This window comes from Erpetoichthys calabaricus, chromosome 3, assembly GCF_900747795.2.
Source record: "Erpetoichthys calabaricus chromosome 3, fErpCal1.3, whole genome shotgun sequence".
NCBI lineage: Eukaryota > Metazoa > Chordata > Cladistia > Polypteriformes > Polypteridae > Erpetoichthys > Erpetoichthys calabaricus.
Window position 1 is genome coordinate 237,764,880 of NC_041396.2, and position 72,089 is coordinate 237,836,968.

The 72,089-nt window shown below is 37.7% G+C and overlaps 5 protein-coding genes across 5 annotated transcripts; 3 read left to right on the top strand and 2 right to left on the bottom strand.

Annotated features, from left to right (window-relative positions):
* The first annotated feature begins 3,726 nt into the window (after nt 1–3,726).
* LOC114649460 (trace amine-associated receptor 13c-like) lies at nt 3,727–4,807 on the top strand. The gene has a single exon (XM_028798951.2). The coding sequence runs from the start codon at nt 3,765–3,767 to the stop codon at nt 4,788–4,790; it is 1,026 nt and encodes a 341-aa protein (XP_028654784.1). The 5' UTR covers nt 3,727–3,764; the 3' UTR covers nt 4,791–4,807.
* Nucleotides 4,808–21,742: 16,935 nt separating this feature from the next.
* Nucleotides 21,743–22,869, top strand: LOC127526936 (trace amine-associated receptor 13c-like). Its single transcript, XM_051924176.1, has one exon. The coding sequence runs from the start codon at nt 21,798–21,800 to the stop codon at nt 22,821–22,823; it is 1,026 nt and encodes a 341-aa protein (XP_051780136.1). The 5' UTR covers nt 21,743–21,797; the 3' UTR covers nt 22,824–22,869.
* Nucleotides 22,870–34,902: 12,033 nt separating this feature from the next.
* LOC127526935 (trace amine-associated receptor 13c-like) lies at nt 34,903–36,015 on the top strand. The gene has a single exon (XM_051924175.1). The coding sequence runs from the start codon at nt 34,956–34,958 to the stop codon at nt 35,979–35,981; it is 1,026 nt and encodes a 341-aa protein (XP_051780135.1). The 5' UTR covers nt 34,903–34,955; the 3' UTR covers nt 35,982–36,015.
* A 9,920-nt stretch (nt 36,016–45,935) lies between these two features.
* Nucleotides 45,936–47,056, bottom strand: LOC114649462 (trace amine-associated receptor 13c-like). The gene has a single exon (XM_028798952.2). The coding sequence runs from the start codon at nt 47,034–47,036 to the stop codon at nt 46,005–46,007; it is 1,032 nt and encodes a 343-aa protein (XP_028654785.1). The 5' UTR covers nt 47,037–47,056; the 3' UTR covers nt 45,936–46,004.
* An 8,561-nt stretch (nt 47,057–55,617) lies between these two features.
* LOC114649463 (trace amine-associated receptor 13c-like) lies at nt 55,618–56,771 on the bottom strand. Its single transcript, XM_028798953.2, has one exon. It carries the CDS (start codon nt 56,717–56,719, stop codon nt 55,715–55,717), a length of 1,005 nt encoding a protein of 334 aa, XP_028654786.1. The 5' UTR covers nt 56,720–56,771; the 3' UTR covers nt 55,618–55,714.
* Nucleotides 56,772–72,089: the final 15,318 nt, after the last annotated feature.

Consider the following 72,089-nt stretch of genomic DNA (forward strand, 5'->3'; position numbering starts at 1 on the left):
TGTATTAGGAACAAAAGGATGCCACATCATTTGACGGAAATGAAAATATCTACCTACAGAGGGATGAATTCAAAAACACCCCGAAAATCAAAGTGAAAAAGTGATACGGCAGGCTAGTCCATTTTGCCGAAATTTCATTACAGCAACTCAAATTGCTCCTAATAAGCTGAAGGATGGAGTTCCTGGGGCATCTCCTCCCAGATCTGGACCAGGTCATCAGTGAGCTCCTGGACAGTCTGAGGTGCAACCTGGCAGTGTCAGATGGACCAAAACATAATGTCCCAGAGGTGTTCTATTGGATTTAGGTCAGGTGAGCATGGGGGCCAGTCAATGGTATCAATTCCTTCATCCTCCAGGAACTGCGTGCATATTCTTGCCACATGAGGCCGGGCATTATCATGCCCCAGGAGGAACCTAGGACTCAATGCACATGCATAGAGTCTGACAATGGGTCCAAGGATTTCATCCCGATACCTAATGGCAGTCAAGGTGCCGTTGCCTAGCCTGTAAAGGTCTGTGCGTCCCTCCATGGATATGCCTCCCTAGATCATCACTGACCCACCACCCAACTGGTCATGCTGAACGATGTTACAGGCAGCATAACATTCTCCACGGCTTCTCCAGACCCTTTCACATCTGTCACATGTGCTCTGGGTGAACCTGCTCTCATCTGTGAAAAGCATTGGGCGCCAGTGGTGGACCTGCTAATTCTGGTATTCTATGGCAAATGCCAATCGAGCTCCATGGTGCCAGACAGTGAGCAAAGGGCCCACTAGAGGACATTGGGCCCTCAGGCCACCCTCATGAAGTCTGTTTCTGATTATTTGGTCAAAGACATTCACACCAGTGGCCTGCTGGAGGTCATTTTGTAGGGCTCTGGCTGTGCTCATCCTGTTCCTCCTTGCCCAAAGGAGCAGATACCGGTCCTGCTGATGGGTTAAGGGCCTTCTATGGCCCTGACAAGCTCTCCTAGAGTAACTGCCTGTCTCCTGGAATCTCCTCCATGTCCCTGAGACTGTGCTGGGAGACACAGCAAACCTTCTGGTAATGGCACGTAACTTGGACTACCTGTTCAACCTCTGTAGGTTCGAGGTATTGCCTCATGCTACCAGTAGTTACACTGACCGTACCGAAATACAAAACTAGTGAAAAAACAGTCAGAAAAGATGAGAGGGGAAAAATGTCAGTGGGTCATTTAATTTTTGCCCCTCTAGTGCACCTGTTGTTAATTTCATTAACACCAAAGCAGCTGAAACTGATGAACAACAACCTCTGCTACTTAACTGACCAGATCAATATTCCAAATATTCCAAACGTTTGATTGACTTGATACTATACTCTGATTGAAAAGTGTTCCTTTAACTTTTTTGAGCATATATGTACAGTTAGGTCCATAAATATTTGGACAGAGACAACTTTTTTCTAATTTTGGTTCTGTACATTAACACAATGAATTTTAAATGAAACAACTCAGATGCAGTTGAGTGCAGACTTTCAGCTTTAATTCAGTGGGGTGAACAAAACGATTGCATAAAAATGTGAGGCAACTAAAGCATTTTTTAACACAATCCCTTCATTTCACGGGCTCAAAAGTAATTGGACAATTGACTCAAAAGCTATTTCATGGGCAGGTGTGGGCAAGTGCGTCGTTATGTCATTATCAATTAAACAGATAAAAGCCCTGGAGTTGATTTGAGGTGTGGTGCTTGCATGTGGAAGATTTTGCTGTGAACAGACAACATGCGGTCAAAGGAGCTCTCCATGCAGGTGAAAGAAGCCATCCTTAAGCTGCAAAAACAGAAAAAACCCACCCGAGAAATTGCTACAATATTACATGTGGCAAAATCTACAGTTTGGTACATCCTGAGACAGAAAGCAAGCACTGGTGAACTCAGCAACGCAAAAAGACCTGGACGTCCACGGAAGACAACAGTGGTGGATGATCGCAGAATCATTTCCATAGTGAAGAGAACCCCCTTCACAACAGCCAACCAAGTGAACAACACTCTCCAGAGGGTAGGCGTATCGATATCCAAGTCTACCATAAAGAGAAGACTGCATGAAAGTAAATACAGAAGGTGCACTGCATGATGCAAGCCACTCATAAGCCTCAAGAATAGAAAGGCTAGATTGGACTTTGCTAAAGAACATCTAAAAAAGCCAGCAGAGTTCTGGAAAAAACATTCTTTGGACAGATGAAACCACGATCAACCTCTACCAGAATGATGGCCAGAAAAATGTATGGAGAAGGCGTGGAACAGCTCATTATCCAAAGCATACCACATCATCTGTAAAACACGGTGGAGGCAGTGAGATGGCTTGGGTGTGCATGGCTGTCAGTGGCACTGAGACTCCAGTGTTTATTGATGATGTGACACAGGACAGAAGCAGCTGAATGAATTCTGAGGTGTTCAGAGACATACTGTCTGCTCAAATCCAGATAAATGCAGTCAAATTGGTTGGGCGGCGTTTCGTGATACAGATGGACAATGACCCAAAACATACAGCCAAAGCAACCCAGGAGTTTATTAAAGCAAAGAAGTGGAAAATTCTTGAATGGCCAAGTCAGTCAGCTGATCTTAACCCAATTGAGCATGCATTTCACTTGTTGAAGACTAAACTTCGAACAGAAATGCCCACAAACATACAGAAACTGAAAGCCGCTGCAGTAAAGGCCTGGCAGAGCATTAAAAAGGAGGAAACCCAGCATCTGGTGATGTCCATGAGTTCAAGGCTTCAGGCTGTCATTGCAACCAAGTATTAGAAATGAATATTTTATTTCCAGTTATTTAATTTGTCCAATTACTTTTGAGCCCCTGAAATGAAGGGATTGTGTTAAAAAAAATGCTTTAGTTTCCTCACATTTTTATGCAATCGTTTTTTCACCCCACTGAATTAAAGCTGAAAGTCTGCACTTCAACTGCATCTGAGTTGTTTCATTTAAAATTCATTGTTGTAATGTACAGAACCAAAATTAGAAAAAAGTTGTCTCTGTCCAAATATTTATGGACCTAACTGTGTATGTATATATATATATATATATATATATATATATATATATATATATATATATATATATATATATATATATATATATGCTGAGTTCATGTCCAAATGTCTGTTAATGGCATTTTCATTGGATAGCCACATTTCAGGCAGTTCTCTGGTACTTTTAGTATTAGCTTTGAACTTTACTTGCACTGAGTCTCATTTAAATGTGTGTCCAGTCGAATTGTATGTGTATAAATCTTCTGACTACATTGCAATGTTCCTGCATACCTGTTGCAGGTGTTTTTGGACATGAACCCAGCATACGCAGGCTTGAAAAAAAGAACATGCACATAGTAAACAAGACTTTATGACCAACACCCTCTGAAGCACACCTCATCGGTCCCCCCTCCCCCACATCCATCCTACCTTTCCCACCTAAACAAAATGTAATTTAAATTACATAAACATTCTGTACAAGAAAAAAAAAAAACATTTCAAAACTAAATTCATAATACTACTTTTCTTAATTTAACTTCTCAGACCCTTCCTTAGAAACAATGCACACTGGGTTTCATCTGAGGTTTTTTTCTTCTCCTGAGTTTAATATGATATCACACATTTTCATACACAGTGAAGCCTCTCTTGACAGGATCGGGGAGGTTCTAAATATGCTCATTTTACTATAAATTGCACCTTTGGCTTTTGTCTTAACAAATGTATCTACACAAACTAATGTCCATGACTGCAAATAAACTTAAAGGATTAATACCTCAATGGAATTAGATGATCACCTGAATGATCAGAGAGTGCTGTACTGTTATCATTCTGGTAATATTTCATGTACTAAAGAAGTTCGACCAATTTCTGTCTCTGTGATCCTCTATCTTCTCTCAGCAGTTGCAGTAATGTTTACATTTTGTGGAAATCTGGTGGTGATTATTTCTATCTCTCATTTTAAGCAGCTTCACACACCAACTAACATACTCATTCTTTCACTTGCTGTTGCAGATTTTTTAGTTGGACTCATAAATATGCCATTTATGGCTATACAGTCAGTTGAAACTTGCTGGTATTTTGGAGATATATTTTGTTCTGTTTATACAATTGTACTCTATCTATTAACTGAGACTTCCATCTTAAATTTAGTAATTATTGCCATTGACAGATATATTGCTGTGTGTGATCCATTATTGTATTCAACAAAAGTTAATGTTCATGTTGCTTTATTGTCTGTGGCAACTGTTTGGCTATCATCTCTAACCTATGTTTGTTTTTTTTTCTTTACTGGGGGAAGTGCAAAAGGTGTAATGGGGTCAGATTCTTGTACTGGTGACTGTCTGCTTGTAGTCAGCAAAACATGGGGCACTGTGGATCTTATATTTTCATTTGTTTTCCCAACCTGTATAATGGTTACTTTATACACAAACATATTTGTGGTTGCAAAAAGACATATAATAGCTATAGCAATGCAGCAAAAGGTTTCAGGGGCAGAAACTAAAATAAATGCAATCAAGAAATCTGAAAGAAAGGCAGCAAAAACATTAGGCATAGTGGTAGCTGTCTTTAACCTTTGCTGGCTACCAATTTATATTTTTAGCATTTTAAATCAGCTTATGAATTTTTCTGTGCCTTATGTGATATTAGTTGGATTCCTCTGGTTAGGTTATTTAAATTCTGGTTTGAATCCAATTATTTATGCTTTGTTTTACCCATGGTTCAGGAGATCACTTAAACAAATTGTTACTTTAAAGATTTTCATACCAGGATCATCTTTAATAAATCTTGTAACAGAAAAGTAAATATTTTTTGTTTCTTTGTTAAGCAATAGAACAAAATCACATTTATTTTCTGAAGCAAAGTTGCATTTACATTAAATTATATGTTATATGCTTTAATATGTAAGTACAATGTAGCTTTAAATATGGAAAATGAAATATTTTAAGACATAAATCCATAGCAGTTTTTAGGTAAACATTTACATTAATCTTTGTTGTTTTGTGTTTCTGTTACTGTCATAGTAGTGTATTCGACTGCAGTACTTATATCTTCTTCACATTTACTTCATACCAGGGCACTAATGCTAGCAGGAATAAGCAATAATGCTGAATGTTCTTTTGAAAAATATATTACATGTAACTTTTAAAAAAGAAGAGACTATACCACAAAGACAATGGCTTTAGTGAACACACTATTTTGTTTAGGTTTACCATTTTTTCTGTGTCAACAGATTAAACAAGAAAACAAAAATTTATTGACCTTTTATTTTAAGTTAGTTTTAATTTTTCATATTTAAAAACAATGAGATGATGCAGTGCATTACCTTTTGCGTATATGCTTTTTCCAAAAAAAAAAAATCTGTTTGAAAGACAATGTATGAAGGCATTACTTTCCTATATTGTAAATATTTCTCCTTTTTTTAAATGTTTGGTGTTTTGCTTATATAAAATAATAATACATGTACTCTAAGAAATAATATAAAGGATATGTCAGTACAACTTGCTATTTTATTCTGCACCATGCTATAAACATCTCATTTTGATTTATTTTCCTGTGTCACCCTTTTTTTTATTTACTTTAAAATTGTGCTTCATATTTTTCTATGTAATTTGACTAAACAGATAGTCTGCCATGAGTTAGCCTTATTCACAAATGCATATCAGTAGCACTTCACAAAAGCCACAAGTTTATATTTTAAACAATTTTCTAAGGTATATGTTAGTAGTTACTTACTACTTAATAACTATTTACTTTATTTAGGGACAGGGTTATGCAACAGTATAAGAAGAAATTAACACTTTATTTCTTCAATTTTAATATTCTTTCAATTTTGCATTATTATATATTCTTTCTTATTTGCATCTTTTTGCTTACATTTATTAAATATTAACAAGAATACGTTTTTTAAATAAGACAAATGATTATCTAGGAACAGAAGTTAAAATACTGTAGTATTTAAACAAATCACACTTTCAATAACATATTTCTGCGATGAAGTAGTATCCCACATGTCCTTTACAGTTACTACAATTAGTTAAATATATTTTTTACAAGAGTAAAAGTTGGGTAAAATGAATTGCTCAGGTCACATCTAAGCAGAAGTGGGACTGAACCAGCAACTTTTGGTTCACAGTCAAGTGACTTAAGCACTATATCACTAACTATAAAAACATATTTGATAAACTTCAAGCTTTTTTAGAATATGTTGTTTCATTTTCTCATAGAATGCGGTTAGTGGTTAAAGTACCAATATGGAAAGGCATTTAACTTTGAACTTTAACTGTGAACATATACAATTAGAGTCTAGGATCGTTAGGGGACTTACTGAGCTACAAGCCAGAGAAGGCTAGCAGAGGCATCCTACTGAATAAAAGTGTAATTTTAAGTTACCAGAGCACACACTAAGCCTTAATTTATAACATAAATCTTGTGTGTATATATATATATATATATATATATATATATATATATATATATATATATATATATATATATATATATATATATATATATATATATATATGTTAATGGTAGGATATATTAGATATATTATGCAGCAAGTGAACAGTCAATTCTTGAACTGATGTGTTGGATGCATGAAAAATGGGCAAGCATAAGGATTTGACTGACTTTGACAAAGGTCAGATTGTGATGGCTAGACAATTGTGCCAGAGCATCTCCAAAACAGCGGGGGCTTCATGTATAAATGGTGCGTATGCACAAAAATGTTACGCACACCCGTTTACACACTCACTTTGAAACAAAACTGTATGCTTGCTGGGACTGCCGCAACCCTGGATGGGTAGGTGGATGGGATAATTAAACATGTATAACATATATAAGTTTTTTTTTTCAAAAAATTTAAAAAGTAGAAACTGAATCAAATTCATGGTGATGTTTTCAAAGAACATAGTTTAAACTAATAGTTTTAGTAGGAACTATGTGTATATACAGTATATACAGTATTGAGATCATAGAGTTACTCTGGTTGGGTTTCTCCTGACCAAGTCCGATTGCCTATTTTGTTTAATAGAAACAAGTCAGCCTGCACTCGATTTTGTGTGTTCCCTTTTCGCAAGCTCTGTTTAAAGGTAACTTAAATTGACTGTGACAATCTGCACAAAATAAAAAGGTTAAAAGTTTTGAAGAATCTGCGTTCTAGGTTTATAGCTGGTTTTACAATTATTACAGACGCTTATTGTGTGGTGATTGGTTATGTGGAGAAAGAAAACAGAAGGACAGGAATTGGGGGTTGTTACGTTTGACAGAGACTATAATGCTGCAATAAATTATTCCATCTTGTGCGAGGCAGGAACAATCCCTGGATAGGGTGCCAGCTCATTGCTACCGCTGTGCCTATATATATATATATAGTCAACCAAGGGAATACACTGGTCATGGAGGGTCACCATCCAGGTTGCCCTATTTAACATTTACACTGTCCTTAAGAAGAAACAGGTGCACAATGTTGTGTCCAATAAAGCAAAATGAAAAAGCAAGTTAACTAAAAATTAAACAAGAGGTTTCTTCAGTCTTTTCTTGGGTACTTTGAACTCAGGTAGGAGCACCATTCATCAGTCTGCTCTCTCCCAACTCATATGTGTCCTGCTGCCGAGAGGTGATGCTACAATAAAATAAAATAAAAAAAAAATAAAAAGATGAATAACCTTGGAGGTCAATCATCATCCCGAAAGCGGATAGTAGACGTCACGTAGTATATGTGTACCAAATTTCAGATCAATAGGTCAAACGGTTTGCGAGCTACAGGTGATTTAAAATCCTGGACAGAAAAACGAACAGCTACGGTAGCATATTATATATAAAGATGATACCGGTTTGCAATATCCTCAGAAAAGTATATATGCAAATAAGGCAGTTTCATCATCCAATCAATGTACAATGACACAATATAATTTGAATTAAATAAACCTTTAGTAGTAATCAAAGCACCATGATGTCCCTACATTGATGGATTAAGGGCCAGAAGTCCACATGACCATCATCATCAAATTCTTCCATGTGAACTGTGAATACAATGAAGACTGATTGAGGTAATTTATGTTAGGTAGAATGCCTAGAGGGAGCTGGGCAGTCTCGTGGCCTTGGAACCCCTGCAGATTTTATTTTTTTTCTCTAGTCGTCTGGAGTTTTTTTGTTTTTTTCTGTCCTCCCTGGCCATCAGACCTTACTTTTATTCTATGTTAATTAATATTCGCTAATTTTAATTATTTATTTTGTCTTTTTTCTCTTTCTTCATCATGTAAAGCACTTTGAGCTACATTGTTTGTATGAAAATGTGCTATAGAAATAAATGTTGTTGTTGTAGTATAGTCAACTATTTTTTATTATTTATTGTGCAGTGTCTAATTTGCCAACTCTCCCCATACTTATGACAAGTCAGAACTTGTGTACTTCATTGATTCTGTTCTGAAAAATTATGAAAAGTTTCAACAAATATTTTTTTCAACCTGTCTTCTGTGTAGACATCTGCAGGTATTTGCATGTCAAAACAAAAGGTAATGCATTGATCAGCTTTTTAAATATTTGCATAGGGACATTTAAGTTCTTAAAATAGTCAAAATGTTTACAAAACAACAACTTACAATTGTGGCAAGCAGCTGGGGGTGGCACCCAGCACCTCCCTCCGTTTGATGGCTGGAGTCAGTTGGAAGAGTACGGAGCTCGGAGGAGAGGAGTGGAGGCAGCGAAGAGAGGCAGTGTTGAGGGCCTGGACTGAGGGTGATTGGTGCAGTGGCACTGGGTTTGTGCATATTGACCATTGTAAATAGTATAAATAAACGTGTGTTGGGTAAAAAACCATGTCTGCCTATCTGTGTCTGGCCTGTTCCCCACACAATATATTTTAGTTGCTTAGATGCACAATTTTATTTTTATATAACTATCAAGTAGAATTTTCAGGGCATTTCTTTATCATTAACAGCAAATTATGTTCTTACTACTGTATAGTATGTACTAGGAAAGAATAAAACTGTTTGATTGAGAAGTTTGCTGAATTTTTTTCATAGTGAATATGCTATATTTGCTGGTGACCTTGTTCATGGAATAGTTTCCTCGAAACTTCTCCTGTGGCCGTCTTAGGCAAACATTTTTTTTCTGCAGTGCCCCATAATGCTTTGCAAGGCCAGCATGACACCAAAGAACTATAGTAGCCATGCACAGAACTTTGATGCATGTGTACTGTAAGAATGTTGCTGATCTGCTTCGGGCATGTGTGATGTCACAGCCCGATCAGTACTTCAGCCTTCCACTCTACATGAATTTAAAAAAAAAAAACATTGATTTTCATCAATTATTTTCATTTAACTGACCATAATGAGATTATTATGAGTACTGCCACTAGACATATAACACTGATCCCTGTTGCACAGCACAGGACAGCTTGTTTGCATACATAATTAGCCATGTCTCCAGCTACAATCTCAAAAGAAGCCTCCCCATCCCTGAGAAAGAAAACACATGAGACCTTGTGAAATATTAATAAACTAAAGATTTCTTACTGTTTACAAGTGTTTCTATCTTCTTCGTGGAAGAAAAGGTGCAATGCATCTTCCCAGAGATCAGAAACAAAAAAAGACATGCAGCTGCACCAAGTGCCATTTTCAAACAATGGAACGAGTCAGTGTCATGTTGTTGCTTCGTCACATGGTTAATGTGTGCCCCTACTTTGGAACTCTGTGTGTACAATTATATATATAAGTTTTTTATTACTTATTGCAAGTTTGCAGCCATATGTTATATTTTGTCTCTGGTCAACATTCTGTTTGTGTTTTTTGTTGTTTGTGGCATGGTGGTGCATTGGTTATCATTGTTGCCTCAAAAGTTAGATCACATTTTTGGCCACAATAATCAGTCCAACATAGTTGACAGATGCTTCTCTAGCCCTCAGGGACACTTAAAACACGACTGCATCATTATAAGCCACTAAAACTTGATTCAGTTCCTCCTTCCCCATTAACTTCAATGCATTTCTCTGAGTTTGGAAAAGTAGCAAACATTTCTGTGATTTTGTTGAACTCTGCATGGTTTGCTCAACACTAATAAAACATAAGTATATGTATCATTTTGATATATAAATATTTATGAAAATAATGTAATTAATTTTTATACTTTTTATTAAATATTTATCAACACTATTGATATAATTTAATGGTTTTATAATATTCCCATGAATGACTTGAAAGGCAAAGTTAAATCAAATGTATTATTTGTACTGTTTGTATTTTCTACAAAAGAAATTTACTTTGAATTTTCTCTGTGACGATGTAAGAAATGAAAGCACATATCATGTTTGTATGCTACAAAATAGTGACAGATTAAAAACAATAAAAGTCTCTTTTTTTGTCTATGTTCACTGTCTGCAGGGGCACATGCAAGCAAGCATTTCATTGTACATGGTACTTGTACTTGAACACATGACAGTAAAGAATTTAAATTGAAATATTGTTCCATGTAAATTCCATAATTTAAGAAAAGATAGTAACTGAGTCTTGCCTGGGGTTTGAACTGGTTCTTTATTGGCAGAACGCCATTTTAATCTTTCACCTGGTGAATTTTCAAGCTAATGCAGTCACATTACTGAAAATTTCTAAAAGCAGTGCAAATCCATGTAGTGCAGTACAGGCAGGGTGTACCACAAGATAATGCAGCACTCCTCAGTCATTCTACTTGGCAGCATCTGTGAATGGATGTTTAACTTCCTCCAACTAGTGCTCCTGTTCTTGGAATGCTAAATGTATAGTTAATGATCTTGATCACTAACATTATAGTTTTGCTCAGCTGATGATAACTTTTTAGAGAAGTAAACATGGGTGAAGCTTGCCAGTATTTTGAAAACACTGAGATAGTACAGCATGCACCCCAAAATTAGATGCACCTATATTCAATTCAGATGATTGTGAACAGACAAGGTACTAGAGACCAGGAGTAGAAGTGAACAATGTATTTAGTTCGTTAAAAGCCTCTTGTGCTTCATTATTCTAGCACAACTTTTTGTTAGATTTCTTGGTTACTGAAATTAGTGACTTAGTGGTTAGTGAGGCTATGTAATAACAGAATAAAAGTTTTTATATAGCCGCAGACCATAACTGATGAAACCAACAATCATTGCATTTACTGAGATGAAGTCATCTTTTTCTGCTTGAACTTTTGATAGGTTCATATTTAAACCAGTTCAAGACATGATACCCCAAAACCAAGAAAAATATTTGTGAAACACACATTTTCAGTTTTCACAAACAGATAACTTGCCATGAGATATAAGAGAGCTTCTTTCATATGAAAACTGTGTTCATCCACGTTCTTAGGTAAAAATTGTAAATATTGGCAGTTTACTCAAAAACATAGTTACCCAAAGTGACCTTTAGATATATTTTAAATGAAACTGAAGAACAGTAGATAATCTAGGAAGACCTGAACTCTTGTCAAATATTTATGGTGGTCTGCAGTATTATTAAAAATGTTCTTTCATTTGTCACTTCCACTTATTTGGATTAAATTCTAAGTACTTAGTAAATCAAGTTTGCTTAACAATATGCAGTAGTGGCCTAAAGATTTGTCAGTGACACACATTTTGTGGCTTCAGCTTTTGCGGTGGCCATTCACATTGTTTTTATTTTATTGTGCAGAGTTATAGAGGCAGAACCTCTGTGTTTTTCCCAGATGATTCTGGGGTTCGTCAGGGGTGTGTTCTTGCTCCTACTCTGTTCAATACTTGTATGGACAAATACTTGTATGGACTGGGTGTTGGGCAAGGTTGTGGGGTCCAACGGCTGTGGGGCATCTGTTGGTAAAGAAAGACTCACGGATCTTGACTTTGCTGACAATGCTGTGATCTTCACGGAGTCAATGAAGGCTCTGATCGGGGTGCTCGAGAGACTGAGCGAGAAGTCTGAGTGTCTGGGCATGTGAGTGTCCTGGATAAAAAGCAAGATCCAGGCTTTTAATGACCTCTTGGGCACAGCCATCAGCAGTGTGTCTGTTTGCAGAGAGTGTCGACCTTGTTGAGAGGCTTACTTACTGTACCTTGGCAGTGACATTCGTGTCTCTGGTGACTCTTCCTATGAAGTCAGTAGACAGATTGGGAGAGAATGGGGGGTCATGAGGTTGCTAGAATTTAGTTTGTGGCACTCCCAATATCTATGCAAAAGGACGAAGGTCCAAGTCTTTAGAGTCCTGGTGCTCCTTGTCTTACTATATGGTTGCAAGACATGGATGCTATCCAGTGACCTGAGATGAAGACTGGACTCCTTTGGTACTGTGTCTCTCTGGAAAATCTTTGGGTACCGTTGGTTTAACTGTGTGTTGAATGAGTGGTTGTTCATGGATTCACGAATGAGACATATTACCTGCATTGTGAGGGAGCATCAGTTATAGTACTATGGACATGTGGCGTGTTTCCCCAAGGGTGATCCAGCTCGTAAGATCCTCATTGTTGGGGACCCGAGTGTCTGGACCAGGCCAAGGGGTTGCCCACGTAACACCTGACTGCAGCAGATAGAGGGTCATTTCCGGAGGGTGGGACTGGACCGCGTGTCTGCCTGGGGGGTTGCCAACCAGGATCCCAAGTTGTTTCATCGTGTAGTAGGTGCAGCAACGCACTGTACCGGTGCATGCTCCCCGACCTGACTTGACTTATTCAGAGTGATCAGATACATACTGTATTAATCAATTGTAATAGCTTTATTAACATAAAAAGTTAACTTTATCACAAAACCCATTTTCATTTATTTTGGCCCTGGCACAAAATAATCAGCTAAAAGTGTCCTGCAGGCACCAGGACCAGGATGTCTCCTCCTGTGGAGTCAGCTACAGAATTGTGTTGCCACCAGTGCAGAGTTTGTTCAATATTGGCAGCATCTGCAAGCTCAGTGAGGCGAAGACTTTTTGACAATGGCCTTGTGTCAAGAAGGGCAGCAAAGATGCTGCTTCTTTCCAAGAAAAACATCAGGGACAGACTAAAATTCTGCAGGAACTACAAGGATTGGACAGCGGAATACTGGTGCAGTTTTTTTTTTCAGATGAATCCTCCTTCTGACTGTTTGGGACATCTGGAAAATCAATTATTCGGAAAAGGAAAAGGTGAATGCTACCATGAGTCCTGTGTCGCGCCAACAGTGAAGCATCCTGAGACAATCCATGTGTGGGGTTGTTTCTCATCCAAGGGAGTGGACTCACTCACAGTTCTGCCTAAGAACACTGCAATAAAGAATGGTATCAAAATATCCTCCAAGAGCAACTTCTCCCAACAATTCAGGCACAATATGGGGATAATCTGTGTATATTCCAGCATGGTGGAGCACTATGTCACAAGGCAAAAGTGATAATGAAATGGCTTGGAGATCATAACATTGAAAGTTTGGACCCGTGGCCAGGAAACTCCCCAGATCTCAATCCCATTGAGAACCTGTGGTCAGTCCTCAAAAAGCAGGTGGACAAGCAGAACTCCACAAATTGTGATCAACTTCAAACACTAAAAAGGCAAGAATGGATCACCATCAATCAGGATTTGGACCAGAATCTGATATGCAGCATGCCAAGGCAAATTGCAGAAGTTATGAAGAAGAAGGGTCAACACTATAAATATTGACTCTAAATAAATTTGATGTATTTGCCAATAAAAGCCTTTGAAACTTATGAAATGTTTATAATTGTTCTTCAGTGTACCATAGAAGTGTGTAAAAAAATAATCTGAAAATGCTGAAGCAGCAAAGTTTGCAAAACACATTTGTGTCACTGCAAAAACTTTTGAGAATGTAGAATTTGCAATTTGGTTTAATAGTGCTAAAATTAGCAGAAAAATAGTCATCTTTAATTAAAATGTAATTTAGTTTACAATATGCATAGTCTTAGTGAGCAGTCCTTTTTTAATAAAAAGAAGAAAACTATGCGAATAGGATGGTAAGGGAGAACAAAATATATTTTTTTTAATTCCTGTTGATATAATCATCCCTAGCCTTAGATTCTGGACTTAACAAAACATTTTTCCTTTAGGCACAGGAGCTCCAGGCAAGAGCCTGATGACACACAGTGTTAAGGGCCATAAGGCAAAGTTTCTTAGGATTCTGTTTACCGAAAATGTGCACATTTACAATAAATTCTATGAAATGTTTCTGTTGAATAACCATTAATTGCATGCTTGTCAACCTTAAAAAGCCAGTTCTCAAAGCCAAGTGCATTCCAACAAGTACATGGGTTATTGTTCTCTAGCCACCTGTACCCAAAATAACACCAGTAATAGCACTTAATAGTGTAAAACATCACCTTTTTAAAATATAAATGCACAATTCGAACTGATAGTAAAAGTGATTGTTTTTTAATAATACTGATACTTTTTAATAGACATGGTGTGACAAAATTTCCATTCAAGATTCTTTAGGACTGTGACATTATCTGAGCAGCCAAATAAAACAGTTGCTGCACATGTTCATGGATCATGAGAGATTAGAATTTTTTGAGTGATTATGTACAAACCTTTGTGAACTTATGGTTATGATATCTGGTTAGCATTTTGGGCTTTGTTAAATGTTTTGGATTTTTCTGCAGCTTGACCTTTAAATTGAGGTCAAGTTGCCTGTTCTTTTACTATCATATCTGAATGATTAGTAGGCCCAGTAACCATGGGTTCAACAAGAATAGAAAAAGCAAGCAGCAAAGAAAGCAAGAAAGTCAGGAGTTAAGTGAAAGATAAATACAACACAATTAAAAAGGAAAGGAATTAATAAAGAATTAAAGACTTAGTTAAGTACATAATTATACACTTACTTATGTTTCAGCACTGGAATGGTTACACCTTCAACCAGGGAAAATTTGGATAAAACAATGACAAACTTCCATTAGTATGTGTCATGTTCAATTTGTGGACTCAACAAGCTGGACCTTCTTTATTTAATTGTTAAATGTCTTTAAGTGTAAACCTGCGGCACAACTGTGCTGATCTGTTCACAATCTGATCCATCTTACTCTCACTTGCAAGCCTATTAATAGACAGCAACAGCTCTCTTGCTATTATCTAAGCAAAGACTTATTGTGTGTATTTTGGAGTTGTTGTTTGTTTTTGTATTACATTTACATTTTTCTTGTGCTTCTCTGAAATCTTAATTTCCCCTTGGGGACAAATAATCTATCTATCTATCTATCTATCTATCTATCTATCTATCTATCTATCTATCTATCTATCTATCTATCTATCTATCTATCTATCTATCTATCTATCTATCTATCTATCTATCACTGCTGCCATTTCTGTGTCCGAGTTTCTCTACTTTAAGAAATGTAGTATACATTTAATCTGCAACTATAGAGGAATATTTGATTAGATCATCTCTGTATTCTGAGTCAGTGTTCCACCGAACATCAGTGTGTGCAGTTGTGTTATGAGCATTGGCGCACGGTAGTAAAATACTGTTCGGGTTTCAGAGCCCTTCTCAAAGCATCTCCATCTTCTCATCTGCATTGAATGTCTTAATTCTGGAAAGCAATTTTTATTTTAAAACAAAATAGTTTTCTATATTCATATTTCTAACATCTCATTTTCAAATAAAATAATTTTTGCAGTTTAAGAAGTGCTGTTTTTATATATTTTCCCCATATTCATTATAATGAAATTTCAGTTTAACAAAATATTTTTTATGGTTCCATGAATTTTGTTACAACAAGCTTCGATCTGTATAAGCTATTTTCTGATTGGTCAGTACATGGGCCAAAATAATTAGATTTTTATGTTCTGTACTATAAATTAAGCAGGTACAACTCCTTCTTTTTTGAAATCAGCTGTGACCAGGTTAGCTTACTTTCTCTCTTCCCTCAACACTGAGCTTGAATAAACAGAAAAGAGCAATGTCTGGCTTGTCTCAATTTTTGTAAAATTTTGGTGCCAAAATTACAGCTCTAGACTTGCTGCTTCTCCAAGCACAGAGAGCATTCCCATCACCATGAACTACTGCTTACCAGTTGGCACTTGTCATCAACCACAGAACAGCACACAGTTGATGCTTGTCACAGCCTTAGTTAAGATCCTTCTTAAGGAGCAAGCAAAAGTTAGGAAGATTCAAATAGTAATTTCAGAAGTTATCAATGTAAAACTGAATGTATATTAATTTTAAAGTCAAACTGCAATTTTTTTAGATGCAAGACAATATTTTTAACATCATAACTGTAGATGGTGTTTTTTCCACAGATTATGGGATTTTGCATGGATCACTCTGCAATACAATGTGCATGAAATATAGACATTATACAGTAGGTAAGGACATTGGAATTATATGAAACTCATGGATAGTGAGTGTTTGTCCACTAAACATGGATATTTGAGCTTATGTTAACAGAACTGCTTCTTTGAAAATTGAATGGGTGTGTAAATGATGTAGAGTCGTGCTTAAGTTAAGTTGATGATTCCATTAAAGCAATAATGTATTACAAGATCATTGTTTACTGATATATGCATGTACATGGTTATATCACCAGATCACTTAATCAACATATAGCATAAAGTAATGTCAATGTCATTTTATTTATAGAACACATTTAAAACAACATCGGCAATGCTGTTGCCAAAGTCCTTGACGATAATACATAAAATAAACATAAATAAAAAAAAATTTATAAAATACAATGAAACACATTACAACCAGCAGTAAATTGAAACAAACAAATGACTAAGAGGAGGAAACCATCAGTATCACTGAAGGTCACCAAAAGCTAAGAAACAGATATGTGTCTTCAACCTAGTTTTAAACAGTTCAATTGAAGGTGACTTCTTATTGTAATTAGGTAATGAATTCCACAGACAATTTGCAGCAGATGCAAAAGCCCTATTCCCCTTATTGTTACACAAGAGACAACTGACCAGTAGAATTAAGCTTTAAGGCTGGTGTAAAACACAAAATTTGCATAAGTAGACAGGAACATAACCATGTATTCATTTAAAAACCAGAAGCAAAATTTTAAAATCAATTATAAAAATAACAGGCAGCCAGTGTAAAGAGGGTAAAATTAGAGATGGATAATCCAACTTTCTTGCCCCAACCAAAAAACAAGCAACAGCATTCTAAACCAACTGCAACCTGCATATCAGGGATTTGCTAATCCTATAATACAATGAGTTACAATGATCAAGACAAGAAAAGATAAAAGTATATTTCTCAAGAATCCCAAGCAGATAAAAAGGCTTAACCTTGGCTAAAAGATGAAGCTGGAAAAAAAAAACTCTTGACCACAGAATTAATCTTTTTCTTAAAAAAGAGGTTACTGTCAAACATAACCTCAAAATAATGAACTTGAGGTCTGCAAAAGTCAAGTTCATAACCAGTTTGAGATTTGGTTGCAGGACCAGCTATTACCACTTCCAATTTATTTTGAAGATCAAGAAAATTGTCAGCCATCCGGGATCTTAGTTCTACAAGACAATTGTGCTGCCAATTCATTGCAGAGTTGCACACAGGAATATAAACCTGTGTGTTATATGCATAACATTGAAAAGAGATATTAAACTTCCTAAAAATAGCTCCTATAGGATGAAGATACATAGAAAATAAAATAGGACCCAAAATGGATCCCTTAGGAACACCACATTTAACAGGAGCTGTAGACAAAAAAGAGGATTTGAAAGTCACTGAAAAGTGTCTACCAGTAAGATGTGACCTGAACCAGTTAAGAGAAGCCCCTTTGAGCCTCACACCAGATAATCGTGGTCAAAAGTGTCAAACACTGCAGAAACATCTAGGATAGTGTTTCCCAACCTCGGTCCTGTGGGCCCCCCTGTGACTGCAGGTTTTTGTTCCAAAGCCTGATAGCACTGATCTCATTTAATTAGCTTGTATTATTTTTCTTTTATTCTACATTCAGAAAAGCACAGCAGCATGATTTTTACATTTATAAGACATTTAGAAATATTTCTGCGTTTGAGATGGATTTAAATGCTTATCTCTCTTTTATGGATTTCATTATATTTTGCCCTTTCTCTGTGCAGTTTTTCCCCTTCATTGTATCTTATTAATGACAATTAAAAATGAGCAGAGCAGACACGCTGGCAAACAACACTGAATAATCAAAGGCTGCAACTACTTTAGCAACAGACCCACTAATTAGTAAATAATGGATTAATTAAACAATAAGAACACCTAGAAAAGTAGAATGAAAATCAAGATGAAAATATTGTTAAAAATACATTATTCCCATTTAACTGCTTAGTACATTTTAATATATATATATATATATATATATATATATATATATATATATATATATATATATATATTTTTTTTTTTTTTTTTATTTTTTTTTTACCAAACTTAGTTTTCTAATTTATATATTTTTCCCAAAACACAGAAATAACACATCACTTAATTAGCTCAGGAGTCCAATTACAAACAGAAGCTGGTTGGAACAAAAGCCTGCAGTGACAGCAGGGCCACAAGACCAAGGCTGGGAAACACTGGTCTATAATAATAATAATAATAATAATACATTTTATTTATATAGCGCCTTTCCCATGCTCAAGGCACTTACAGAATATAAGAAAGAACGGCAGGGTATACAGTATATAGCGTTGTAAAAACCAGATAAATAAATAAAGAAGATTACGACAGTGAATTCAGAGAAAAAGCCTAACAGACAATATAATTGATGGTCTCGCGCGCACACACACAGGTTACATGAGCATCTTGACAGAGAGGTAAACTGAGAGAAGGGTAATAAAGTCAAGTAGAGCTAAAAGCCTTCCTGAACAGATGAGTTTTGAGTTGTTTTTTAAAAGAGTTCATGGAGTCAGCTGACCTGATTAATTTTGGTTGGTCTTTCCAGAGTCTGGGCGCTATACAGCTGAAGGCCCTGTCACTCCAGGAGTGTAGATTATTGTGGGGCACAACAAGATTGCCAGAATCAGAGGACCTTAGTGGGCGGGCAGGCACATAGTGATGGAGAAGGTCACTGATGTAGTTTGGCACGAGGTTATTTAAGGTTTTGTAGGTTATTAGTAGGATTTTATATTTGATTCTGTAGGACACAGGGAGCTAGTGAAGATGAAGCAGGATGGGTGTGATGTACTCGGTCCTGCTGGTTCGAGTAAGGACTCTTGCAGCTGAGTTTTGAATAAGCTGGAGCTGTGAAATAAGATTAGAAGGGGCACCTGCCAGTAGGGAATTGCAATAATCAATGCGGGATGTGATAAAAACATGGACAAGTTTCTCAGCATTAGAGAAGGAGAGGAAGGAGCGAATGCGGGATATGTTATGGAGGTGAAAGTAAGAAAGTTTCTTACTGTGATTTATGTGGGCAGAATAAGAGAGGGAGGAATCAAAAATGACACCAAGATTCTTTACAGTAGAGGCAGGTCTGATGAGATCACCGCCAAGATGGACTGGGAATGAGCTCATTTTATTAAGTTGCATTTTAGTTCCAATTTACAGGAGTTCAGTTTTGTTGCAATTTAATTTTAAAGAATTCTGCTCCATCCAGGTTTTAATTTCACTAAGGCAGGTTGTGAGCTGAGAAAGCTCTGATGAAGTTCCACTTTTAACATTGAAGTAGAGTTGAGTATCATCTGCATAATGAGGACAAGGACTGTATCATCTGCATAATGAGGACAAGGACTGCATAATGAGGAGCACAAGGACTGCTGCCACATTTGATTCAGTAATAAGAGATGTCATAAAATATTTTCAGGAGGACCATCTCAACACCATGATAATGACTATAGCCAGATTGGTAGATCTCAAATAAATTATTGGAGTTAAGATTATCAACCAATTGATTGTAAATTATTCTTTCTAATATTTTAGCAAAATATGGCAATTGGGAAATTGGGTAAAATTAGGTAAAAGTTAAGGACATAACTCCTTTATTAGACAAGGTTGTACCACCATATGTTTAAAGAAATGAGAACACAATCCTCTCACTAATAGAATCATTTGTAATAACCAACAATGCTGGACACCGGACATCAAAAACTCCCAATAAGAGGCGTGGTGCAACAACATCATCGTTATAGCTGTGAAAGTAAAACAACATTAAAGGATTCCAAAACAATGTCATGATTAACGATGGGAAGTACAGTTGGAACAATGCCAGAGCGGATAGTATCGATTTTACTGACAAAGAATGAAAGAAACTGCTCACAAGAATGAACAGTACTATTTAATCCCATCTCTGAATGGGGGTAAATAGCGACATTAATAGCATTAAATGACTCCTGGAAATTACAGGGAAATCCTAAAGATCTGCTTAGATACAGTCAGCCTGTCTTTTTTTTCAATCCTACAGGTGTGGCACAACTGCCATGTAGTGTCATTAAGCCATGGAGCAGGTCTTTCCTTTTTGCATATTTTCAGAGGAGCAATTGACTCTAAAACCATTATACATGATGTAGATCAAAACTGCAAAACTACATAAATACTGGAAAACTACATCAGAAGTAAATGTGCTATATGAGCACTTCTCTTATTACAGTAAAAGTTAAAATGCACATAAGATAAAAAAGCGTGAGTGGTCTCCCCTAGAGTTTCTCATATACTCAGATATAGGGATGGATACTTGAGGAGTAAACCGCAAGACAATGATTATATTTTTATATTATGTACATTAAAGAACCATCAACAACAAATCAAATCAAATAAATAATATATTGAACAATTATTATAAAAGTTAAGTTGAATAAATCGGAATCTGCTGCTGCATGAATACAAAGTACCACTTCCGGTATGCGGAAATAGCTCAAAAGTTGGTAGAAATCTACGTTTTGTACCTAATACTTTTAGGCAAAAATTGATTGACCTAAGTGAAAGTGTACTCAAGTTATCGTGTTTACATACACACACACACAGACAGACACACAGACATAATTTCAAAAATGGTATTTTTGGAAGAGATTTCATCACAATCTCAAAATCAAATTTTTGGACATTACAATACTTTCCCTATACTTTGTATTTGATAAAATAAAAATGCAGACATGTTAAAGCAATTTACGAAATGTTATCTAGTAGATTTAAAAAGTATAATATAAACAAGATATGGAAACTACAGAGAACCAGAAGAAAATGGGACAGACGCTGAGGTAGATTTCAGAATACTAACTGACCAATTCTAGCAAAACACTGACACCACCAAATTGCTTCAGCTCTGCTGCCTTTGACTACCTCTTCATATCTGCCACACATCCAAAATACTGGGGAGTTTTTTTTTCTTCCCAAAATACCTTGGACTCCAGAGATCAGCTGTGCTGGACATCTGCTGGCCGCATAATAGTTGCAATAATTATAGATGTATGGATTTAAAACTCAACACTGTGGGAAACCTTTTTGCTTAAGTTAGCTGAGACTGACCAAAGATAGTAGTCATATGTTATTAGTGATTCAGTTTTTTATTATTATTTATTTCTAAGGTTATGTAATACATTCATTTACTCAGCAATAAAATAAAATTCACTACATAAATAAGATAAACGTTGCTTTATTTAAACTTTGTGTATATTTTACATTGTATGCATAACAATACATTTAAACCAATTTAGACTGGAATCATACAGTTATTTTTCTTAATTAAACTGCTCAAAATCTGCCTAAGAAATGTGACTGCACATGGGGTTTCTCCAATTTTTTTCTTCTTCTTCTAAAATGATATCATATGTTTTCATACACAGTGATGCTTCACTTAGCAAGAATGGGAGGTTCCAAATGTGCTCATTTTAATATAAATTGTGTTACTGGCTTGTGTCTTTAAAAGCTGTAAGCGCATTAAACCAGTAGACTAGAATGTCCCAAGACTGCAAATAAACTTGAAGAATAAATACCTCCATGGAATTTGATGAGCAGCTGAATAATCAGACAGTGCTTTATTGCTATCATTCTGATAATATTTCATGTATCAAAGAAGTTCGACCAGTCTTTGTCTCTGTGATCCTTTATTTTCTGGCAGCAGTTGCAGTCATGTTTACATTTTGTGGAAATCTGGTGGTGATTATTTCTATCTCTCATTTTAAGCAGCTTCACACACCAACTAATATACTTGTTCTTTCTCTTGCTGTGGCAGATTTTTTAGTGGGATTTCTTATTATGCCATTTATGGTTATACAGTCAGTTGAAACCTGCTGGTATTTTGGAAACATATTTTGTTCTATGTATACAGTCTTACTCTATGTGTTAACTGAGACTTCCATCTTAAACCTAGTAATAATTGCCATTGATAGATATATTGCTGTTTGTGACCCATTACTGTATTCAACAAAAGTGACTGTTCGTGTAGCTTCTTTGTCTGTGTCAGTCATCTGGCTAGTATCCTTAAGCTATTCTTGCTCTTTGTTGTTCACTGATGGAAATACAGAAGGTGTCATAGGATTAGATCCTTGTCCAGGAGACTGTCTACTTGTACTTAGCAAAACGTGGGGTATTGTGGATCTTATATTTTCATTTCTTTTCCCAGCTTGTATAATGGTTACTTTATACACAAAAATATTTGTGGTTGCAAAAAGGCACATAAGAGCTATTTCAATGCAGCAAAAGGTTTCAGAGAGTGAAACTAAAACAAGTATAGCCAAGAAATCTGAAAGAAAGGCAGCAAAAACATTAGGCATAGTGGTAGCTGTCTTTATTCTTTGCTGGCTACCATTTTATATCTGTACCATACTAAATCAGTTTATAAATTTTTCTGTTCCTTCTGTGGTATCAGGTGGGTTTTTATGGTTAGCTTATTTAAATTCTGGTTTGAACCCTATTATTTATTCTTTGTTTTACCCATGGTTCAGAAAATCACTTAAACTAATTCTTACATTAAAGATCTTTATAGCAGAATCATCTTTACTAAATCTGATGCCAGAAAACTAAATTGATATTAATTACTTATTAAATGATAGTGTGCTATAGTGTTTATTTTCTGGACTGAAGTACTTATACAGTATAACTTGTTTTCATTTTCTTCATTGCAGGATACTTTTGATAGCAGTAATAATCCATAATATACTACTAGTAATAACAATAATATTACTATAATTCTTTTGTTGTTCTGTAAAATATAGTGTATTAAATATAATCATCATATCGATAAGGACACTATTCTATAAATATGTTGGTTTTACTGAGTTTATTATTTTTTAATTAATACATTAAAAAAGAAAGCAATTAAAGTTTGCCTCAGTTATTTAGTAAGATGCTTTTTTGCATTTCTGTTTTTGTCTTTTAAAAAAAGAAAAAAAAGTCTGTTTGTATGGCAATTCATGAACATGTCTATTTCCTGTAAACATTTAGTCTTTTTTGTTAAATTAACAATTTTTGGTTATTAAAAGTGATATTGACTGATTTAAAAGGTAAGACATATTATAAAGTGATATAGGAAATTACACGAAAGTTCATTCATTAAGGTATTATTCATCATTTTATTCTGTCTCATACTATAAACAGTCTTATTTTTTTTTCCTGTATTATTCATTGATCTTAATCAGTAATCATGTTGCATTGTTGTTTCTTTAGCTTGATGAGACAATGTATCAGAATCTGCTCAATCTATCATGAGTCAGCTATAATCACAAATGTATACTGATGTCACTTTACTAAAACTGATTTAACTTTGCATGTTTATATTCAAAGTTATTTCCTAACTTATACTTTTTCCTTATTTTTTTAAGATTGATGTTTATTGTGTGGTGGGCTGGCGCCCTGCCCAGGGTTTGTTTCCTGCCTTGCGCTCTGTGTTGGCTGGGATTGGCTCCAGCAGAACCCCATGACTCTGTAGTTAGGATATAGCGGGTTGGATAATGGATGGATGGATGTTTATTGTATTCAGAGACAGAAATATGCAATAGTATGACAAGATATTGTTACTTTTTTTTGCATAAATTATTTTTTGTTTACAAATATTTAGAAAAAAATAAACAGCATGATTAAAAGCATAAATTATGTAAACAAAAAGATTAAATATGTAATAATATTTAAGCTCACATACTTTATAAACTATAGCACCTTTCTGAGGTGAAACACCATCCCAGGTTTCTTTACAATTGCACAAATACAGTGAATCAGAGCTGTAGAACTGAACGAGCATGCTTTGGATACACAGTCAAATTACCTTTAGCAGTACATCACACTGTCTATCTGACAATGAAATGGATTATATAAATCCTATGTTTTGTTACAATATGCCATTTCTATTGTAACTTGTATACAAAATGGTAAGAAATGAAATTTGATAAATATGCATTACAGACTGGACTAGTTACAGTGTAAGGGACTAAGCCAGAGGTAAGGCTATTAACTGCATCCTAAATTACCCATTTCATTAGCATATGAATATTTATTGTATATGTTGTTATATTTTAAATAATGATAATTTGTAAATAAATAAATAAATTATAAACTGAAAAGAACGTTGCCAGAATTAAATTCTTCTTTATTTTTAAGAAATATAAGACATTCTCATTGTAACATTTGAAATACATTTTCACCATGTTTTGGTGGCATTGCATGTATAGTAAGTTAAGATGATTGGTTTACATTTTTTCCTAAATGTTGTCATAATTTTGAATAAGTAATAATAACCAGTAATAGTAAATTCTTGTGAAAGAAAGTACATTTCTATGTTCTCCATTTTACAGATTTAAAGAATTGTTTTTTTATTATCCTGCCTTTTCCAATACAGGGTCACCAGGTGGTAAGGCTTGTCCTTACCCCAAACAAACAAAATATTATTTAAAAGGATTATTCTCCAGTAAAGACCTTTAATGTTGTCATCAGTAATTTGATATCAGTAATTGTATTCCTTCAAAAAATAGGACCAGATGAAGTTACACCCCTTGCACTTAGAGACCTAATAATTACTTGGTACCTAATAATTATCAGAGTAACAGAAGTCCTTTTGAAAGTCAGACTATAACAGATGATTTAGTATTGTAAAATACAAATTTTGCACGCTGATAAATTGCAGAAAAATTAATGAAAGCTGATCCTGCTTTATTTAAATCAGTACTGGCAGCTCCTGACTACACCACTATTACTGAAAAATTGATCTTTCATTGTGACAATAAATCACACAGAAAAGATGTGAGAGGGTTGGAATCCAAAGGTAACATTATTTAATAGCCATGAAAATATGCTGCGTCTTGGGGGTTAGAGTATTTTAGGCTACAAGGTCATTGACTCAAGAGAGGACCTCAGAATTTATGTGAAGAGTCCCTTTGATTGATAGATAGATAGATAGATAGATAGATAGATAGATAGATAGATAGATAGATAGATAGATAGATAGATAGATAGATAGATAGATAGATAGATAGATAGATAGATAGATAGATAGATAGATAGATAGATAGATAGATAGATACTTTATTAATCCCAATGGGAAATTCACATTCTTCAGCAGCAGCATACTGATACAATAAATAATATTAAATTAAAGAATGATAATAATACAGGTGAAAAAAAAAAAAAAAAAAAAAAAAAAAACAGACAATAACTATGTATAATGTTAAATATTAACGTTTACCCCCCCTGGTGGAATTAAAGATTCGAATAGTTTGGGGGAGGAACGATCTCCTCAATCTGTCTGTGGAGCAGGACAGTGACAGCAGTCTGTCGCTGAAGCTGCTCTTCTGTCTGGAGATGACATTATTTAGTGGATGCAGTGGATTCTCCATAATTGATAGGAGCCTGCTGAGCGCCCTTCGCTCTGCCACAGATGTTAAACTGTCCAGCTCCATGCCAACAATAGAGCCTGCCTTCCTCACCAGTTTGTCAAGGCGTGAGGCGTCTTTCCTCTTAATGCTGCCTCCCCAGCACACCACTGCGTAGAAGAGGGCGCTCGCCACAACTGTTTGATAGAACATCTGCAGCATCTTATTGCAGATGTTGAAGGAAGCCAGCCTTCTAAGGAAGTATAACCGGCTTTGTCCTTTCTTGCACAGCGCATCAGTATTGGCAGTCCAGTCTAATTTATCATCCAGCTGCACTCCCAGATATTTATAGGTCTGCACCATCTGCACACAGTCACCTTTGATGATCACTGGGTCTATGAGGGGTCTGGGCCTCCTAAAATCCACCACCAGCTCCTTGGTTTTGCTGGTGTTCAGGTGTAGGTGGTTTGAGTCGGACCATTTAACAAAGTCATTGATTAGGTCCCTATACTCCTCCTCCAGCCCATTCCTGATACAGCCCACGATAGCAGTGTCATCAGCGAACTTTTGCACATGGCAGGACTCCGAGTTGTATTGGAAGTCCGATGTATATAGGCTGAACAGGACCGGAGAAAGTACAGTCCCTTGTGGCGCTCCTGTGTTGCTGACCACAATGTCAGACGTGCAGTTCCCAAGACGCACATACTGAGGTCTGTCTTTAAGATAGTCCACGATCCATGCCACTAGGTATGAATCTAATCCCATCTCTGTCAGCTTGTCCCTAAGGAGCAGAGGTTGGATTGTGTTGAAGGCGCTAGAGAAGTCTAGAAACATAATTCTTACAGCACCACTGCCTCTGTCCAAGTGAGAGAGGGATCGGTGTAGCATATAGATGATGGCATCTTCCGCTCCCACCTTCTCCTGATATGCAAACTGCAGAGGGTCAAGGGCGTGTTGAACCTGTGGCCTAAGGTGGTGAAGCAGCAGCCTCTCCATGGTCTTCATCACATGTGATGTCAGAGCAACAGGCCGAAAGTCATTCAGCTCACTAGGACGTGATACCTTTGGGACTGGGGTGATACAAGATGTTTTCCAAAGCCTCGGGACTCTCCCCTGTTCCAGGCTCAGGTTGAAGATGCGCTGTAGAGGACCCCCCAGCTCCAATGCACAGACCTTCAGCAGTCGTGGCGATACTCCATCTGGACCCGCTGCTTTGCTGGCACGAAGTCTCCTCAGCTCTCTGCTCACTTGCGCTGTTGTTATTATGGGTGGGGATGTTTTTCCTATGCTGGTATCAGCAGAAGGATGTGTGGAGGGTGCAGTACTCCGAGGTGAGAGTGAGAGTGGGTTAGGGTGGTCAAACCTGTTAAAAAAGTTGTTCATTTGGTTTGCTCTCTTCACGTCTCTCTCAATGGTGGTACCCCGCTTCGAGCTGCAGCCAGTGATGATCTTCATCCCATCCCACACTTCCTTCATGCTGTTATTCTGCAACTTCTGCTCCAGCTTTCTCCTGTACTGCTCCTTCACCGCCCTGAGTTGGACTCGGAGTTCCTTCTGCACGCGCTTGAGCTCATGCTGATCACCGTCTTTAAAAGCCCTTTTCTTCTGGTTCAAAAGGCCCTTGATGTCACTTGTAATCCATGGCTTGTTGTTAGCATAGCAGCGTACTGTTCTTACTGGAACTACAATGTCCATACAGAAGTTGATGTAATCAGTAGTGCAGTCAACAACTTCCTCAATGTTCTCATGAGATCCCTGCAGGATATCCCAGTCTGTAGTTCCAAAAAGTTCTCTCAGAGTATTCTCAGCCTCCGGGGTCCACTTCCTGAATGATCGTGTGGTTACAGGTAGGACTCTAACTTTTGGTTTATAGTGAGGCTGAAGCTGAACCAGGTTATGATCTCCTTTCCCAAGCGCAGGCAACGGGGTGGCGCTGTATGCGTCTTTCACGTTTGCATACAGTAAATCAATAGTCTTATTTCCCCGGGTGTTACAGTCCACATACTGGGAGAATGCAGGCAATGTTTTGTCCAGCGTCACATGGTTAAAGTCTCCAGCGATTAGCACAAGCGCCTCAGGGTGCTGCATTTGTAACTTAGCAACAGCGGAATGGATTATGTCACTCGCTGACTCCACGTCTGCCCGAGGAGGAATGTATACAAAAACAACAATGACATGTCCAAACTCTCTGGGCAAATAGTAGGGACGTAAACTTACGGCCAACAGTTCGATATCCCTGCAGCAAGTGGAGATTTTGACGTTAACATGTCCAGAGTGACACCACCGTGTATTAACATAGAGAGCGAGTCCTCCTCCTTTGTGCTTACCACAGGTACTTGCATCTCTGTCCGCTCTAACTGTGCTAAACCCGGGTAGCTCCACGTTGGCATCTGGGATGGTGTTAGTTAGCCACGTTTCGCAAAAACACAACAAACTGCATTCTCTGTAGGTCCTGACATTTTTCACCAGCGCAGCCAGTTCGTCGATCTTGTTTGAGATTGAGTTTACATTCCCCAGAATCACAGAAGGCACCGAAGGCTTGAAACGCCACTTTTTCGCAAGCCGCTTCTTTTTTAGCTTAGTGCCGGCTCTGCTGCCACGATACCGCCTTCTTACCTCGTCGGGTAAATATGGAACCACACCGGCACTGGCATTTGTTCTCAGCGCCCGAAGTTGAGTACTTGAATAGGCGAGTCTCGGCGTGTTAAAATCCATGCCCATGTTGTAAAAGTAAGTGTGTCCAGGGAAGGAATCCACATAAAATAAAGTGGTAGGAGTGATCAATAAATAAAAATAGAAAAATAAAAGTAGAAAAGTACACATACATATACAGTCATACACGGAGCTGCTGAAAAGGCTGCCACTCACGGCGGCGCCGGATGTTGTATGAAAATAATTTGTGATGAGTTTCATGAAATTTATACAGCTGGGGTTACGGAAACCACCTAGTGAGTCTGTAGTTTACCTCCTTAGGAGCAGCTCTCCACTGCAATACTGCCCAGTCTGTAGATAAAAATAAAATTTGGCTCAGTAGATAGTACCTTAGTTTAGATACAATCCAATTAATCACCAAATTTTAATTTACCATTGTTGTCTTCTGTATTGTGAAATTAAACATATTATGCTACCAATACCTCTAATAAATTCAGACCCTTCTTGTCTATTATGCACTGTGTGTGACTTGCTCTTGCAGAATTATGTGATTATAAGTTTAGCATTATCTCTCCTGTTCATAAAAACCTCATTAGTATTCTATACAGCATGTCTCAGTCCTCTGCATACTATGTGTATATGTGTTATCCAATCCAGAAAAAAAATTAAATGGCTTGCAAAATAAAAACCATCATTACTAATAGTATATGTGTGTTTTTGTCACTATCCTAAATGGTGTAGTATAATAATGTGGAGAACTGCAGACATTTTCTGCAAAGATCACTTAGTTTGTCATTCTGTAAAAGCCATACCCATATACTCAACACCTACCATCTGTAGGGCACCTATTACGTTTTTTTTTTTTTGATAGATGGCTCATTCTGTACTGGGGTGCATTTCCTGAAAGCTTCATAAAACTTACATACATATTATCATGTATTTAAGATCACTCATTAATTAACGAATAACTAGAACAGTATATAATCTTGTTCAGACTAACCCACTTGTTATTTTCAATGTTGTTCTTTAATTGGACCTTTGCCTGTGATTCTGTCACAGTGACAGATGAAATCGATACATAGATCACAAAAAACGTACTCACGCACTTATTTGGACAATGTACCCACAATAACAATAATCATAATAATAATAACAGGTGAATGTTGCAATATAAAAATAAAATTATAATATGGGCTATAAATTATCATAAAAGTGGTTGTTTGTAGCTTTAACACTTATAGACAGACTAGCTGTACTGGAAGATGTATACAGAAGGAATAATATCAGAATCAGTGGTCTTGAAAACCATGAACATCCAAACCCAGTGAAATTCATAGTTTAACTATTCTCTAAAATAATTAGAGAGGACTTTATATTAGAGACCGAGATAAAAGAAGCTTACCGCATACGTGGATGAAATACCTCAAAACCTAGAAGCCTCATTGTGTGTTTTGACAAATTACAATCTAAATTAAATATAATGTTACTTTTCAGACAGAAACAAGAGATTATATGTGAAAATAACTACATTTGTATTTTCCCTGATTTCTCACCTTCAACAGCTGCTAAATGTGCCGTATTTTATAACATTAAACAGTGCTTACAGAAAGCCGAGAACAGATACAGCTTCTTGTATCCTGCTAAATTGAAAGTGGACATTCAAGGCAAGTTCTACATTTTTACTTCTCCAGAGAAAGCTGAAAGAGAGCTAATAAAATTGATCCTGACACTTTTTGAAATAAGATCGTGAGTCTCATTGTGTCGTGGCAAGGCAAAGAAGATCTTACCTGCTGTTTGATTCATTCGCCATTAGTGGCGTAGCTACAATGGGGCAAGGGGTGCAATGCACCCGGGCCCCGGGCCTTGGGAGGGCCCATCAGGCCTGTTTTTTTTTTTTTTTTTTTTTTGCGGCGCTCTCATCAGGTGATCAGGGCATCAGACCATCAGTCACAGTCAAATTAGTTAGACTGATCGTATTGCTTATTAATTTAAGTAACTTTGTAGTAAGAACTTTCACATGTCCGTATTTAGCGATTTTAGCCACCGTCAGTCAGCATTTTTACATTTTCCCACAATTACATTATTTTCATTAACGCCGTCCGACTCAGCCGGCACATTGTGTACAGACGGCGGCAGCTAAAAACAAAGCGACATGTTCGCTTCATTCTCCGAAAGGCTATAGCTTAGTTATGAAGCAGGCAAGCAGCTTCCCACGATCGTTGACGAACGGCTTCCCGCTTCCGTCTATTTCTCAGTCAGTTCTGTTAGGTAAGTGAATCGATCAACATCAAATGGCCGTATATCGAACAGCGCAATCACGTATGCCGTGTGCCAACTGCCAAATTAGTGAATCTTAGGCTCTTAGACCTAGCCACTTGGCGGCTTAGCCTATTGTTTCTTCTTAAATTTCACTTCCGCAGGTGAGTGCACACGTAACCATAACGTACGTATTTTGTAGCGTCAGATTCAGGTTTTCTGCACAGAAAGTACAATTCTGTTAATAGCCTACTTAACGGATTCTTACATTTCGTAGATTTTTCTGGGTCCTTGGAAAATGCCAAAACACGAGAGTGGTGCAGCGAAAAGAAGGAAAAAGAAAGAGGAGGAGGCGAAGATCGCAAAATTGCCAAAAATAACTGGCTTTTTTACTGTAAACGAGGTCAACAATGCCCAGTCCGAGGCCCAAAGAGACTTATCAGAGACCGAATCGGCTTCGAGTTCGACACACACAAATTTCCAACCTCGTCAGGCGCCATCACCTTTGCCATCTACGGCATCTGGGTCAATCCCTTCCTCAAGTGAAAATCCGGTAGACGCTGCTGACGACACGGAAATATTTGTGAATGAAAAAGCAGCGAGAGCCCCCCCTCCGAAGCGCGAGTGCACGAAGCGCACAGGTTTGGGGGCCCATTCAATGATGATTGCACCCGGGCCCCTGTGAACCTTGCTACGCCGTTGTTCACCATGAGACTCGTGCCATAATTATACATTCCATTTCCTTCTTGGCCATTTTTTTTTATATATTTAAAATTTAATTACAATTATATACATATAGGTATATATATATATATATATATACTAGTCATTTAGCCCGTTACAATAACGGGCGCTAGAACAGTAGTGAATAAACATTAGTAGGAACAGTCTATATTAAATGGCAAGGGACTTTGACCTCATTCTTTTTGTTGGTCGTATTTGTCTTTCTTTCAGCCTTTCTTTTGTTGATGTTTACTTGCTGAGCTGACCGTTCTTCGTGGGCTGCCACCGTGTATTGTGTGTCTTTAATTTTCTGTGACAGTAATACTGTCTTGTACGTCCGCTGGCTTGTATGTCCATAATATACCTTTAATTTTCTCTGGCGGTAATACAGGCGTGCATGTCGGTAATATGCCTTTAATCTCCTCTGACAGTAATACTGGCTTGTATGTGGCTGTAATATGCGTCACTGTATTGTGTACCTTTAATTTTCTCTCGCAGTAATACTGGTTTGTATTTCCGTAAAACGCCTCTAACTTTCTCTGACAGTAATATCGCGCATCGCATTGCACGTCACCAGAAGCCCTGCGCATGCGCACTTCACTAGAAGTCCAACACATGGACACCTGGACGCACAAAGGGATTTTATTAAAGATGATTTATATATATATATATTATGGCGGACGGATGGTACCCATGCCCAGCCGGGATGCCTGGAAGGACCGGGAGAGTGAGTATACCTCCCCTGGGTCACGAGAGGGCAACCGCCCTCTTCTGTATGGGGGCCACGAGAACTGAACATGGAAGCTCAACCCTATTGGGGCCCGTGGCCACCACAAGGGGGCGCCCGGAAGATTGAGGAGCCCTGGATGTCAGCACTTCCACCACACCCGGAAGTGCTGCTGGAAGGAATACCAGGGACACTCGGAGTGCTTCCAGGTGCTCATGCAGCACTTCCGCCACACCAGGAAGTGCCACCAAAAGGTCATCAGAGAGCACCTGGAGCACATCTGGGTGATTGTAAAGGAGGCCACCTCCCTCGAGTGGGACAGCCAGAGTCAGGAGGAAGAAATTCTGGAGGGAAAGAAAAGGACTCTAATAAAGGTGTTTGGTGCAAGAGCACTGTGTTGTGTGCTGGACTTTGTGTTATGGAACATTCTGTGTCTGTCTGTGTCCAGGGCTAACTACCACAATATATACTGTATATATATATATATATATATATATATATATATATATATATATATATAAGCACTCAGCAATTGCAGGTTAAGGGCCTTGCTCAAGGGCCCAACAAAGCAGAGTCCCTATTGGCATTTACAGGATTCGAACCGGCAACCTTCTGATTGCTAGTGCAGATCCTTAGCCTCAGAGCCACCACTCCAGGTTGCTGGTCTAAATGCTGTTTTGACAGTGGACATGAACAATATGAACCATTAATTTACAATTGGAAACATGAACAGGCTGTCCAGGTGTGAAATAATGACCCTCCTTGATCTAGAGCAGAATCAAATGGAATGAGGAACACATCTAAAATTTTGCCCAAAGTCCAACTGTACAGTTTTTTAGAGCTAGCAGTTTCTGCATCACAGATGGATTCCAACAGACTGTTAATGGCACATATGGCCTTAGTAAGGCTGCTGTGTCAAATCTGTGCATGCAATCACCAGATTACTTTTATGCTATGCATGCAACTACATACAATTTCCGGAAGGAGGGGCTTTTTTTGCATCACACTAAAATAGGTTTTCTGCAGTTGAAGGCATACCTGACAATGTAGGCACAGTGGATGGAACACTCATCTCTATTCATATCTCACAGCCTCTTGAATCACATCCACACCCATCAAATAGGCTTCTCGGCAGTAAATTACCTGGTGTTATAATGCAACTGTCAGGGAGTTTTTCACAAACATTCAGTCTAAGAGACCTGGAAATGCACGTGTTGCTGATATCTACTCCAACTCTAGAGTGTGTCAGATGGCAGAAAAAGTGTGTTTACTGGTGGCTGGTTACTGGGAGACAGTGGGTGTTCTCTTTGTGAATTGAATTACATTCCCAAACTATGGCTGAGGAGAGATTAACACTGCATAGTAAAGCATACACACTGTGGTAGACCATGCTCTGGGCATGTGGAACATGTGATTCTGGTGCCTACAAGGGTTCCCAGATAATGTAAATTTGGAGAAAAAAATCTAAATCTTCTGGTGTTCCTAGACCAATAGACATCCCCAGCCCCCACTGGACTCTGGCATGTAATAATTTAAGTTGGCATATATATTTTTGCCTCAGAACATAATATGGCATGCCTAGCATTTCCCCATATAAAAAGAAGCAGTTTAACAGTCTGCCTTAAAGACAAAATTGGACAAACATTCCAAGACTAAGGAGAAACAATGTACTGTTGAAAAGAAAGGACAATGTGGGTCGGACCAAATGTTATTCCATAATCATCTTCATATGAAAACCTATACACTGTAGATATATTAGGCCCTGGCTCTGATTTTTTTTAATGATAAATAGAACAGATATGTTACATTTTGCTAGCAACGTGTAAACAATTTCATCACAATGTTACTCTGTGACCAGTAGCTAACATTTCATGTGAACTGTTATTGTAAGGTTCTGTGGATGTGGAATACTAGATTTAAAAATTTACAATATTTTATATAGCACATTTCACTGAGCACACTATTAAAATGTATTTTAGAAAAAACAAAGAAACACAAATAAAAGTAAAAGAAAAGCAATATAAGATCATTCCAGTATGTGGTAAAGAGTAGTGAAATTAATAATAATTAATTAAGAAAGAGTATTAAACTTTAAAATATGAAATTATGACATATAAAAAGTTCTTTTTGTTTTGGAAAGCAACTCTCAATAACATGTTTTTTTGTAATATTTAGGAAGAAATGAGGAATAAATAAATATTTTAGATTTTAGATCTTTAAAGTGGCAAGAAATGTCTAATGAAATTTAACTTACATTTAGCACTAGTAAATATTTTTTTACATATAAACTAATTTCAAAATTTGCAAAACAATTGCTTTACAAAATAATTTTTGCATATGTTGGTTGGTTGAGCCCTGCGCTAGACTTATGCTGTATCCAGGCTTGGTTTCCTGGCTGTTTATGGATCTAAAATTGGTTAATCAAGTTTAAAGATGTAAGATTTTGTATGTTTACATTAAAAAATACATAATCATAAACTAGTTTGGGTTTAGTATATATTGTAATTATGCAACTTAACAAACAGGCTTTATTTTAGTTTGGATTCAGTTTATACATTATTGACAAATATACTTTATTTTATATAGTGCTATTCTCTACCAACAGGCCTTACAGAAATACTGTATATTTCCATGTTTTTTTAATTGGAATACAAATGATTAAAAAAAATGAAACGAGTAATTCAAGAAAACCGCCACCCTAAAGTACTATATAAAATTTTTATTCAGTAGGGTGCAGGGTCCTTAAATGACTTCCTTAGAATCAGAAAATGTTACAAATTGAACAATTAGCTTATTTACTACATTTTTTTTCACTTCCACAGAAGAGTTACCCTTTGAAATTTCAAAGAGTATAGCAGTGGGAGGACACAAGCATCATTCAACATTTATAAATACTTGCCATTGACAGCTTTTGTTTAAAGCTGAACTGACTTGCACCCACTAATAGGTGAGTATGTTTCCAACTGTGTGCAGTGTCACCCAAAGGATTACAGCTCCATGGAAGTGAGCCAGCTGCAAGAGAACCATAGTGTACTGTATTGCTATTATTCTGGAGATGTTTTGTGCATCAAAGAAATTCGTGCAACTTCTGTTTCTGTGATTCTTTACCTTTTTGCTGCTGTGGTGGTGATGCTTACATTTTTTGGGAACCTGGTGGTGATAATTTCAATCTCTCACTTCAAACAGCTTCACACTCCAACAAACATCCTTGTGCTTTCACTAGCTGTGGCAGATTTTTTTGTGGGATTGTTTATTATGCCTTTCATGGTTATTCAGTCAATAGAGACTTGTTGGTATTTTGGAAACATATTTTGTCTAATTTACACAATGCTATTGTATATACTTACTGAAACCTCGATATTTAATCTGGTAATGATAGCTATTGACCGATATCTTGCATTGTGTGATCCATTATTATATTCAACTAAAATTACTGTTCGTGTGGCAACTTTTTCTGTTGGATTAATTTGGTTTTTGTCACTGTGTTATACATGTGCATTATTATTTTCTAATGGAAATACTGAGGGCATTATTGGATTAGATCCCTGTCCTGGGGATTGTCTAGTTGTCCTTAACTCAACTTGGGGGACCCTGGATCTTGTATGTTCATTTCTTTTGCCTGTTTCTATAATGATTACATTATATGCCAAAATTTTTGTGGTTGCAAAACGGCATATTAGGGCAATATCAACACAGCAGAAGGTTTTCACAGAAAAATCTAGAAACAAATTAGCCAAAAAATCTGAAAGAAAGGCTGCAAAAACATTAGCAATAGTTGTTGCAGTCTTTATTCTTTGTTGGTTACCATTCTACATAAGTACAATTCTAAACCAGTTTTTAAATTTGTCAATACCTTCTACAATTGCATGTGGATTTTTATGGCTAGCCTACATTAACTCCAGCTTGAATCCAATCATTTATGCCTTTTTTTATCCCTGGTTTCAAAAATCACTCAAACTCATGGTAACTTTTAAGATATTTAGCACAGGCTCATCTCTAATTAGTCTTTTACCTGAAAATTAGATGAAATTTATTGTATTGTAAATGATATTGTTTAAAGTCATTATTGTTTGTTTTGATCTTTTTTACTGTTAATAATTATATTAACTGTTTATGTTTCTAAAGTAAATAAATAAAAAACAGATTTTGTTTGGGCTATGCTGTCAGAATAGGTTGTGGCTTCTCGGGAAAGTAGACTGGAAATGTTTAATCATTTCTAACTAATGTACTGTATATACTTTTCTGAAACTTAATTTTCTTTGTGAATTCTATTTCAAATCTTTATTAATGTCCAACATTAAAAACACAAGAAAGATTTTTTTTTTTGAAAAGTAATTATTACTGCTAGCATTTCAAGAACTATTTCATAATTGTTCATTGTGTTTCTTGGATGAGATGTTCGGGCTAAACTACATTAAAACAAATCATGTAAATATTTAGAGGTAATGTCTAGCTAATGACATTTAATTTAAATTTAGTATGATTAAATATTTATTACTGTAAACTGATTTCAAAACTTTGTAAAATAAGTGCTTTGCAAAATAATTTTAGCACATGTAGTTTGATTGAGACGTATACTAGACTGGTGCCATATTCAGGCTTGGTCCCTGGCCATTTTATGATGTTAAAATGGATTAAAAAAGTTTGAAAATGTAAGATTATGTGTGTTTAATTTCCACTTAATCATTAACTTGTTTGGGTTTAGTTTATATTATAATTATGCAACTTATCAAACAGGCTTTATTTTAGTTTGGCTTCAATTTATATTTTATTAACAAACAGACTTTATTTTTATTGTGGTATTATATACTATTGCAAAAGGCTTTATGGAAATACTGTATATTTGTTTTCATACTTTTTTAATTGCAATACATTTAGGTTTAGTGAGCTGTGCATGCTCATACATTCAGTCAGATGTAGAGACTGATATTCAAAAGGTTTAACAATTTAAAGGCCAAATATATTCTACCAGGAGTGACCAATAAAGACAATGTCTTTTGTTATATAGAATATACAGAATTGTATCCTGTCCTCATCAAGGATGGAAACACATGCAGCTGTTAATCCATTACATCTTTTAGATCCCGGGTTCAGATTTTAGGCTAAACACTGTTTATGTGAATTTTGCATATCTTGTTGTGTCAGTCTTGTTTTTCTCTGTGGACTCTCCCGTCCTCCCAAGTTAACAACATTTTGCAGTTTAGGTTGATCTGTAACTCTAAATTGTCCATTTATGCCCTACACTGGACTAGCATGTCACTCATTTCATTTTTGTTTCATTTTAGTGTATTCATCTAATGTTTAAACTTTCCATATTTCTAAATATATCGATTTAAATAACCATTAAAGGCAAGTTTTAGCCTCATAGCCATTATACATATTTCCTTTACTTATACATTAGTTACTTTCAAAACAAATTGCATGCATAAATATAAACTTAATAATAAATACCTAAAACATTCTATTTGTGTATATTTTATATACCTATATGTGTGTGCATGTGTTTGTGTGTAGCATGTTGCATGCTATGTATTTTGTGTGTGTCTCTGTGTGTTTTTGTTGGTATTTTTTTAACTATTCTATGGAGACATGCATGTAAGAATTATATTATACCAAGTACTCATGACAGTAATCTTGACTTGACTTCCCTACCCAGCACCCTGTTTAAGGTTGGTATCTGTCATGTATATCCAGTGCTATTAGTATATTCATTGGTTTTCCACAACCCTGAATTAGAAAACGATTTTGGTTAGCAAAAGTGAATAATTTTATATATAACATAAAAGAACATAACTTTTAAAAATACAGTGTATGTTTCTTTCTAGTTATAGACACTTCAAGCATACTTACACTGGTCAAGCCAGTGTTTTCATATGTTTTTTAATTACCCCCCCTTACCCCCCCCCCCCTTCTCTTCATGGTGGATGGAGAGTCAGTATATGAGAATCAAAAAAAAAAGAACTCCTGGAGCTTGAATTCAGTATTAAAATAATTGGGAAGGATAAAGACCTCATAATTGTTTCTGGGAGGCTGCTAAGTATTTTCTTGTCCCTTCTTTATTAGAACAATTTATTGATACAGTCATGACTCCTGTTTTTTCATCCATTTTTGCGCTGTTTGGTAATGATGTCACAGCACCATTTTGCTGTCTGGATGCCTTCATCTTGTGCTCACTTTTCATGGCTGCAGCAATGCTGTTTATAGTTAGTATGTTTATTGCTGGTCATGGGACATAATGTTCCATAACTTTTATAATTTCCTAATCAGTACAAATTTTTCCTGCATTGGAGATGTATACATATTTGTTTGTATGATGTATTTTGATTTGAGAGTTTTTCATTTGTTTATTAGCCCTATTTTTGTTGACTCCAATCTGCAATTTGTCTTTAATGGACACCACCTTTTGGGAGTTTTTGAAAGGTCTTTTTTGTTGTTAACATCTCCTCCTGTTGCTACCATGTGACACCATAGGGTCACCTATATAAAGATCTGTGTGTCATGGACTTCCAGATTTTTCCATGATTGTGGACTTTTCTGTAAAATATTTGTGGCATGTTTAACAGTGCTTACGAAAAACATTAGAAAATTAGGGAAAAGACTACTCCCAACAATTTTTGATCAGCTTTTTGGCTTTTGAATCCCACGTTTTCTGCCTTATGTCTCAGTCTGATCTCCATATTCCTATCTAAACTAATGCTACTTACTTTTGTAAAAAATAAATAAATAAATAATATCTTGTCTAAGAAAGATAGTGCCACAGTATAAGCTACATCCAAACATTTGGATAATCTAGATAAAATAATGTTTGTTGAAAGTCTAGTTTTGACCATAGCTTCAGTTCATTTTCACTACAATTTTTTGAACTTTTAGCTGCTAGATATCATTTAGATGTTTTGGTTCACTATAACACCCCACAAGTTTCACAAAACTAGTCTGGATGTTGATTACATCAAAATATTTAAGTAAAGGAACTGATTTTTGTACTAGAAAAAAAAAATATGTTAAAAATCTGTTTTTTACATATAATTGTAATTGTACTGAACTAAACAAACACCAAGCAGACTGTCCTACGTTTTGCAATTGTAAACACCTAATTTAATTTAATTGCCTTTACTTACTCACCGTTCATTTTAAACATTTAGAAAATTGCAATTAGCATTAAGATAAAGCATAAAATCAAATATACCACTGATGTAGGTTTATTCTGCTTTTTTGCTGCATATCTACACAATATAGGGTTTACAATTGAAGGTTAACTAATGACCATCAGACACTACCAATTACCTACCTTTAAAAATCATTAACTGCCTAGATTTTTACAGGTTACACTGACAATAAAAAATACTGTAAATAAAATAAAATTATAAGTAAAGTAGCTTAACAAGCAAACATCTTCATATGATATTCTTGTAAAGTACTCTGGGTTAATCGAGGGGACCCATTGTCTAAACGCTATCTGTCAGAGTGATGGCTCTGAGCCTAGGGATCTGTGCTGGCCACCGAAAGGATGCTGGTTCAAATCCCGTAAATGCCTGAAATTATTCCACTCCTTTGGGTCCTTGAGCAAGACCTTAAACCTGCTATTGCTGTGCTCTAGGTATGATGTTGGCACTTCAGTGTGGTGCTGAGGTGTTATCCGTTGCATGGCTGCGCTCAGGTACTAATTTGGGATCCTGAGGTGGTTAGTCGTGTGGTGGATGTGGCAACATGCTGAATCAGTGTATGCTCCTCTCCCAGCCTTCCATCTGAACTTTCACTCGATTTCTTGTAAAGAGCGTGCCTCCTACTGTCTGTGCACTCCCTCTGCACTCCTGCTAGCTGCTAAGACTTTAAATCCTCTTGGTCACACTACCAAAGGTTTATATTAATAATGGTTTTATTGATTTCACAATAACCTACAGAAACGCTGCATTATAAGAACCTATCAAGACTAATAATTTCTAAGGATCACAGGAAACCTATGCAAAACTGATACATACTAGGAGCATGTACACGCCTGTAGCTAAGATCAGAGCAAGAGGAAGCCTATTTAGGAAGAATGAAGCGATTAACGCTTAGGTCACAGAAAATATAGTTTATGAGGAGTTAAACATGCTACTTTATTAATGATCAAGCTCAAAATTTAATTTATGATTGTCTTATCGTTAAGATGCTTTTTGGAAATGCCCCTTGTTAATCTTTGATTTCAGACAACCCTATCTTAGATAATTTCATATTAAATGTTGAATCTTTTCTTTAACACTATTATCAGAGGCAATAACTTGAATAAAAACACAAGTATTATTTTTACAATGTTCATTTTCTCAGCAAACCTCTTTGGGATGACAAAGGAAATCTAAACAGAGGAAAAACAAACAAAAACAAGAGAAATTTTGGAAACTCCCTGCAGTGTTTGTCAGCCTTATCTTGACATCACAGATGATTTGTGTGTTAATGGAAAACTGCTTATGGTTATTGTACTATGACTGCAATAAAGTACTCTGATTATGTTAGGAACACTGGACATCTGCTGCAAATTGCCTTTTTATGTTGACACCATACAAAAACTGAATGTCAGTTAATGGCTTCCAGTACAGCAGGCATGACAGAATGAAGGTTGGCTGAGATATTCTTGACCTCTCGATCAGTTCTTTGGAAAAAAAAAGTAGCCAATATAAACTGACAATAAATCAAAAAGTTCTTCAGTGCAAATATGCAGCCTTGGCCCTCTTAAAAGCAAACTATTATAGAGTCTATACAGTACATCATACTCATCACCTATGAGGTTTAATATGTTTGTTACATCAATGCACATTATAATAATAACTCATTATTATATGCATTATTTAGCTAGTTTTTTTGCATTTCCCTATTTGATCAAGGGTGTCTCCAAGATATCTCTTTATGCATATGCAAATATTCCAAACTCAGAAAATATCTGAACTATGAAATACTTCTGGTACCAGACATTTTGGATTAGGGATGCTCATTCAGCATTATATTTAGGGAACCCACATGAAGACAGCAAACATGCATTTTCCATGATTCTACTTTCCACCAGGCTGCAAGTTTGATAATATGCTGGGTTATCTTGTTTTTGGAACAGTGTCTGAGGGTTAGTTACAGGTATACATAAGGATGTAACCCACTATGACCCAGTAGCCATCCACCACTAACCTTTTGCCTTTTGACACACTGCTGAATTGGCTCAGTTGAAGATTTGGTAGGTATAGCACTTTGTCACAATATCTATAAAAAGTCCTTAGTATATTCAATGAATGAACCTTTGTTTAACATTTCTCCAAGTGGCTGGGTGTATTAATGTGTATTAGCTACATTCCATGTATGTAATGTAAATAATGTGTAAGCGTGGGGTGCATGAGCTGGTACTTGGGTGTTAAAGAACTACCCCTATTGTGCAATTTTTCCATGCTTTGCTTTATAATAAACAATGACGGATGCTGTCACTTGGTTCCTAATTTTTGTGACTAGACTGGGATCAACCAAGTATGTCGTTGTTATTTTTAAAATGGTTTTTCATTAATATTCAGAATGCATGTCTTAGAGGTTGCTTTGTTTAAACAAATATTGACATTTCAATTTGGTTTCTCCTTTATTTGCTATATAATACTTTTTCAGTTACATTTTACTGACATGGAAAGATTTTTTGTTGCAAGAAAGCATTCTAAAGAAATTACATTTTTTTGACTGTGATGCCAATGAACAGAAGTCAATCAGAAGTTTAGCCATTGAAATAGCTTTATTATTACTGTACTGTTCTTTCTTGGTTCTTTTATTGCTTCCCAGAGTATTCTCTTCAAATCAAATGTGGATATAGAAGTTTTTATATGAATTGCTTTCTTCTAAGCAAATGTAATTTAAATTGTATATTCTTTATTTTTATCATTGGCATCAAGACTTTTAACATTCTTCTGGAGTTCAAAATATATAGACTCTTAGATTAACCATTCCACTTAAAACAAAAAGACATGAATTCTTATATAAATTGTGCTTACAATGATAGCAATGGCTACACAAATGCATCATTTAAATTCATTTTGAGCAATAAATTGCTGAAAACATTCAAATTTTATACTGTAAATCGATATGTTCATTTGGAAAATATGAAGAATTCAGAAAAATAATTGCATTTTGAAAAATTGACTTCTTATTTGTACCCAACAGACACAGTTGTATTCTGTAACTCTGCTTGAAGGAAGTCAAATTCTTTCACTACAAATAAGGTATCATAATCCATAAAAATAAGATAAAGATATATGATTGAATATGAAATATTATGTTCCAAAGAAATTTGGAAAGTCTAGTGAATTTTGATGCATTATAATATATCACCTAATTTGTTTTTATAAGCTGTATCACCTAATTTGTTTTATTACAGTATAGTTACATATGTCACTAAAATGACTGACAACTGAAAACCTTTCCTTCAGAAGTTCTAATGTGACAATAATTTTTTGTTGTAAACACAAACTGCAGGTTTACTATTTACTTTATTGCATTATTCATTTTGCCACACATTTTATTTACCTGTATCAGTTAGTTATTGATGACTAGATAACTTTGTCATTAGTCCTACTTGCATACAGTATATCTTTGGGAACTTGTGTTTCATATCTAACTGGGCCAGTGTCTGTATGGAGATTGCACATTCTCCTTGTGCTCCAATGAAGATTTTGTCCTTGTAATGCATACTGTATTTCCTCCCATATCTCAAACTTTTATTAGGGGCATTTCAACAGTAAATTAATCCTTTGCAAGTAACTGAAAGTATATTTGCATGAATATTTCTTGTAACGGACTGGTATATCATTCACATTAGATTCATACCATGTACCCAAAATGGACAGAATAATCTCCAGATCCTAGAAAACACATCTCTAAAAATGAAATGTTACTTATAATGGAATTTGAAATGTAACTTGCTATTCTAAAGCCTTAAAAACGATCTTATTTAGGATACACACTTATTGAATCATGCAGACTGTTTCTTGAATTTCTTATAAAATGTTTTAAGTTGTAAACACAATGTATCAGAGCTATTAGTGTTGTCTAAGTCAGGTGGTCAGTAGTTTTATCTTAGGATTTAAGGATTATTTAGACAGTCCTGGCAAATAGTGATCTGGACACAGGAATGAAATGGGGTTATAATTAGAATATACTGGAGTGTTGGTATTTCAATATGTACAGGTTATTTCATTACAAAAAATGGTAAGAACTATTTTGATAACAAGATTCATTGAGATGCATAATGTATAGGACTAGGCACACCGACAATCTCAGTATTCTACTAAAATGCGTGCAACCACATGCTATCATCAGTATTACATAAATTTACAAATCATTTGGAAGCTACAACAATTTCACACAAGTGCCAGAGTTACTCTTATTATGGAGAGTCCACTCTTTAATTACAGTATATGATGATGTAACCTGTAGGCATAATGTTTAAATGAACTACAACAGGTCTCACAAAATATAACAAAAAATAGCAGAAACGATTAAGAGTAAATCCGAATTTTGCAATGAAAAGTGTATTGGAATTTTAATAAAAATGTAAGTATTAACAACATTTAAGCTGTGCTTTCAATGTATTTAATTTTGTTAATTATGTCATCAATAAAGATATCACTGTATTACTGAAAATATTATTACAATGCAAATGAGTAGGGCAGGGAATCTCTCTTGTTGATCCCTTCAAGAATGCTTCCTTTATAAGAGGGAGCAATGAAGCCTAGGAAACAGAATAGGTTGGAAGGGAAGATTGAAACAATGTAGAATTTAAATATTTTATCAAACAGAAAGCTAGCAGTTCACCATGCAGTTATGCTGATTATATGCATCCTGTTGCATTCTTCCATCTTCTTAAAAGTAAAAGAAGCATTCTGATCTCACTGAATTTGTTGCTGAACTTGTGGGCTAATATGGAAACACATTGTGGTTTCCCAATGACTGAATTCATCATGGACATATAATGTGAAAACACCCAACATTTTGCAAATGAGAGAAGACCATTTAATTCATCTGTTCACATATTTATTATGAAAAAAATCACCATCATGGAATGCATTTAGTCAAAAGCAGTTGATACTATAATTTCTATCATTAGTATGCACAGTTTTACAAGACAGAGTACAATCTATTCATTTATTGATTTATTTATGTAATCCATCATTATCCAGCACATTGTCAAAAGCAGACAGAGCTGGGCTCTGTCCAGGTAGCAGTACGTCACAGAGTGTACTTACAGTATATACATAGAGACTCACGAATCTAGTGCCACCCTTGGTATGTGAAGTCATGTGAACCTGGATAAAAAAATGCATTTTTTATAAAAAGGCATCTTAGTCAGCATTCAAGAGATTTCAAAACTACCTGCAGCAACACTAATTAAAAATGGATTAATTAAAGAATTCAGTTTGAATAGGTAAAATGTTATTACTAGGGTCATATGAAAATGAGTGCATAGGCTGAAAAAACATGTAGCAACAGGCACAATTCCTTAGCTTTTGGAAAGTACCTTTGCATGTTTTTGCATTCATATTGTTTATAGAATTTCTAAGTATTTTTTTTCTAATCACATATACAGTGCACATTTACTTTTACAGGACTCTAACATTACCGGGTAAATACATTAATAGATATGATAAGATGCTTTCTAGAACTGCTCAACTTATTTTTAAAACAGACAAAAATGCCTACTATGGTATTTTTCTCTCTTAATTGGTGCAAGGGATGAGGTGCATTTCAGTTTGTCCTTTCATCCATCCAGTAATTCGTTTTGTAATTTATGCAGTATAGTATGCAAAATAGTCATTTTATTTTTCTGTACCTCTGCATTTATCTTAATAGTCCCAGAAATCAAAAATATAACCTTGAATGAAAAAAACATTCAGTCTTGTTAATTTTTTAAGTTATTTTAAAATTTTAAATAAGGACTTGTATCTTTAAATAAAACGCTGCATAACAACTAACTGTACCACTATTTTTGGAAACTGCTGCCTATCTTTGAAAAAATCAGTTCCAGGAAAAGATTATTAGTTCATTATTATTGGGGACAATTAAATACTTCATATGTATCTGGAATGAAAATGCTGTAAAGCCTATATGTTATAAATTATATTTTGGAATATACTTAACCATTAGACAATGCAATTATGATTGAATATCTAAAGCTGCACATGTGTTTGTGTATGTTTGTCCAGTATGTAAATTAACACTGTTGAATCTATACTTTGCCAGCTTTCACACAGATTCTACATTTGTACAGGGAAAACCAGAGGCTACATTTTGTTCTGAAATGTAGTCATGTCACCACCCCAAGTAATACCAGCTATTGTCCCCAACTCAGCCAGTTCTGCATGCCCCTGTTTAGTATACAGTAAAAAACAAATGTAAAAACAGTTCCAATTTATTAATTTGATGCAACAGGGGATTTGGCAATAATACAAATTTAACTGTCCTGCATTGCAAAAACCTCTCTGTTTTGGACAAAGATCAAAGTACATTCAGAGAGTTTAACAATCAAAATATGCATTTATCTCCTAAGTATAGGAAAACTGTATTTTTGCAAAATGTGTAATTTAGAATACTTGCAAAGAAAAGAAAATATGTATAATATATTTAATAAGCTGTCCATAAATAATTTAATATTTCTATTGCTACAATTTAGACTACTATGTTTTATATGTCCCATACTAGTTAAATGTAGCAAATAACACAAAAAATTGTGTTTATTTAAGTTAAAACAACATAAAAAGAGATTAGATCTACACACCAAAATACAAAATCATAAAATATATCAGTATATTATTAATTATTTATTTAATATTAAAAATACAAAAAGTTGATTTCCTTTATAAAGATTGCAACAATTTAATAGATATCTAATTTTACTTCATAGTTCATTAAATCAGTCATTAGGCTAAAAAAGGAGTACACAATGTGCAAGTCTTATATGCAAACAATACACTTCACCTCTTAACTTAGCATCTTATGAATCAAACAGTACAAGAGATTAACTTTAAGATAAACTATACCAATATTTCACTAAACATCTGGGAACAAATTTATTAAGGAAGACCCTTGATTACATATCTTTAATGTCACTATAAGCCTTAGTGATTTCTGAAACCAAGGGTAAAATAAAGCATAAATAATTGGATTCATGCTAGAGTTACAATAAGCAATCCAGGCAAACGCTTGTAATATTAAAGAAGGATCATCTACATGCATATATGGCACTAGAAGAGTAGAAATGTAGTAAGGTACCCAACACAGAATAAAAACAACCACTACAATACCAAGTGTCTTCGCAGCTTTTCTTTCAGATTTTTTTGGAATGTTACTTTCTTTTCTTTCTGATGATTCTGTTTGCTGTGTCATTGAATTTATTATTCTTGCATGTTTTTTTGCAACAAAGAATATTTTTGTATAAAATGAAATCATTAACGTAAAGGGAAAAAGAAATGTTACAAACATATCAATTGTTCCCCATGTTGAATTAAATACAAAGACACAATCTCCTGGACAGATATTTAGTTCTGTGACATCTTCAATGTATCCTTTAAAGTGAATTATCGCTAAAGTGTAAAACAGAGATATTAACCAGCTAACTGCAATAAACAGTATTGTGACTGGAATTGTGATTTTATTAGAGTAGAAAAATGGATCACAGACTGCAAAATAACGATCAACCGCTATGAATACCAAATTGCTAATTGAGACAGACGTTAGCAAGAGAAAAAATACTGTGTGAATGGAACAAAATACATTTCCAAAGTACCAGCATGTTTCTATAGCACGTATAATTGTAAAAGGCATCACAATTACTCCAACCAGAAAGTCTGCTACTGCCAGTGAAAGCACAAGGAGGTTTGTTGGTGTGTGAAGCTGTTTAAAATGAGATATAGAAATAATCACCACAAGATTTCCACAAATAGTAAGCATTACCACAGTTGATGAAAAGATGTAAAGAATCACATAAACTTCAGTTGATCGAGTTTCCTTAAGACAAGTGATGTTGCCAGATTGAAAACAATACTGAAACTTTTGATTTTCTCTTCGTTCATAGACTGCCATTGAAAATGAATTTTAATCAGTTGTTCTCTTTCAGTTACAGCAGATCTTTGTCTGTGGAAAAAAAGTAGGTTGTATTTATAGAAAGAAACAGAAGTGAAGTAAGAGACACTCCCATATCAGGTGGTAAAGGCTGGCTTTCTAAATGATTTGAAAAATGTTTGTTTCTGGGTGCCAAATACCTCTTCAAAAACTTGCATAGACAAATTTTTAAATAAAAAGTAAAAGGTACATACAGTATATAGAGTGGAATTTACATCTATTACCTAAATCCCAACCTGAACTGTGGAGTTTAAACTTTCTCCCTGAATTTTGTATATCATCTCCATAATGATTTCCTTCAATATGTAGGAGAGAATGACTGGCAACTTATCTCCAGATTGACTCATTGTAATGTTACCGCATCTTATTTTTGTTGGTTTCCTGCCATATGTCTGTTTCTGCTAATATAGGCACCAGTGCCCCCTACTCCCTGGAGTTCTGGCTTGATGGCATGTGCCTGGTGGCCGGGCCTGAACCCATGGGGCTTGGCCAGGCACAGCCTGAAGAAGCAATGTGGGTCCCCCTTCCCATGGGCTCACCACCTTTAGGAGGGGCCAAGGAGGTTGGGTGCAGTGTGAGTCGGGTGGTGGCCAAAGTCGGGTACCTTGGCAGTCCGATCCTCAGCTACAGAAGCTGGCTCTTGGGACATGGTATGTCACCTCTATGAAGGGGAAGGAGCCTGATGTACTGCGCGAGGTTGAGAGGTTCTGGCTAGATATAGTCGGGCTCACCTCGACGCACAGCATGGACTCTGGAACCAGTCTCCTTGAGAGGGGCTGGACTCTCTACCACTCTGGAGTTGCCCCCGGTAAGAGGCGGCAAGCAGGTGTGGGCATACTTATTGCCCCCCGACTTGGAGCCTGTTCATTGGTGTTCACCCCGGTAGACAAGAGGATAGCCTCCCTCTGCCTTCGGGTAGCGGGACGGGTCCTAATTGTTGTTTGTGCGCATGTGCTGAACGGCAGTCTGGAGTACCCACCCTTTGTGGAGTCCCTGGAGGGGACCTTCTGGGGACTCCCTCGTTCTGCTGGGAGACTTCCATGCTCACGTGGGCAATGACAGTGAGACCTGGAAGGGTATGATTGGGAGGAATGCCCCCCCCCCCGATCTGAACCCAAGTGGTGTTTTGTTATTGGACTTCTGTGCTCGTCACGGATTGTCCATAACGAACACCATGGTCAGGCATAGGGATATCCATATGTGCACCTGGTACCAGGACACCCCAGGCCTCAGTTCGATGATCGACTTCATGGTCGTGTCATTGGATTTGCGGCCACATGTCCTGGACACAAAGAGATGGGCGGAGCTGTCAACTGATCACCACCCGGTGGTGAGTTGGCTTCGATGGTGGGGGAGGATACCATTCAGGCCTATTGGGTCCCCTATCAGAAGTAGCTTCAACTCCCACCTCCGGCAGAACTTCGACCACATCCTGAGGAAGGTGGGGGACATTGAGTCTGAATGGGCCATGTTCCATGGCTCTATTGTTGAGGCAGCTGACTGGAGCTGTGGCCGTAAGGTGGTCGGTGCCTGTTCTGCTAGCAATCCCCGAACCCGTTGGTGGACACCGGGATGCCATCAACCTGAAGAAGGAGTCATACAGGACCCTTTTGTCCTGTGGGACTCGAGAGGCGGCTAGCAGGTACCGTCAGACCAAGTGGAATGTGTCTTCGGTGGTTGCTGAGGCAAAAACTCGGGTGTGGGAGGAGTTCAGGGAGGACATGGAGAATGACTTCCGGATGACTTTGAGGAGATTCTGGTCCACCATTCGGCATCTCAGGAGGGAGAAGCAGTGCAGTGTCAACACTGTATATGGTGGGGATGGTGCTCTGCTGACCTCAACTAGGGACATTGTGGGTCGGTGGGAGGAGTACTTCGAAGACCTCCTCAATCCCACTAACATGTCTTCCAATGAGGAAGCAGAGCCTGGGGACTCGGAGGTGGGCTTTCCCATCTCTGGGACTCAGGTCACCAAGGTGGTCAAAAAACTCCTTGGTGGCATGGCCCCGGGGGTGGATGATTTCCTCAAGGCTGTGGATGTTGTAGGACTGTCTTGGTTGACACACCTCTGCAACATTGCATGGACATCGGGGACAGTGCCTCTGGACTGGCAGACGGGGGTGGTGGTCCCCCTCTTTAAGAAGGGGGACCGGAGGATGTGTTCCAACTACAGAGGGTTCACACTCCTCAGCCTCCCTGGAAAAGTCTATTTGGGAATTCTGGAGAGGAGGGTCCATCAGATAATCAAACCTCGGATTCAGGAGGAACAGTGTGGCTTTCATCCTAGTCAATGAACAGTGGACCAGCTCTACACTCTTGTCAGAGTCCTGGAGGGTGCATGGGAGTTTGCCAAACCAGTCTACATGTGTTTTGTGGACTTGGAAAAGGTGTTCGACCATGTCCCTTGGGGAATCCTGTGGGGGGTGCTCCGGGAGTATGGGGTACAGGACCCCCTGATAAAGGCTGTTCGGTCCCTGTACAACCGATGTCAGAGCTTGGTCCGCATTGCCAGCAGTAAGTCAAACCCATTTCCGGTGAGAGTTGGACTCTGCCAGGGCTGCCCTTTGTCACCGATTCTGTTCATAACTTTTATGGACAGAATTTCTAGGCGCAGCCAGGGCGTTGAGAGGGTCCAGTATGGTGGGCTCAAGATTGGGTCACTACTTTTTGCAGATGATGTTGTCCTGTTTGCTTCATCAGGCCATGATCTTCAGCTCTCTCTGGATCGGTTCGCAGCCGAGTGTGAAGCGGCTGGAATGGAAATCAGCACCTCCAAATCTGAGACCATGGTTCAGCGTAAAGGGTGGAGTGCCCTCTCAGGACTGGAAGTGAGATCCTGCCCCAAGTAGAGGAGTTGAAGTATCTTGGGGTCTTATTCACGAGTGAGGGAAGAATAGAGCGGGAGATTGACAGGCAGATCGGGCATCCGCAGTGATGCAGGCTCTGCATTGGTCTGTTGTGGTGAAAAAGGAGCTGAGCCGAAAGGCAAAGCTCTCAAATTACCAGTCGATCTACGTTCCTCCCCTCACCTATGGTCATGAGCTATGGGTAGTGACCAAAAGAACGAGATCACAAATACAAGCAGCTGTAACGAGTTTCCTCCGCAGGGTGTCTGGGCTTTCCCTTAAAGATAGGGTGAAAAGCTCGGTTATCCGGGAGGAGATCAGAGTAGAGCCACTGCTCGTCCGCTTTGAGAGGAGTAAGATGAGGTGGCTCAGGCATCTGATCAGGATGCCTCCTGGACGCCTCCCTGGTGAAGTGTTCCAGGCACATCTAACTGGGAGGAGGCCCCGGGGATGACCCAGGACACGCTGGAGGGACTATGTCTCTTGGCTGGCCTGGGAATGCCTCGGAATTCCCCCGGAAAAGCTAGTAGAAGTGGCTGGGGAGAGGGAAGTCTGGACATCTCTACTCAAGCTGCTGCCTCTGCGACCCTATCTCGGATAAGCGGAAGAGGATGGATGGATGGATGCCCTCTACTCTTACATAGAAAATCAAGTTCAGAAAATAAATGTATTAATGTATATATCTGCAGATATATAGTGGCTGTTGGATTTTGGTTCAGTTAGATCAGCTAATAGTTAGATTGCTACTCTTATTAGACATTAAACAGTTATTTTCTAGCTTGTACTTTTATTTTGTTAATCCAGGAATGCTAAACAGCTTGTTTGCTTTTAAGAACAAATATTTTTTGTGTTTTATACACCAGGATGAGTACATTTTTGATGCTGACTGAGACTTTGCATTTTTTGCTTTTTATGTATGTGCATTTAAGTGTGGCCTGTGATGGACTGGGGCCCTGTTTCAGCCTTGTGCACAGTGTTATTAAAAACTGTGGCTCTCTGTGATCCTCTTTTGAAATACATAGGTGTGTGAAATGTTGGGGAGGTGGGGTGGAGTTTTCCTTATTTAAGTGATTATGTATTAGTTACTTTTCACACTGTCGTGAACTGACATCCTGTCCAGGTATTGTGTCTGCATCCAGTTGCCATGTGACCCTTCCTTAGATAAGAGGATTAGAAAGATGGATGGATGGCTGGATGGTGATGATACAATGAAGACAATGATTCTGCACATTGCAACCTATTTTACTCTCTTTCAACAACACAGTCACCACTGTGAATTATTCCTAAAGTTAAGTAAAAACATTCCATTATGTATTAAAGCTTCCCACACTCCTTCTCAAATATACAGAACTGCAATACAATAAAACCAAACAGTGGAAGCACATTTTTTATATAGAGAATGTATGCCTAGACCCTGTGTTCCACCAAGCTGTGGGTTTTCTTATGTGCTGTATTCCATTTAATTACTTTTCAGCTGCCCCCTGAGGGTTAGTTTCAGATGTCAACATGTACAGTATGCACGACAGGCATAGTTGTCCACCAACACGCTTGTCGCTTCTTACCATTGACACACTGTCAAATTGGCTCAGATGAAAACAATGTGAGAACTCCTAGCCTATTTTGCTGCAATGCCCTTATAAGTCCTTACTGATTGAAAAACCCTTTGTGGCAGTTGTAATGAGGCTCCAAGAGAGGGTGTATAAATGGGTATCAGCCAAAGACCACTTGTTTAATTTAAGTAATGTGTAAGTGTTGGGTTCATGAGGTGCTTTTCAATGACACAGAATAAAATGAATATTGTTCTAGGTCGGCATTCTTTATATCTCTGTAAAAATGTCATGTAAGGTTACGTTGTTACTTAATGTTTAAATAAAAGAGACTCTATTACAGTAACGACCTTCAGTTCCAGTTCTTCTCTTTTCTTTCTTCCTGCTTCTCCACATAATCAATTTAAACACAGAAAACATCTCTGTGAAATTAAAGTAAGCTGCAATCTTAGAACAATGAGTTTTCAAACGTTTTAAAGAACGTAGAAATATCAACTTATAAATTTGCAATTAATAGTCTAAATTATTTAATTTTATATTTTTTTATAAAATGTCATATTATAAATGCTTTATTGCATTTCATCACGAATATTTTGAAATCGCAACATAAATCTTGGAATTCGCAATGTTCAGAGAGCTGTGATAACATAAATGTAACATATCATGTGGAGACAGCTGCCTGTGGCAGAAGCCTGTAGTGATTAATGCCTGTGTCAGCAAGCACATAGATTACAAAGGATTTAATGTGCTACTTTAGTTATGATGGGGTTTGAGAAACACTCTTAAATTACTGATCAATTTTATGATGGAGTTTATGACATACTTGGCGTAACAATGTTTTTGGGAAACGCACCCAAGATCCATCAGTTTTGGAAAACGCACCCCAGAGCTGTCCTACATTGGTATAGACTTATAACTCAATTTGATGAGGAAAAGCATGGTGTGATGGAAACTGGGGCGTCAGCAAGCCCCAAACCTGAACACGCACACTGAGTCCGGGTTCAAATAATGGATGGTTTTAATATCCAAAAGAGTACTTCCATAAAGTTGTAAGCATAAACAGAAAACACAAGTAATTTCTCTTCCAATCACCAACGCACTACCCTCCTCCAGTTGAGTGTCATTCCACATCCTCCCAGCTCTGATTTGCCTGGGTAAGAGAGTATGGTCTCACTGCCTGATGGAAGTACTTCCAGGTCATATGGAAGTCCCATGAATTGTGGAGTAACTCTCCCTGCAGCACCCCCTTGTAGCACCAATCTACCCCAGCAGGGCTGTGCTGCTGGACTTCAACTCCCGGCATTCTCTGTGGGTTCCTGGAAGGGCACCAATATAGAGGGCTGTTGCCACTTAACACTTGGGGGAGTTAAATACCCCTCTGCAACAGTCCTTTCCTGTCTTTTCACCCTGCCAGATAAGGTATTATGTACACATCTGGTTGGGATGTCTCTCCACTTGTTTGTTTGGGAATCTTCTTTGCCTGGGATGTCCATCCATCCCTTAGGACAGTCTTGTTCAGGTTCTTTCTCTTGGCCAGGATGCCTTTCCGTTTGCTCAGAGCCTCCTGTCTGGGTAAGGGACCTTCCCAACTTCCTGCCGGGATGCCTGTCCATCCCATGTGCCTCCTACAATAGCTATAAGTCAGTTTGATGAGCCAAGACACTGGTTGTTTTTTGCTTGTTTAGGACCTCATTTTTATTTAAAATATGCACTCTAATACCTAACTAAGAGGAAGTTGTTGATCTAGTCAGCACTGGCATATGGCACAATCTTTATCAGGAGAGATAAAACAACTGGTGGCTAGGGTAATTATATTTCTCTTTAGGTAAACAAGCAAAGATGTAGTAATAGCAGAGCTTTTGAAGTTGCATGGCCAACGGTGTATTTAAAGTAACATTGTGAGTTCATTATTTTACATTTTAAGCTTTTTGATCATGTCACACTTTAAATAAGCTTGTTTTTGTCATGCCAAAAAAGCCAGAAGCACACAAACTAATAATAACATTTTATCAAATAACAAGAAAACATAAGTAGCTAGGAAAATGCATACACTGAACAAATGAAAGACGATAATGTAAAAATAAATGAATAATAATAACTTGGTGCTCCTCCATTAGAGAAAGTGATTGTACTTAAAGAGATGGTATATAGAAGAGTATGTGTGGCATGGGATGAAAACGGATTGGTCCTTAGTTGTTATAGAGAGAGAAAATCATAGAGAGAAAATCAATTAATTGAGTATTTCACTACAGCTGTCTATTTTAAATACCGATGAATAATAAAACATAGTAGAAATTAAAAGTAGAAGTTAAAAATTTAAACATAATAAATAGTCAATAAAACATTATAAATTACATTAACACCTAATCAAAAGCAGTATTGTAATGTCCCTTTCTAGGCAGGAGAAATAAACCACACAGGCAAGTGGTTGTAGCAGACCAAAAAACAAAGGTTTTATTGTTCTCCTGGCTTAGCCGGACAATATAAGGTCAGGAAAAAAAAAAAAAAAACGTTTTCCAAAAAACTGATGAAGAACAAACACGTGTCATACACCTCTCAGACTCGTTTTTCTCTCCCTCCGTAACTCTTTTTTTTTTTTTTTTTTTTTTGCAAAAAAACCTCACAGAACTTCTTTAACAATTTCCCACCCCCCAGCATTCCAGTGGCCGCTTTAAGTTAAGAGTGGCAGATATGGCCCCTCTCCACAGCTCTCTGAGCAACCCCATTTACATGGCTTCTTAGTAATTTCTTTTCCAGACTGTTACAATATTATGAATTACTTTATCCTCTAACTAACATTCTATAAATGATGCTTTTTCGCATTTCTGTTCACATCTTGTTCGGGATATTTTTCTCTATTTCATTTATTGTACGATTGGACTTTCTTCTTGATTTTTATTTTATGCAGCTCTATTTTGCTCATTTTCATTTTTTCAACGTTCATTATCAGCTCTTGCCGCTCTTTTTCAAGTACAATCCAAAATTCTATATTCTTGAATGTGTAATTTGCTTTTCTGCCTTGCCATTACAACTGACTGCATTGAAGGGCAAGCTAGCACTGAGAGTTTCACGGGGTGGTATGGAGAGAGGATGTGTGCAGTAGGAATAATAATTGGGCGAGCGATGTGGAGAGGAGTAGTCAAGGCTAAATAACGTGGACAAAACTTTTTTAATATAATAGAGAGATAATATTTTCAGGAAATATTGTTAAAACTCCATTGTGGTCACGCAACTCTAAACTAAGACACTGAAAAGGTTGCAGCTGCCATTCTCACTTTTTATTATTACTAGAAATAAAAATGGCAAATAATGAATACAGCAATGTTTTCTTAGTGCCTGGTTAATTTTCTTTTGATTATAGACACTTTCTGTTAAGAGACAAAAATATGAGATCTGAGAAGTGTTTTTATTTTTGTTTTTTGCTGACCGCAGGTCTTAGTAGTACAATAATACAATTTTAGTACATACAGTAGGTGGCAGCAAAATATTATGAATAATCTTTCATATACTAAGTAGAAGATAAAGATTATGCGGTTAATTAACTATATACAGTTTGATTTGCTTTTTGATTTGATTTATACTTTCTTTATCCCTAAGGTGAAATTATTTTCTTCTCATGACCTTTGTTAAAAACATTTCCAATCTTGTTCTCTGATACAGTAAAATTTATAGTTGTTATTTATTTTAACATCTAGCAACAAGACAACACTAATTGTATTATTTAATTAAAAAAAAACTTACATCGTTTTAGGAATACACTTAAAAGAAGACAGTGAAATACATTTATAATTGGAATATACTGGTAAATAAATATTAATATGCCCCCAGCCCCACCACCATTAAAGGATACATGTAATGAAAAATGTCTGGATTATTTTCACACAGGAAAAGAGAAAGACATTCAGTTATAATCTATAATAATTTCAAGAGATGTTTCCTTATCAAATGTCAGTAAGCAGTTGCAGACTTAACAATTTGTAGGAGAAACTGTATATGCAAAAATTGTTTTCCATAGTTTATATACAGTAGGTAAAGTATAAATGTCATAGTATACATTTATTTATTTGGCGTACACCTTTATTTAAAGAGATTTACAACATCTGAGAGACAATTTCCTTTTCCACTTGGATCACAGGCAGATAAAGTGACTTGCTCAGGGTCACACAGTATCAGTAACAGGATTTGAACCCACAACCACAGAGCGTGAAGTCCAAAGCTTTAACCACTGTGTCTCACTGCCTGCCTATCACTGAGCATGTGGAAACAAATTTATCAACGAAGACCCTTGATTGAATATCTTTAGTGTCACTAAGAGCTTTAGTGACTTTTTAAACCAGGGATAAAACAGGGCATAAATAACTGGATTCATGCTGGAATTACAATTTGCAATCCAGGCAAAAGCTTGTACTACTGCTGAAGGATCATCTGTATTCATATAAGGTACAAGAAGAGTACAAATGTAGTAAGGCACCCAACACATAATAAAAACAGCCACAACAATACCAAGTGTCTTAGCAGCCTTTCTTTCAGATCTTTTCGGAATATTGATTTCCTTTCTTTCTGATGATTTTCTTTGCTGTGTTACTGAATTAATTACTCTTGCATGCCTTTTTGCAACAATGAATATTTTTGTATAAAATAATATCATCATGGAAAAAGGAAAAATAAATGTTACAAACATATCAATTGTTCCCCATTTGGAAGTAAACACAAACACACAATCACCGGGGCATATGTTCAGTTCTGTGGGATCATCAATGTATCCCTTGAAGTAAATTATTGCTAAAGTGTAAAACACAGAAATTAACCAGCTAATTGAAATAAAATGCAATGTGACTTGAACTGTAATTTTATTAGAGTAAAAAAATGGATCACATATTGCAAAATAACGATCAATAGCTATAAACACCAAATTGCTAATAGATACAGATGTTAGCAAAAGGAGAAACAAGGTGTAAACAGAGCAGAACATGCTTCCAAAATACCAGCATGATTCTATTGAGCGTATAATTGTGAATGGCATCACAATGACTCCAACCAGTAAGTCTGCCACAGCCAGCGAGAGCACAAGGAGGTTTGTTGGTGTATGAAGCTGTTTAAAATGAGATATAGAAATAATTACCACAAGATTTCCACAAACAGTGAGCATTTCCACAGCTGAAAAAAAGATGTAAAGAATCACATAAAGTTCAGTTGGTCGGGTTGCCTTAAGACAAGAGATGTTTGCAGACTGAAAACAGTATTGCACCATTTGCTGTCCTCTTCATTCAAGGAATGGCATAGAATTCAACTTCCAGACTGTTGTTTCCTTTGCACTGTCACACTTGTCTGCTTAAATGGAAATGCAGGCAGTATTTATAGAGACATTAGGAAAGTTAGAGACACTCCCTTCACAAACAAAGAAGGATATCTCTCTAATACTTTGGGAAGATGTATTATTTTTCATACAATGTAGTTCTGTAAAATCTGAACTAATTTGCACAAATGTGAAATCAGTTACAATAGACACACATACTTTCATATTTTCAGTTTTCTTTTTACTGGAATTAAAATGTGAATGTATGAATAAACTATTTTTGTGTTGTTGTTTTTGTCCATTTATATTATTTTTATATCCTCTTTTATGTTTCTCTCTTGTTTTATTTTTTTATCACGTTAAAACTGTTTCGAAGCCTGAAAGAGGTGCATGTTGATTTCTCTTTCTTAGAAAAATTAAACAAGGAAGCATAAAGGCAGGAACAAAAGAGTTTTTTCTTTAATATAAGATCCTCATAATCAGGGACACTTCTGGAAGGGTGTGGAGATCATGGCATTATTAAATTTTGAGGTTCCCCCCTATTATGTATATGTTATATTATGTATATGTTTATATTAATACTTATGTATATGTGTATGTACAGTATATGGTATGGGTCCAAATCGGGGCATTAACATGCAAAACCAGGGATATTAATGCCTCTTCTCCTCTTCCTACAGAACTTCCAAAGAAAAGACCACCAAATCAGTCACTTCCACCTGTTCCTGACCTCACTTCTGCCCGATCCTGACCTCACTTCCGGCACCAGCTCATGACATCACTACCAGCACCCACAGATGACCTCACTCCACTTCCTTCCTGCAAACACACCCTTCCTCTTCCTCTGCTATAAATACCTGTTGTTTTCCCTTTCAGTCAGTCCCAGCTTTTGGAACTCCATACCAGTGAATAAGACTACTCATCGTTTTGCACAATATAAGAAGTGAATCCCCAACTCTTTTTGATTTGTCCTGTGCTTTATTTACTATACTGTATATTGTGTCTAACTATATATTGTGTGTGTCCCCCTTGCGCCACCAAAATAAGCTCTGACCTGTCAAGGCATGGACTCCACAAAACCCCTGCTAGGGTCCTGTGGTATCTGGATCCATAACATTAGCTGCAGATCCTGAAATTCCTGTAAGTTGTTTCTCCAACGCATCCCACAGATGCTTGATTGGATTGAGATCTGGGGAATTTGGAGGCCAACATGTTAAACTCTTTGTCATATTCCTAAAACCATTCCTGAACAATTTTTGCAGTGTGGCAGGGCGTATTATCCTGCTCTCTCCATCTGGAACGCCACCTACTGGCACTCTATGACATCAATAAGTGTGTCCATGTTGGTATAGAACTCTCTTCGAACCTGCTGGGTGAGATGGTCAGACAGCGCATTTACCAAGGCCTCGCAAGAGATCTGCTCTACGTCCTGCCGGGCATTATTAATATCAGGTCATAGCAACCTTCCTATCTTGCCCCAGATTTCAAAGGCTTGACCCCTGGTGGGTCGATCTGAGTCAAACCTACACTGACTCCATTCCCTTGCCTACTGGCTCGAGGTGACGCCATAGCGTCTCGAAATCTCTACCTTAAGAGTGTCACATATAGCGACATCCTTTTCGGGAAGGTCATGATAAGCCCACTGCACCTCGCATTTCAGGTACGGCGCGAGTATGTTTGCCCACTGCGACATCGGCCAACGATTATGCACAGCGGTGCGCTCAAAAATTAGCAAAAAGGATTCAATGTCATGGTGGTCGAGCAGCCTCTGGCTTTACCGCTTCTGTAGCGGCGACTCTGGCTCCTGTTTCCACCAACTGTGTTCAGGTCTCTCTGAGTTGCAATTTCAGCATCTGCAGTTCTGTCAATATGTTCCAAGCACAGTATTGAGGTCCTGTTTTTCAGACACACAGAAACTCAAGTTAAGGTTTGGGGATCCTCAGCATATACTGGGTGTAGCATCCAGCACAAAACTCAGGTCAAAATTAAAGCAAAACATTTGACAACATAAAGTTCTTTCTCCTCCCACAGTCCAAAGACATGCAGGTTAGGTGGATTGGCGATTCTAAATTGGCCCTAGTGTGTGCTTGGTGTGTGGGTGTGTTTGTGTGTGTCCTGCGGTGGGTTGGCACCCTGCCCAGGATTGGTTCCTGCCTTGTGCCCTGTGTTGGCTGGGATTGGCTCCAGCAGACCCCCGTGACCCTGTGTTCGGATTCAGCGGGTTGGAAAATGGATGGATGGAAGTTCTTTCTTGACTCTTTTATATGGAACAAAAAGGAAGTGCAATTAGTGGGGAGGAAATGCAGTGGATAATGGAGCTGATGTCAATCGCAGTGGCCAGAGATGACATCAGGAGCGGAATTGAGGAACTGAAGTCATCGGGGATGTCCGGAAGTGTGGTGACTCCACAGAGCCAGACGAGGAGTCTTTTGTATGAACAGGATGTGATGACTGGTAGGATCGTTTTACTCTGTTCTTTTTCTGCGGAATGAGGGAAAGAAAAGCATTAGTGCCTTGTCTCAGCCCTCGTCCTTTGTTCTTTCATGCGCGTTTGTGACTATATATTGTGGGGTACAGCCCGGACACAGTCAGGTAGACATGATGTTTTCACCACACACACGTTTATTTACACTATATACAACACAATAGTGAGCACAACCCAATGCTGCAGCACCAATCACCCCTTAAGTCCTGGCCTTTCACAATGCCTTTCACTGTCTCTGGTCCACCTCTCCTCCAAGCTCTGTCCTCTTCCACCTGATTCCAGCCATCAAATGGAGGGAGGCAGCCACTTTTATGCACACCCGGATGGGCTCCAGGTGCTTCCCGACACTCCTCCGCCGACACTCCCCTGTGTGGCGGAAGTGCCGGCTGCACACCCGGAAGGACTCCAGGTGTCCCCGGTCCTCTTTCCCTCAGCACGGTCCAGGGCTCCCAAGGCATCAGGGCGCCCCCTGGCAGTGACCACGGGACACTACAGGGTTGGGCGCCAAGCCCTGCACCCGTGGACCCCAACACAACCAGGGCGGTCGCCCCCTCGTAGTCTGGAGGAGGCACAAGCCCTCCTCCGGTCCTCCTGGGTGTCCCGGCTAGGTACCACCCCCAGCCGCGTGCCACAATATATATTATATATATATATATTGCGACAGTAGGGGGTGCTGTCGCACCTCCAAACCCACAGACAACATGCCCAAACACCAGGTAAAAGTCCCAATAATGAATTTATTATAACAATAATGTGCACAATGCACCTCCACCTCCACAATACTCAATAATAAATCAATAATTCCTCCACTCCACCCAGCAGCTCTAACACACTCCCACCCAACTCCGGCTCCGCTTGCTGGGTTTCCTAGAGTCCTTTTATAGTCCTTGACCCAGAAGTGCTTCTGTCCTTCAGTCCATGTGGTTCCATAGCACTTCTGGGTCAGATGAAAACTTTTTTTTATTCAGCCCGGAAGTACTTCGTTTCTTCCGTCCTCATGACTAGGGAATACTTCCGGATTATAAGGAAAATTTAAATCCATGTGCCTCCCTGCAGCGGCCCCCACGGTATCCAGCAGGGCTGTGAAGGCAAACTCCATTGTCCATGATACCCTGCAGGAATTCCCACCTCCATGTTGTAGGGAGGACTCCAACTAGTGGCCTAGGGGTGTTGGCCGGGATAAACTGCTGGCCATCTCTCACAATATATATATATATATATATATATATATATATATATATATATATATATATATAAAAACACCTGACAAATATTTTAGAACACCCTCATTTTTCAAGTTTTTTTTTTTTTAAATTTAAACATTACAAGTGCATTGAATAACCTGGGGCCTCATGCATAACGCCGTGCGTAGAATTCATACTAAAACATCGCATACGGACAAAAGCGGAAATGTGCGTATGCACAAAAAAATCCAGATGTATAAATCTGTGCAAACGCCAACTTCCACGTTCTTCTGCTCTATAAATCCCGGTCAGCATGAAAAGTAATGCACATGCATGCTGCTGCCACTCCCCAACTCCTCCCAAAATTATGCCTCTTTGAATATGCAAATCAATATAAATAGCCCTTAAGCTAAGCGTTCTTTGAAAAGGCAATGGCAAAAGCACGGCAAAAAAAGAAGAATTTCAGCAAATACCAAGTGGAGACAAGGAAAAACGTACTATTTGTTGGTTGTCGGAGAAACTCGAAAGCTCAAGTTCACAAAGTCGCACAGTGTCCGAAAACCGAAATAAAAAAGAAATTGTCAGATATCAAAGTCACTGTGAAAAGGCGAGTCACAGGCCCACTTTCTGAGTGTCATATGAAAGCTTATTAGGGTACAGAGAAAAGAAAAAAAAATAGGAACACAGTGGGAAACAAGCTTGAAATGTCAACTTTAATCTCGACATATCCACTTTAATCACATAGTTTATTTTGTCATTAAAGTAGAACATCATAAACTTCATCTTAAAATTGTTTAATTTACTAGTTTCTCAAATCCCATAGTAACTAAAGTAGCGTGTTAAATGCTTTGTTTTGTATGTGTTTTTCTATGTGCTCTATGTGTGTGAATCACTATGTGCTTCCTTCCGGCAGGACACAGAATCCATTACATTCGTGATATTACATTTCTCTGAATAATTTAAATACTTAGATGTATACTTGATATCATTTCAGTATTCATATCATATCAATTAAAGCTTGTATTAAACATGGGAACACGGTGGCACAGTGATAGTGACGAACTGGCGCCCCATCCAAAAATTGTTCCTGCCTCACGCAAGATGCTTGCTGCGCCATGTGTGACCTTCGATTAAATAATTTATTGCAGCAGTACTGCCTCTTTCAAGCGTACTAACGCCCAATTCCTTTCCTTCCTTTTTTCTCCAATTACCCAATCGCCACACAATCAGCTCAGTAATAGACGTTAAGCCATCTGTAAGCTTAGAACTCTGAGTCTTCAAAACTTTCAAGGAACATTGAAATATCTTCGTAGTACATGTTTAATTATTCTATCCATCTATCCTTCCAGTGTTTCGCCAGACCCAGCAAGAATACAGCGTGAGGCAGGAACAATACCTGAACTAGGCGCCAGCACCTTGCTAGCACTGTGAAACCGTGTCCTCACATGTTTAATTATTAAAAATACCGATTATTTAAATGATGTTAACATTTTATCTGTATAATATAATAAACATATTTTACTGCATTTCATCTTAAAAATGATATCGTCATCATATGTAAATAAGGACTTTATAAAGTGGCGCAGGTTGTGCAATATTATAACTGTATCGCAAGTTTATAGTGAGGTAATTGTACTTATAAGTACAAACAGTTCTAGAAGGAGCACTTGATGGACTGATTGATTGCATTTATAGTTCTTAAGATGAAACTGTTTCTGAACCGCGAGGTCAATACAGGATAGGCTGTGCAGTGTTTGCCGTATGAGAGCAGTTCAAATATGCAGCATGGCTGAGGCAACATGTGCTAGATGCTGTATACCAATAATTCTCTTTCTGATCAGCTGCTGTAGAGCTGTAATTCCACACTCAGATACAGTGATATAAATACTCCGAGTGGTGCAGTGAGAGTAATATGGAAAAAAATGATCCGCTGTGGCAACCCCTAATGGGAGGAGCTGAAAGAAGAAGAAGAAGGTGCAGTGAGAGTAACAACGCTTAAGCAGCTATGGTATTTGGAATAGTTTGGCCATACTGTGGGCCATTATATTGTTACAGGTTAATTACAATTAGATGTCTTAAACTAATAAACAATCTGCGGTTAATTTCAGTGTATATGATAAAGCCGTGTCAGGGATGTGGATCTAAAAAAGAAAGGGAAACCACACTGGAACAAAAGCACTGCTTTGACGCTGGGTGCCTCCAGTTTGCAAAACCGAGCAGAGAACTTGCATACGCCAGGGTTTGAGCTACCATGAAAATGTGCATGGCTTTACGCCAAGTTTAGGTTTTATACATCACGATTTGAGCATGGAAACGGGAGTCGCAACATTTTTGTGCATACACACCATTTATATATGAGGCCCCTGAAATGGTACAATGGAAAGCCGTAAACTGCCAGAGGTTAAACAAAAGTTTGGGGATTACCAGAGTAGGATTTGAACAGAAAATTTCTCTATATGCCGATGATATGGTTTTGTATATATCAGACCCACAAAATATTGTGTTTGCAGTCTTAACAGCACTTACAGAATTTCAAAAGATCTTTGGTCTCAGAATTAATTTGAATAAAAGTGTGCTCTTTCCAGTGAATTCTCAAGCATACAGTATTAGATTGGACACCTTCCCTTTTATTATTACAGATCAGTTTAAATACCTAGGGGTAAATATCACAAGTAAACATAAAGCTCTTTATCAACAAAATTTCGGCGTCTGTATGGAAAAAATTAAGCAATACTTGCATAAATGGTCAACCCTTCATCTCACTCTCACTGGAAGAATTAACGTTATTAAGATGTAAATCCTCCCTAAGCTTCTCTTTTTATTTCAAAACATTCCATTATACATCAATAAATAATTTTTTAAGCAATCAGATTCAACCATAACCTTATTTATTTGGAAGTTAAAACATCCACGCATCCAAACAGCGACCCTACAAAGACCTAAGGCAGAAGGTGGCTTGGCTCTACCTAACTTTCAGTTTTATTACTGGGCAGCAAGTTATCGCCAATATACTAATAACCCAATTGTGCTTCACTCACTCAGAATATGGAACTAATGTAGAAAGCATTTTGAGATGGAGAATCTTTTATCTGTGGCACCTCTGCATGAGAACCACCTTTTTCAACCCTCGCAAACATATGCAGTTTTTAATATCTGGAAAACATTTGGGATTAAATTGCTTAGAGATATTTACATCTTTGCATCCAATGAACAATTACATTCCAAATTTAACTTTCCAGCAACACATTTCTTTCACTATCTTCAAATTAAAAACTAAGTTAAACAGAACCTTCCCGATTTTCCTCATCTCGCGCCTTCCTCTATGCTGGAAAAAATATTGCTCAGTTTCGGGGACTCAGACAGCATTTCTGCAATATATAAAATTATTTTACGGTCCCTCCTTTTCAAAGATCCAAGAGAACAATGGGAAAAGGATCTCTCACTCAAAATATCAGAAAAGGAGTGGAAGGGAGCAATGCAGAGAATTCAATCGAGCTTCATATGCGCAAAGCATACAACTATCCATCCATCCATTTTCCAACCCGCTGAATCCGAACACAGGGTCACAGGGGTCTGCTGGAGCCAATCCTAGCCAACACAGGGCACAAGGCAGGAAACAATCCCGGGCAGGGTGCCAACCCACCGCAGAGCATACAACTATTCAACTCAAAATTATATATCAAGCACATCTGTCTCGCTTAAAACTGTCCAAAATATTTCCAGGGCAAGATCCAACCTGCGAAAGCTGCAATCAAGTTCCAGCCTCACTGGGTCACATGTTTTGGGCCTGCACCAAATTAACATCATTCTGGACAAAAATTTTTAAGTGCCTTTCAGACAGCCTTGGTGTCACAATCCCTCCAAACCCATTAACAGCTGTGTTTTATGTTCTTCCTGATGGGCTTAAAGTGGAGAAGGACAAACAAACTGTGATTGCCTTTACTACACTATTGGCACATAGACTTATCTTGCTAAACTGGAAGAATCCTAACTCTCCTCTTTTAAGTCAGTGGGTAACTCATGTTGTATACTATTTGAAATATATTTGAAATTGGAAAAAATCTAATTCTCAGTTAGAGGATCTGTGCAGAACTTTTTCAAAACCTGGCAGGATCTAATTAATAATATTTTAGAATAAGCTCTTAAAGCACTGAGGAAGTAGATTCTCTTCCCATTTCTTTTTTTTCTCCATTTGTCTTTATTCGCCTATTAAACTCATCAATTTATTTATTTTTACTAGCTTTAAGTTTTAATCTGTTGGCCATGCTCTCTTTCTCGGGGTGGGAGTTGATTTGTTCTCAATCCTATTTTTCATAAAAATTGACTATTTGTATGGAATGATGACAATAAAATCAATAAAATAAAAGAAAAAATTGGGGGGTTGCCAAAAAGTTAAAAATAATGTGATTTACAGAGTTATGCAAAAATGCCTTTTTCATGAAACAAGTAATGGATTAATAACCTACTGATTTTCTTCAGCAATGGAAGTTAATTAAGCCTTGAAAGTTGATACATACACTTCCTTCAAGTGTCCCAACTTTACTTGATTACTTACAAACCCTCTATCTGTATAAAAGCAGCATTGGAACAATCTGTATGGCTATACTCTCAAAATTTGGACAGTATTGGACTGTATATTGCTGTCATAATGGTGAGAAAAAGGCCAGGGCAAATCTGTTCATGAGGATCCTAGAGAGGATATCAGTGTTGAATGGTGGACATCTTTTTTGTGCATGAAATGATTTTAGTGAAATCATCCCAGTTGTATCTTTCTATAGGACTCTCACAGTAAAATACACGCTTGAAGTGTGACACTGCAGAGGCCACCTTTCTCTAAAATGAATAAATTTGAATTATTATTAACACTATTATTAGATTATTATCTATGTTCTAATGCCCAATATTTATGAAGAGTCCCTGTGAATTATAGGAAACATTAACCATGTAACAAAAGATGCAAATTTCATAAATTAGCAGCACCTATTACTCATACAAAATGATGTGTCACAGACGAGTTCATGGGAGGCAGATAGAAGGACCAAAAGAAAATAATTCCACGCCAGGCCAAGGGGTGGCGGGGTGCAATAAACTTTTTTCTCCTATCTCTGCATACCATAAACAGGAAATTATGGCTGATTCCAATGACGTCACTTCCGTTTTTTCCAGACTGATAATCTCCCAAGAACGCCACTTCAGGTTCTGGCCCCAAGAACGTCACTTCCGGTTCCGACTCCAGATGATGTCACTTCCACCAGCCTGTTTTAAAAGCCAGTCATCTTCCATTTTTACTCAGTTTCTGTATTGAACTCAACCTGTACACTTCTGTGTTGCCAAAGCTCCATTATTGCAGCCTTATTCAGGAATACGGGTGACTGGCCAAAACCTCTTTTTGGTGTCAAGGTCTATTTATTTTACACTGGTGTAGTCATCAGGATAATTGTCTCCTTGTGGAACCAGGAGCAGAACCTAAAGAAGACATTGACACCTGACCAGGACCTTCAGCCCTTAAAGGATCAGGTGGGAGAGTACCATTCCCGAGTTGCAGAGTTGGAGACAGTCACTGTGGGTAAGGGGAACCCAGGGCAAGCTTCTACCCAGGGTTTTAGAATGGATCACTGGGTGTGTAGATCAGGGGCCTACGGACTACAGCCGGGCTCAGAGGGGGACACACTGGGGAATTATTATGGGATCTCGGGAAAAGGGACCGCTCCACAAAACCCCACAAACAAGACCAGAGTGGGACTCATTTTCAGCCTGGAAGTTTCATGCCTCAGACCAGCCCACTATATACATTATACACCCACATATTATTTTTAAAACTCTCAGCTCACCGTTTCTTTCACATGGGTGATTGCATATTCACTTCAAGCTCCAGTCCTCTACCAGAGGTCTGGGAGCTTGAGGGCTCTTTGTAGTATCTTAGCTGTTCCTAGGACTGCGCCCTTCTGGACAGAGATCTCTGAGGTTGTTCCTATATATATATAAACAGTACATTATCCTCTCCAGCAATGTTTTTGATTTATTTTCACAAGTAAGCAAATGAGTCACACAATGATGCAATGACACATTGTCAAAGACAATGTCTTTTATGACAACATAAATTTCTTCCTTCTGTGCTTTACATATGAACACATGGCTAACTTTAAAGGATTAATGAATGCCTGAGCAGCAAACTGGTTTCTGCAACCTTGTTTATAATCACATCATTGTCCAAAGACATGAGGATTTCTTTCTCAGTGCACATGAGCATGTATGCTTCTAGGTTCTTTTGGTCTAAAGTGCTTTTGAGCCTGTTTTTTATGAACTTCACTGATGAGAAGCTTCTCTCACAGGCTACGTGTGTGATGGACAGTGTTAATAACAACTTGTAGGCCAGTCCAATCACATGGTATGTATCAGTTAGAAGATTTTACTGGGAGAGAATGAGATGCACACAAATGGTGCAGTTTTTACAGGAGGAACAGGTTTTGTTCTCTAATTCAGCATCTTACTGTTCTGTGGAAAGATCCTCCTGTCTTCCTTGTGACATTTCACTGGTTGTCCTGACAATGTAACACTGCATGGGGGACATCTTTAACTTCTCCCACTGGAATGCAAGGCTGCACAGTTCACCATAAAATGTGCCAACTGTAGCTCTACTGTCAAACTTAAGCAGACATTTGCTTGTTTCTTCCAGAGCTGAACTTGGAAGCTCATTTTCTCTCACATGAGCAAAGTTTCTAGGATCCAGATGGGCAAAATCTGAACAAAGTTTTGTATTAGCAGAAAACCTTCTATGGATATTGTCAGTCACTGTGTCTAAAATGACGTTGTGTACATTAACAGTGACGTAAGTGACAGCTGATGCTAATGGCTCATCTTCTGCAAGCTCCCTGGCATTTTTTTCTATTTTCCGACCCTTCGCTCAGAAAGGGCAGTTTGCACTACCAGCTCACTCTTCTTCCTCCTACAACTTTCTGTTAGCCCACTGCACAAACTTATCAGCTGAACACTTAACTCCTTCAAAGTCCCTAGCACTCTTTCCTTCAACCAGTCGTTGAGCTGTGATAATATCCATTCCCTTTGTTTGTAAGTATTTTGATAAAGGAGATGTCTGCTCAAAAATGTTTAGGAAAATTTGAGGAGTGAGCACTGTTTCATACTTCAGAAGGCCTTCTATGAATCCCTTTGCCTTGGCCCTCACAGTTGGCTTTTGTGCACTGTCCTCTACAATGGTGTGTAAAGTCAAAAGCACTTCAAAAAACAAGGCTCCCTGAGGATTCCCAAAACACCCAAATACTTCTCTTAGTGCCTGATCCTTAGCCCACCACCTTGTGTGCCCTATTGGGCAAAGTCTTCTGTGGTGTGTGTCCTGACTCATCTGTTCCCACTTCTGCATGCGCTTGTACGACTCTCTTAAGAAAACTGCTATTTCATTAAGCATTGAGAAAAGGTGGACACTTTCCACAACACTGCCTTTTCTGTCTTCAAGGACACCATACATGAATCTGAAAGGGAGACTGCTCAGAGAGAAGTGCAGAAAACCCCTGATACTGACCCTACATATTAGCTGCACCATCTGTTGAGTTGCCCACACATGTGCTGATGTCAATATTGAGCTTCTCTAGCACTTTTTTCCGGATCTGTGCAAAATGCTGCCCTGTAGATGACTCACAGTCCACTATGGCAATCAGTCTTTCATGGATGGCATCCATTACATATCTAAATATGATAGAGCACTGGTCTTTAGAGCTGATATCCTGCGTTGTCTCTATCCGAACAGAAAACATGCCAGCCTGTCTAACTTCCTCTGCTATTGTTCTCTTTATGAGTTGACTGATTACATCCACAACTTTGCTGACCATGTCCTTAGACAGCAGGGTAATTAAAGAGCCTCTGCCTTTCGCGCCGGTTTCATGCTGCTTTTTCCTACTTTCTATGCAGGCATTTACATGCTGCTGAAGGCAAATGTCATATTTGCTTAACAGCAAAATCAGTTCAAGGACATTTCCATGGTTAACAGCAATGTTTTCTAAGCTATAAGCAGCCTCTTCTTTATCACCTTTGAAGCTAAGGCAACATTTGCCAATAACTTTTATAACATCAACTACACTCTCCATCATCTGATGTTTCTTTTTAACTTGTTCAACATGTAATGACATTTGGTTGCTGATCAATAGGCTTCTGACATCTGCCATTTGTGCTTTCAGAAAGTAGGCATCTGCACTATTTTTGTGCATCTTACTATTTTCATGCTCCTCTATTCTTTGGTGAACATGTTTCCATGTTTTCATGTCTCCCTTTATGAAAGGGCTATCACTAGAAAATGGAGCAAATGCCAGACATACACTACAGTAGAGAGACTGATTTACAAACTTAACATGTAGAAAAAGTATAATCAATCTGTAGTAATATGAGGCACAAAAGGTGGTTATAGTGAAACTGAACTAATCCATCCTATAATGAGCTCACCTAAACCTTTCACAGTGACAGCAGCACTTTCTGTGGACACACTAGGCCTACCCCCTCCTGGTTCGGCTTCTGATGGCACATAAAAACTGTAAACATTTTTAGCCTAAATTGATCTTAATTAGAAAGTTTTCTGTTCAGGTCAAAGCAGATTTATTTGTGATGCCAAATCATTCATAATATCTGGGTACTTTTTATATAGGCAAATATTACAGTATATAATGCATCATAAACTTTATCACAATGTTCACTCAGAGAGTAATCCTACCTGCTCCCTTTAAAATGAAGACTTTATGGCTGCTGCTTGGTTCTGGCTCTTCATTATCACCAGCAGCAAATTGGAATGGAGGCTACTGCTGTGGGGCTAGAGGACCACAAAAGTGTCTCATTTAGGTGGCATCAGTGTCACAATTAGCAGTGATCTAAACTAAATACAGCACTGCCTGCAAATTACTGTTTAAGTTTATGAATCATGTAAATTAATTATGTGGCGTTATGGCATATAATGTAGTCTGTGTGATATGAACAAATGCTTTGCAAGTTTGTAGCTTACTTACTTTTTTCACCGTCTCCACTTAGACTTTTGCTCTCAAACCGAGGGTTTTTAATTAAAAAGCCACTCAGCTTGGCACATTTGGCCACGTCATTTTCAAGTGCCTTCCATTTATTTATTCTCACTTTTTTGGCACCACTTTTGTTTTTTTTTTACTACTCTTGGGCATCTCTCAGAGGAATATAGCTCGGTAACTGCAGATTCTCTCTACTATAGGGCTCTGGGTAACCGGCAATCAGCCCTATACTAGCCTCTGTGTGATTGGCTGGTTGTGGTCACATGGCACACATTAAAGCAGGTTACACAGTGAGCGCTGGCTGGCTGTACCTGTGAGTGCAGAAGCAGTAGGTGCAGCATAGCATGTGACATGACATGTATGTTGAATCTAATTTAACACCGGCCCTTGCGGCCCATAGACCCAGCCAGCCCACCGGGAATTTTCCCGTTCCTCCTGGTTAGCCACTCCTGGCCTGCCCACAAAGGTAAACTCCTTTGAGAAAGGTGGGGGTGCCCCGGGCCAGCAGGCAAGGAAAATATTCCAGTGGGAATTTAATACATTTTTTTCCGCTGTTCCTCAGGCTTTCAGCCTATGAGCTAAGATCGGGTGCAGGCTATGGCCAGAACTAAACAATGCCCTACAGGTGGTGGAGCAACTAGCCTGTTCGCTGTTGCTGAGAACCCTCCCCAACAATCTCGCCCAGCCAGCCTGGGGACAACCCATTAAAAACATGATCTCTTTAATAGAGATTGTAGAAAAAATAAGAGTGGAGACCTACTCGGGAGATCCAGAACAGGACCTGTGTGAAACCCGATGTACTTGTGTCTCTATATCTGACCCTGTTTTCACACTATGAAACAAATGCCTGGGACTCTCAAGATGCAGCGGCAGTTTTCTCATGCCGATGAAGGAGTCTGCAGGGAGAAAGAGGAGGTGGTGCATTTTTGCTAATCCTCTGGCCTTTTCTCATATGCGAGTGGTAATAATAAATGGATTCAAAACAACAGCATTATTTGATTCTGGCAGTAACATTTTAGTTGTTGCTAGCCACTTGGCGTTACAGCGACAATGGCTTAAACATAAGACCAGTCTAACCTTTGTGCACGGGGATGTCCGCCAGTATAAGTCCACCTTATGCTACATCAGCTATGAGAGGACCATAAAAAAACTGGCAGTAACAGTTATGAAAAACCTCAGTTCTTGGCAATACTTGGTGGAGACTGGTCAGATAATAAAAGCAGTTTAACTCTCACCACTCCTAAACAGACATTGGACCTAGTAATGGACGCGGAGACTGCATCCTCGGCTGCCTCCATGCCGTGTATACAGTCAGAGGAGAGCCAGAGGTCGGCTTCTAACTATGATGTGGAAACTCCCGGAATATCGCGTGCTGACACTTCATATACAGATGTCATGGTAACTCAGGAGGAAACCAGCCCCCTTGAGGTCGCCTCCGATCTTCTCATACAACTGCACTTTTAATTTAGGCAGACTCTGGCTTTGTTTAAAAGGGAGCAATGGAATGATGACGCTCTTAAATTTGCAAAAAATGCATTTGTTCAGATAGATGGCCAACACACTCAACATCCTATCCCACAATGTTCCCACTTTGTGTTAAACAATGACCTTCTATATTGGATAGCTGAACATGAAGGGGAGGTGCGGTCCCAGTTGTTAGTCCCACGGACTTTCCGGCGACAAGTCTGTGAACTGGCACATGCAAAAATGGGAGATCAAGCCAATCTCTTACAGCTGTGAGGCATCACAAAATAATATTAATTAAAATAGAGTGGCTGCTCACTGGCAAAACATGTAGAAAGTAAACAAATTGCCCAAACCCTACATCTGTTCTTTTCTTGTACCTACTTTTTCAAAACAGGGTTGTTAGGAGCCTTAACTAAGGCCAAGGAAAGAAGCAACAGTCATTACATTGCACATCAAATTTCACACAGGGAGAGCTTCAGCTAGATAATGGATTAGATTGCATGCATTTGAGGCTCTAATGATACCCACAGTGTATTTAAAAATTGATCTATACATGTAACATTCATGATCAGGAAATAAGTCCTCTATGGCATACTGTACCTCAAGTTCAGCAATATCATAAAGCATATTATATATAGAATATGTCATTATTTTGGTTCTGCATGGTAGATACTAGTTGGTACTCTTAAAAATAATGATGACACAATTAAATTAACTTAAATTTCTCAAACCTGCTTAATCCAAGCCAGAATTGCAAGTGTCTAAAGTTTTTCGCAGCAGCATCTGAACATGAGATACAAACACAACACATTGAATCTCTGAGACACCATCATTACCCACTGTGTTGCACAAATTTAAATCAATATCATATTTTCTGTTGTTATTCTTAAAACTCCTTTGTGGTCATACAACTCTAAACTTAGACACTGAATATGATGCAGATGCCATTCTCACTTTTTTTATTAATATTTTACTATTGCAAGCATTTTCTGTTAAGAGACAAAATATGAGATGATTTTTTTTTTGCAGTCTTTACAATTTAGTAGTTGTAAGTACTGTACAATTCTAGCACATAGGTGGCAGAAACATACCATCAATTATTTCAGATACTGGGTAGAAGAGAAAGATTAGGCAAATTATGTACTGTTTACAATTACAACGTTTCCTGTCTC

Bases quoted from the DNA above. Each gene is read 5' to 3' on its own strand.
- LOC114649462 (XM_028798952.2), bottom strand. From the start codon at position 47,036: ATGGCAGTCTATGAACGAAGAGAAAATCAAAAGTTTCAGTATTGTTTT.
- LOC127526936 (XM_051924176.1), top strand. From the start codon at position 21,798: ATGGAATTTGATGAGCAGCTGAATAATCAGACAGTGCTTTATTGCTAT.
- LOC127526935 (XM_051924175.1), top strand. From the start codon at position 34,956: ATGGAAGTGAGCCAGCTGCAAGAGAACCATAGTGTACTGTATTGCTAT.
- LOC114649460 (XM_028798951.2), top strand. From the start codon at position 3,765: ATGGAATTAGATGATCACCTGAATGATCAGAGAGTGCTGTACTGTTAT.
- LOC114649463 (XM_028798953.2), bottom strand. From the start codon at position 56,719: ATGGTGCAATACTGTTTTCAGTCTGCAAACATCTCTTGTCTTAAGGCA.